Below are 72,089 nucleotides of genomic sequence, written 5' to 3'. Positions count from 1 at the left end.
CATTTGCCTTTAAAAAGGGCACCCTGCAAATACATATCAGTCCAGATAATTGTTTTCCTACTCAGTTTTTAATCCAGAGCAATTCTAACACACTCACTGCAATTTTTGTGAGTTCACATCACAGTAATTGAAATCAGAATCTGGATCGGTTTTTCAAATACAACAGTTGTTTGTTCAGCTGGTCACACATTTGGAAGTAATTTCTAGTGCTTTAAAATCATGTCAAATGGATCCATCTTCCTCTCCTGCCTCTCACAGAATGAAATTAAATTTTCTGTACCTCAGAAAGTGTCCAATCCTGCAACTTCCTGTGCATTTTCAGAGAAGTTTTCCATTCCAATGTTGTCATAGTTGAATAGATTTTTTTACTACAGTCACATTAACTAACTGATATGCTTGTAGCAGATACCCTGCTTTGAAATTAGAACAGGACAAGAGCCATAATCTTATTTAGCTTACTTATTACAAGATTAGTTTCTGACATTACCCCCCAGAGTAAAACATGTCTGCGGAAAGCAGTCAAGGACTTCCCATGCATCTATTTCACATATTTGTAAAAAATTAGATACAGATTTTATAGGTAGCCTGAAAATGTGGTGATGAAACAGCCTGTGTGATTTACGCTGCAGAAAGTGCACAAGGAAGACATCAGTGGAAAGCAAGATTTGAAAAAAACACTTGCTCAAGAGGAAGTTAAACTGGAATGTGTGGCATACACCAGCAGAGGTTCACAGCCACCCCTGACCACCGCCTTCCCTACTCCTTCCATAAGGGATTTTCTCCTATAAGTGGAATTAACAGCTCATTTGCACTATTCTGCTGTTAAATCAGCCCCCAGAGGAGCTCAGCATTAGAGAGGGCATCATGGCTTTTTTCTCTGAAAGATGCTTGTCATTGGTTTCAGAATTACCTAAGATAAATGTCTGTATGCAACTGTGGGGCCAGCATGCTGTTTTTAAGACCTGTTGTGGCTTCACTGGAAGTCTTCTGGAAACAGTAGGAGATTCTACAACTGTCTCAAAGGTTTACATTAAAATGAATTAACTGAACTACCATCCAATAGCCAAAAATCACAATCTATAAAGTATACAAAGGTAAAATGAGGAATTATGAAATTAAAATGTTAAGTTACTCATCGTAACTTACCCAGAGTTCATAGAACTGTATGTATTCAGAACCTTTCACCAGCACACAGAAACTCAGCCCTGCCTCAGGCTCCTCAAGAGCCCCAGTTTAGACAGGAGCCTGCAGCTGCCATCACACCATTGTTGTTGGTATCCATCACCATACAGACTTGCTCCTCAGGGTTGAGTGATGATGGATTTGAAGTCCACTGGAGGCCCGTGAGGGCTGACCTTCCTCCATAAATATAAAGTCAGGTTTGTTTAGCTGGATTTGATGGTCCTTCAGGAATGCTGGAATCACTGCTCATGAGCCAGTCCTCCTTGCAAGGCCCTCAACCAGCAGATCACATGGCTGGTTACATCTGTTCATCCCAGCATCTTGAACCCAAGGGCAATATCCAGTGCCTGACATTCCAGTAGGATACAGCAAGGTGTAGCAGATGTTTTACATTGATTCGTGCAGATAAAGCATAACAGGTTCAGTATTATTTGTTCAACACTCCCATGCTGCTCACGTGATATTTAGAGACTCTTGTGTCCTCTCATAGCTGAATAATTCTTAAATATTTCTTTTCTTACCAATTTCACCCATTTGTACAGAATAACCAAAAATTACACATGAGGAAACAATGTAACATCACATTTTTTTAATTTCAGGCTGCTTTCAACCATCCCTTTCACTGTTTTCATCGGATGACTGCAATGCTGCAATAGCACAAAATGTCTAAGTTTGTAGAAAGTTCTGTTGCACCTCTTGTAAGAGCCAGAAAAGTCCGTATTTCCCACTCTGTGCATTTGGTGTAACACACATAAATTAAAGACATAAAATGATAATGAAGTAACATTACAGACAATAACTCACACATAAGAGAAATCAAAACCCAAAAGCCTACTGTTATTCACAATTGGTGGTCAGGTAAAAAAGAGTATTTGACAGCTCTAGCTGAAAACAGTACAAAAACTGAAAAAACTCAGTAATTCAAAAGAAAGTCTTTGAAGTCAATGAACTGCAGAGTCAGGATCTTATTCAACAAGATGCAGGAATACATGCCCAACTTCAAACACCTAAGTAGGCCAGCTCAATTTATTTACATTATGACACTTTTATATGAAAATGCAAATGAGAATCAGATACATCTACTTCAGAGGGCACCTCCTGAAAGTGTAGTCTGAAACTAGCTGAATTCAGAACTGAATTACACACACTTTATGGCCATGTGGAATCCCAGGACGGTACTGCCTTATACTTCAGTTCCAGGCAAGGTTATTTAGTGTTACTTCTTATAAGCAATACATTTGCACATTTCTGGACCTCTCAGAAGATCATAGGCTTCCACCTGAGTAATGAGTCAGCCTGAGTTAGAGGTGGTACAATGTGACATTACATTTCCACAAAGCTCTTGGATAGGGAAATAAACTCCCAAACTAGTTAAATGCAAAAATAATATATGAATGTGAATTATCAGATGCTTCCGGTCTGGAAGGATGCTTATTTTAACAAAGCAGAATCTTTGCATTGTTAAAAAATTTAGAAAACAATAGCAACACATAAAATATTATGAAGCAGAGCTCCAACTGGCAAAAACTTAATTTGTGGATCTGTGCAAATGCTGTCAGCTATGAACATGTGTCTGTGTCAAACTGCAGTGAATAGGAAGATAGGATTTCAGTTTACTACAGGTTATGAATATTTGATAGACACTGCTCTACCTTAATGAAATTCTTCAGGGACATAAAAATACAAAGTTAGCTCAGGGTGGAATCTCAGCAACACGATTAACTTAAACCTAAGGTGGTATTTGTTCCTCACTGCAGAACATAAAATAAATTTCTCAGTTCAAATAGTTTTATAAGTCAATGAAATTAGCTTGTAGACTGTTTTAAGAGGTTTTGGCAGTAAGATGAGTTTACTAATACCAGTAACTTTGGGAGAGTGCAGACTCTAAGGGCGCTGATGGCATTATATTTACCTTCTTTGCCAATGGTAAGGTTCTAATAGGATTGTTTAATAAAGACATAAAATAACCTGGTCTAGAAGTCTAGTCTGTGTTTCACAGGGTTTAGTAATTTCTCAAAAGTTTGCAAGGACAGGCTGGATAATGGGAAAGTTAGAATAAATTAAGAGACAAAAATAAATTTGTGCAGCATGTAGACTGTGCATAAAAGGCACACAAGTTTGAAGGGAAGTCTGTTAACTGGAAAACTGCAACTGCCTGCATGAACTCTCTTACTCTATATCCTGTTCTGCTATTTTTATAATGTTTTTTTACAACTTTAATCGTTAAAAAAAATGTTCAGATTATAGAGTTTTATACTTCAATTTGAAACAAATAATTTAAAACTACAACTGCCTTTTTCTACCTTTCTATGCATTTTCAGTGTATAAATGAACAGATGTCTTAATTTCTTTGCTGTATCCCTGTTTCCTATATGTATTTGTAAAAGACACATTGAACAGTACAGATTTTTTAAACCATCTTTTTCAACTGGCCATTTCTCATACTGTGCATCAGGTTTTCCTCTTAATCCTCTACTCATCTGTTTTCTTATTCAGTGACAGTTTTCACTTATGTACCTCACTGGCACAATGTAAGGATGAGCCTCAGTTCAACAGACACTGAAATTATACATTTCAGAAGACAAGTGCTATTATTTATATTACTTTTGGGGGGGTTTGAAACATAAATCAAGCTAACATGTATTTTCACTGAATGCATATATTAAGAAGGTAAAAAGAGAATCATGTATTCATTACCCTCTCCACTCAGAGTGGAGAACAAAAAATATATGCAAACCCAAATAAATATTCCCAGAAGGTTTTGGGGAGGTTGGCATTTCAAATAAATTTACTGTGCCTTCCAAAGATATAATTCTGTATTTAGCACACTACTGGCTGTAAAAGTATTTCAACACATTTTACTTTCACCAAGTGTTCACAACTTCAGTGGTTACATCACCTTAGAAGCCCTCGCAAAAATGGTATTGCCTCCCAGCCTTCTGATTTTTTGAATTGTATTCTGGAAGAGACAAGAACTTGAGTTTTTAAGGAAAATGGGCAAATAACTGTTTTGCTAATTAAGATTCTGGATTTCTATTGTGCATTTATGAAATATTATTAAATCTTTATGTATTTGTTTTGATGCTTAACATGAAAGTTAAAATCATTGTAAATGCCACTACTTGTCTGTATACTGAGAAATTACAAGCACCCGGCTTCGCAGTGTCTGCATGTAATGATTTACCAACTCCTCTTTCTCTAATTTGAACTATTTTCTTCATTCAGCTAGTGCACCTTTTTTGCCCCCCAATCTCAATCTTTTTCATGCCTGTACTGTTCTCCAGTATTCATATTTTCTTTTCTTGCAATGATATTTATACATCTGTCAAATTCTGGATTTTTTTTGAACTTTGCTTTGTATAGCTACAAAACTTGTGCAGCCTACCTTGCATTCACAGAACTAAAAATACCATGTAAGGTATTCTTGATCCCACTTTATTGCATTACCCAATCTGCACATTAGGACTTCTTCTTCTTCTCATTCTACAGCTGTAGATGGCATTATATTTCCCTGTATGTGCTTTCAATGACAGTGACTTCAGAGGCTGAATGGACTCAGGGAAGCTCAGATGCAGACATTATATTTGGCTCTGTTGTCACACAAATAGCCCTAAGGAAGCAGGAGACAAGAACTCTGAATTATTCCATTTTTAATGTTCACTGCAACCTAGGGTCTTGAAAGGAATGACAGGTTTGTCTTTACAAACAAGCTGTGGATCTGCTGATAAGATGCAGATATCCGTGAGAGACAACAGAAACAATGGGATGGATTCCACTAAAAGATCAAAGAGGCACTGAAAGAGTACCATGAATTCCACAAAAGTTAAGAATTAAGAAGGGATTATGTGTGTGGGGGGGGAAATGTATCCCAGGTATCAGGCGTTCCGGGAAGCCTGTACCTCTCAAGTACCTCAGCCTATGGGGAAAGAGAGAAGGGACAAGCGGCTGGGAATTAGGATAAAAAGGAGGCTGCGCCCTCCAAAAATTTGAGAGACCCCAGGGGAATGCCCCATGGCCTCTCCCTTTATTCGAATAAAGAAGAAGGACTCCTCTGTCTCCTTTTTGGACATAAACCTCTGGTGTTTGTGGATTAATTTTCCTGACAGTCTCTATCTTAACACCATATTCTCCAGTTCCAAGCAGACAATCAGCAATATAGCTATTCTAAGATATAGACTTGTTATTTTATGTCACCTGATTAAAGGTTATTTTTAAATTCCCCATGGACTGTACAAAACATCCACAGAGTGACTGAAAGAAGGCCCTACTGCACTGCAGTCCCCCAGCAACAAAAGGATTGACAATGGACTGAAGCAAAATTTTCCTCTTTAACAATCTGTACTGCCTAAATACTGTAAATGCAGTCTTGGCACTTCAGTGCTGCTGCTGTGAACACGTCTAAAGTTCATTAAGGCTTGCAAAAAGCTGCTGCAGTGCTGTATTGTTAATTCAGGGCTGGCAATGGTACTTCTGTCACATACTTAATGGAAAGCTGCAGAGAAAAGGGAATATTCAGACTTATGATGAAACAAAATGGCCCCATTCAGTGATTTCACTTGCCATTAGCTGAGGAGATGCTTCTCTCAGATTAGAGATTAGTTAACAGAATGCTTGCTCTGCAGGCATTTATGACCTCAGCTATCCCTACACACATACATTTTTGACCAAAACTTTAAGCACTACTAAAATACCGATCCAAAGACTGTAACAATCAAAATGAACAAGAACTAGAGACAAGAGAACTCAGAATAATGCTAAAGGTGGCTCTGGAAGGATTGTATTGCAGCAGCATAAAATCAATTCAAGTCATTCAAGTCTAAAGGTTATTCTCAGGATCATTTAGTGAGTGTTTGCCAAAACAATCATTCGTTGACACATCAGAATGGAACTGTTTATCAAATATTGATAACCTGTATCATCATCACTCACTTATATTCAAAACAGAACTGTATTAGGGGACAATGGATCTCACTCATATCAGATTTGTATTTCAAAAATCTGAACTGTAACAAAGAAGCAGAAGCTAAGGAATACACTGGCACAGAGAGCAGAAGAATGTGGAAGGTCTTTGAAAAACAGAACTGACCCACAGATGTCACAGGCCTTAACTAAAATGTTCGTTTTGGCACAAAATAAACAGAAATTAGTAGCTCTAATGTAAAATGTAAGTGTTGACTGTGCAACTGACCGCTTTTTCTCTGCACATTTGATTTCAACAGGTAACCTAAAGGTAAATCTAGCAGAGTTAACTGAGGCAATTGACACATCCTAAACTTTTTCTCCAAGGCATAAACCAACACTTTAGCTACCTGCATTGTAAAGAAATAGTAGTGCTATTACATATGTTTTATTACTGATTCTATTTACAAGTATATTTTGAAGCAAAAAAGTTCAGCAGTGTCATGAGGACTGTTTACAAAAGACGCTTGAAAGTTCTAGTGCTGCTCTGAACAGTCTATGTCCACCCAAATAATTTAAAAAAAATCACTGAAATAACACCAAACACAACATTGCCAAGAGCTGATTGAGACCCTCTTTGATCCTTTTGGGAATTATTGCCACAAAAAACAGCACTTGGATTCCACCCCCCACCTTCATTCTCATTCTCCCTGGAAGGCACTGTCACACTCTGGCTCAGTGATAAGCTTACCTGGGTTAGTCTGTTGTGATCAGAAGAGAGATTCTTTCAATACTTGGTAAGACTAGTCAAGGTACAAAAGCAAAGTACATTACTGTAACTCATAGTAGTTTATTTAATATGCAACTCTCCTACACAAACTGCATCACACTTGTGCTAAATGACTCTTTCAAGAGTTGCAATTGCTAAAAGATCAAGTGATTAAACATATCAGTCCTTCATAAACAAAAAAAATAGAATCCCAGCAAAGCTCTGACTGAGCTCAGAATCCTAAATTTACCTCCTAAACTGGATTTAGTAAACAGTGTTGGAATATGATCAGTCACATTCTTTGTCTCAGTCAGTGATACTTTGTCCTGCAAACAAGAAATTTACTGAGCTGGTTGGTAAATGGTAAATAGATTTGCTCTGTTTAAAGACACCTGGCCTGAATATGCTATAAATACATACACATCAACTTTCAAATCTTATGGCATTTCCCTTGGTTTCATTTCAAACTATTATTGTTTCAGAAAAAAGTTCAATAAAAAAAAAAAAAATCTGAGCCTGATCTGTTGTTTCTGGAATTCTAATCTGAGATGCAGATAGGAATGGGCAGGATCTTTAAAACCAAATTCTCTTATATGATGACCTTTGCTTATCGCTTGTTAAAATATTTCAGAGCAATTTATTCTATACAATAACACCACACACCAAGAAATAAAACATTCTTTTTTTCTCTCCCTTCTGTCAGAGTGCAAGGCAAGCACCCACAAATGCAGATCATCTATTTTCATCTGATGTTTTCCTCCTTTTAAACATTCATAAGTAAAGCTTGGTAATAGAACCATTTTTGCCCAAGCAACGGGACAAAGGACAACAAAAATATGTAAATCATAATATCACTTGATCTATTGCTGGATTTTTGCAGCCCTGACTCAGGAAAGCAAGGCAAAACCACTGACAAGAGTCCAGAAGATTTCAGTGAACCTTTAACAATAATGGCAGTGACTGACATCAGCTAAGCATTTATTCCACTCTTCAAGAAGAGCTTAGCCAGGGCAAGAGCAAACAAATCTGCCCATTTTTTATTGATTCAGCCTTAATTAAGAAGAATGAGATAAAGACAAGTGCATCTGAGAGCACCCTGTATTATCCCCTCATATTAATTTTGGTCTTAATTCAGTTTTGAATGCTGGCATAACCTATCTGATCCCTGTGAGGACTCCTCTTGTCATTTGTCAAGTTCAGTGCTTGTCTGAAAAAACCCTGCAAAAGATATTGAATAAACAATCATGAAAATGAGCAAACAGATAGAGATTTATGAACATAATCTGCAGAAAAGGGGATCTTCCAGATATGCCATGTCGTAGTAGACAGATGCTCCAGTGTAGGTCATTAGAGAATAAGAATCATCCCAATTCTGTATTCTTTGGTGCCTTAAGCCCAGTTGCTCAGCTCAATTTCAAGAAAGATGATACACCCACAGAGTTATCTAACCTCCAGAGTTTGATATAAAATAGTAACTTTTTTTTTTCTAGCACATCAGTGATATTCATGAATTTAAACAAGGATTAGAACTTGAGCTAGGATCCAGATTTGCAACTGTATACAGACTTAATTCTTACTTGTTTTCCATACTACAGGCATTTGTGTAACAGCAGGCAAGAGCCATGCCAGCTGCACTGTTTAGTCAGAATGCACAGAAGAAGCTTCCTCCACCACTTTGTCTCTCAGCCCTTGCCTACTTGCCTTCATTTCTCTACCCAGAAATAGCGTCATGTCTTTCAAAATCGGGGGCCAGTGGTGTGGTGGGGAAGTAGGGGTTGAGGTGCTGCATTCCTCAGCTGCAGGATCAAGTCCATGGAGGTTAGGGATTCTGGTGACCGACATGGGACTAAATGAGACAGGTTTCTGCTTGGTTAAGCTCAGGAAACCATTTATTCAACACAGGAACAGACTCAGCTTAAATCCAGCAACAGAGACTACAGAACAGAGGCAAGGTGAGGGTTTTAAAGAGCAGAGCTGAGGTGGAGTTTTTTTGGTTTGGGTCTAACAGGGACACAGCAAGTGTGAAACCCCAGGGCACAGAACCAATCAGAACACCCTGAGCTACCACACCACAAGGGGTCCAGGGGTGGGGCAACTCTTCCTGGGTTCACAGGGCCCATCCCCCGAGGCAGAGGGATGGAATTTACACTTCCCAGGCTTTAAAGCCATGCCTCTCACTTTAACAATGCTTATCTGAAACTGAATCTTTGCCTCCCTGGGTGGGGGCATCCCACATTGAGGAACAAAGAGGTTCTTAAAATTTACTGTACATTATCAATAAACAGTGCCATATTTTCAATTCACTGTAATGTTTGTTATATTTCATAACAGCCCTCGGATTTATAGGACTGCACATACATCTGTATTTTACTGAGCAAATCATTCCAGGACAGACACAAGAGACAGTTCCTTGCATAAAGCTCCTGAGAGTCAAACATTTAACATTAACAAAGGGACAGCTTAGATAAAGCCTCATTGGAATATCCTTCATCCCATACAGAAGAACTTCCAGATTATGAAACATTCTTTAATGATCTTCAGGAGGAAATTAAGTAATATTGTTCTCTGCTACTATCACACTGCATGGATGTGTAGCACCTATAAAATGGGGTTGTACCTAAATGAAAATCGTTTATCATCTAGCAAGTAGGTAGTCAACAAATTTCAGCATCTGGTAGCATGACAGAACTTGGATACAGTGTAATTTGAGCAAGAATATAGTAGAGTTTTTCTTCATTTTGGCTACTGGGGTTTCTGTCTGTGTGTTTTAGACAGATACAACTTCCTCATAATATTTTTCCTCCTCTGCCGAGGAGGTGAATTTTATCTCCCTCTATACAGCACAAAGACATTTATTCTTAAGATAATGCTTGTGGATTTGTTTCAAAAAACTTGGACACTTAGGTGTGGAGGAAGGCCAGTCCTCCAAAAGGCTTCCATCTCTTAAGAGATCTGTCCCCTAAGATAAAACAAAACTACTTAGTCATGGTGACTAAGCTGTGGGCCCCTTCCTGATTCCGTGTGGACATGATTTTCTGAACCTGAGAGAATTTCAAGCTCTCAGGGGCTGATTGTTCCCAAGGGAAAGTCTTTTGGGAACTGTTCTCTCTCAAGGACAGTTGTGTAAAAACAAGGTTTGGTTTCCCAAAACAAGACACAGATGTTCTGAGAGTGTTGTCTCTCTTGTCCCACCAATGGGATGAGGGAAGTGTTGTTCCTTCTACCAACCAGGATAACCTGTATCAGAACACCTTATAAAAAAGGTTGAAAACCCCAAAATACAGGCTTTTTGCCTCATGTAAAAACCTCTGGTTGCTGTGATATTCAGAACCCTCACTCTATATTTCATGTCCTCTAGTGACCCTTCTGGACCCCATGTTATCTCCTTGTAAACTATTGGTCATTTTACCCCAGTCTTAGACCATTGGTCTTTTTCTCAATTCTCCCCTTCCCTATAAAAACCCCAGCTTTTGCCCAGTTCAGGGGTAGACCGTTACTGGCCCCCTTCGATGAAGCCTCCCAATAAAGGACTCTGCGGAATGCTACACGGTCTCCCGTCTCTCGCCTACACGTCAGCTGGAGTAATCCATGAGCTGAGCTGAGCTGAGCTGAGCTGAGCTGAGCTGAGCTGAGCTGAGCTGAGCTGAGCTGATCAGCAGACCAAGCTCATAGGGGTTACCCCTGGCTGGAAACTGCCTGAGATCCCTGGACAGCCGTTCCTCGCAGGACCCCTATGTGGGAAGTCTGTGGTGGCAGCCAGGGGTTGGACAGACCCCTGGAACCAGCAGCAACACTTAGGGACTAGGCATTTGTAAGTAGAGTAGTTATATTTAGGAAAGGGGCCTCAGTTCAGAAAGAAAAACATGTAACATGCATAAATACAGCACTGTTAGGGTCAGGGCTAAGATTATTTCACAGCTGTAATTCAGCAGCTCATCCCTCAGCAAGCATCTGGAGCAAGCAGCCTCAATCTTCCAGCCAAACACTAAATTGTCACTGATTTGACCATTGATGTATACATTGTGTGTGTAAACCTATGTCCAGCTTTTGCAATCTGTTTGCAGCTTCACAGGGCAGAAAAAGTCTGTAAACTTGCTCTGATCTTTTTTCCTACCTATTTTTTTTCCTCCTATCTTTTTTCCTACTTTCAATCCAGGTTAAATTGCAGCTTGTAGGTGATGCTTTTCCAGCACTTCCTCCCCTAAGCTGTATCTACCAAGGAGAGATTGCTTTGACTGCTTTATTGCCACTCCAGTGGAAAACCTTGCCATGCCAACAAAATGGTACAAACTGAATGGATATTGTTTTCAGGTATAGAAGTCAATATTCTAAGGGAAAAAAAATGCCTATCACAGGGGGAAAAAAAACCCCACAGAAACCTAAGTGTCAAAACCAAAGATAGGCTGAAGTATTTTATCTCAGTCAGTGCCTGTTTCTCTACAGCAAGACATGGCACAAAAAAAAAGTTCAAGAAAAAGTCTTGTTGGCAATAGAAACTGCTCAAAATGGAAACTGAAGAATAGCTGCAAGATGAAAAGCCAGCACCTCAGAACAGCTACATCAATTTATGTAAAGGAAGAAATTAATTAAAAGCAACTTTTCAGCTTTTCCATGGTTTTTCAAAGTTGTAAGAAATAATGCCCTGCACAGCCACTAGGAAGCCTTAGTATAATATTAATTCCATTAAGATTTTTCTAACAAACTGCATTTATCTAAACTTGTAGGACAAATCATAGGGAAAAGCAGCAGAAGTTCTACAGATTTAAAAAGAGACAGGACTGCCTTTTTTCTTCATAATAAAGCTGACCCTTGAAATTTTATTTCATTTTTTAATTTATTTGCCTCAAAACTGTTAATTTAGTGTTTTGTTTAAAACAGAACAGATTTGCTGCTCAGAGAGGTGAACTGGTTTGGACAAGACTAACTACCAACCTAGCAGTAGATGAGAAATACAATGTAGACCACAAACAGCAGTTTCCAGAACTCTAGCCCTGTTTCCATAGTTCAAAATTTCTCAATATCTTCCTTGCAAAGGCATGTAATATCTGCCACTAAAGCCACAATGAAGGTCTATTGACACTACCATAATGTGTACTCTGGCCAAAGCTTGATTTTAGCCCTCTATATACTGCCTAAATCTTTGGTCTACAGAACAAGCAAGGAAAATTCAATGCCTGGGCTGAATGCCAAAACATTCATGAAGCTTTAGTTCACTCTTCCACACTCCTTACATCCACACAACCTAGACAGGTCATTTGAATTACTCCATAGACTCCATATGAGACACGTCACCTTTACATCAGTCTCAGCCATGTCTGAAATCAGGGTGATCTTTCCCACAGTGATAATTGGGACTCTACAGGACTTTGCCTGAAATTCCCATATTTTTTCCTTCTCAATATGCAGGAAATGGCACAGGCCTACCAAGCGCATTTAATATGGTCATCTCCATATTGGAATAAACCCATAAAAGACCCTCAAGCATGCAATGCCATGATGGTTTGCATTACCACATAACAACAGATTGGTTTTATGCACTACTTTCATCTGAGTAAAATGGGTATATTGAGATTTTTTCTATAATACGCCTTTAAAGAACAATAAGTATAACTAGAAATGAGTTTAAAACTGTGCATGGCTATATGTTAAGGCCATATTAAATCCCATTCCTGAGAGAGAGCTAAAAGTCCTCTTTCTGCCAGCTTCTTGTCGTCTGTCAGTTCTAATTACTGATGCAATATGTGTCAATATTCAGTAATGACTGTTGAAGTCTTCATGCTTGATGGCTTAGGATGTCATAATGAAAGTACAAGCTTTATTAATCTTCTCATCAATAGAAGCCACAGGGTGTCTGTCACATTTCATTTGTATGTGCCAAGAGTAAATAAACTGCAGCAAATAAAAAGTGTGTTTATAAACATGGACAGATGTCAAGTGGTTTACAAAGTTATCCATGCTGGTATTTCCTATTATAACTTTCGAGGCTTTATAAAAAGCTGATAGAGCCATACTTGAAGATATCTCTGTTTACATGGATATTTTGCACCAATTCTGTATAAAACAAAAAGGAAGACTATTAAATTAACGACCAAGTGGGAAGAATTTCATATCTCTGTCTGTCTCACAGCTTTTTTTTGGGTAGTAGTAAGTGATTGGATAGAGAATGCCGCAGTGCAGCACACAGGGTCATTGGGTCACTAAGAAAAATAATTTACTTGGCATTTGTTAATTGAGTAAATGAACATATAAAAAACCTTGAAGAATATCATTGTTAGCCATTTTGCACCTTTCTATCTTAGCGCATGTAGCTGCTTGTACCTTGTAGGTATGTAATGCAGATAAAAGAAGAATAAACAACCAAGTCCAAACAAGAGAAAACTACCTTTCTGTCATCAATCTCAGTCCAAGGAGGAAAAGAACCCAACCACAAATGTCCTATCAAGACAAATTAGTACATCTGGGGACAACCTACTTACATAAATCTTATTTTCCTTCTGCCTTCTGTAACAAGTGGAGGAGAGTCAGAATATAATGTTCCAATCACACAAATGCAAATACTGAGTCAATTTTTTTTTTTTTTTGGTGGGGGGTAATTAAATAATTGTTTAGTAATGATAATTGTTCTACTAAATGTTTACATTTTTCTTTCCCTCTGTTTTTTCTAGTCTGGTGATTAATGTGCGACATACTCAGGTCGATGACCAAATTTCTTCCTGTATTAAGGTACCTTTTTTTCACAGCATCAAATCAAAATACACAGACTGAAGGAACAAAATTTCCAGTCCAGTTTCAGTCCAACTCTGTCAATGTCCCTCATAAAAATTACTTTTATATTCATGTATGTTCTATACTTGATATAATAGACACCTAAAAATAATGCACTTATATCCTGTGAGAATCTTTTTATTGAAAAAGCTTTCTTCCGACACTGCATCAGGACTGATAAACTTGATTTTCATTAAGAAGCATGAGGGAGTGTAATAATCAAACTAAAACTAAAGCTGGTGAAAAGAAGAAAGTGAAATGAATGCAGCTTTGGTACAGTCTCTTAATTCCTCTTATTATTGTTGATAAAAAGCATTTTTGGTTTATTTACAAAGTGCATTTATTGTTATGTTCTTATAATATGAAACCCAGGATTAAATTATAAATAATTTATATTTGTTTTATTTTATTCCAAGAATAAATGAAATTAATTCTATGGATTTTAGGACTGAATGTTTGAATGCAGGTGAAGTTTATGTTCACATCTGCTTTTGTCAGTTTGATCTACATCCTTGACTTTATTTCCCAAAGTTTTTCCTCATACTGTGGTTCCAACTTTGAGCTAAACACTGAGATGTCCTTTTGGGAGCAGGAGAGAAGGGCTGATCTGGAGAACAAGAACTGCCAAGAAATGATGTGAGAGCAACTCTGTGACTGGAAAAAGCAAAACTGAGAGCATCTGCAGAAACTGCAGTGCTGCAGGAGATGATGATGATGTCCATCATCAAGACTGAAGAGCAGACAGTCCAAAAAGACTTTTGAAACAATGTAGAAGTACTTTGAAAAGAAATACCAAAGGTACTGTGGGGTACCTACCTTGTGGGAGAAAGAAAAAGAAGTAATCCTAAAGAAATTCTTTCCCCTCAAACATCACTTATTTGACTCGCTTTCCCTGAAAAGTCGTAGTTTTCATCCTTGTAACTTTTACATTGCAGGTCTTCAGGTGACATGGAAAGAAAGAGATGGGGTCCTTGTGTGGAGTTCCACAGAGAGCCTTTATTCAGCTCCTTCCTCGGAGGGCTCCAGGGATGAAGAACTGGGGAGTTAGCATGAGCAGGAGTTTATATAGGAAAGACGGGGTGGGGTAGGGCATCAGGGCAAATAATTTGAGGGCTCAAAGGCAGAGTAAGGGGGAAGGGCCAATGGGGTACAAACAATGTACACAAAGAGTAAAGGCATGTTGGGGGTAACCTTTTTGGCTCACCACAAGTGCAAGGCTATTAGCTAGGGTTTCTCCCTCAGGGGGGCTGTGTCAAGCTGAAGCCTAAGGGCTTTCTCTCCAGGGGAGAGTGGGGATATTGTTGTCTGGCTCACCGGCCTCCATAATTGTGACTTTTTCATGTCCTTCAGTTATCAGCATGTTCCAATAGCATGGATAATTTTTTCAGGCATTTTAAAAACAAGTCTGCAGAAACTGAGATTGTATTGAAATTGTACTCTAAGCCTCTCTACTATCAACACTCGTGTTTTTTTCAGTCATGCAATTTTATTTGGTTGTTTGTTTTTTTGTTGGGTTTTTCTGTGTGTTATGCTGTCCTGTGAATTAAGGGTCAGTGACCTTAGACTGTCCCATGTTTGGATGTTCTTGGTGGACACTAATAGAGAGATACAACTGCAGGCACTGGACACTAAAATTTTCATTGGGAATTCTAATGGAGCTGTCAGGATGCTGTGAATTTGTCCTTTTAGAACAACAAAAGTGAAACTCTATACACAGGCAATTTCTGTCTCTCTAGGTGTGGCATTGTCAATAGAAGCAGTAATCCCCCAGATTTGTGCTGGACCAGAACACCTCAGCATAAAATGAGGGGCTTCTGTAAACTTGGGGTCTTCAGAAGTGTGAGATGCAATGTTTACTGGCACAGAGTACTTTTGGTACCAGAGTATACTGGTACCAAACCCTGGAGTATTCTACCTTGGTGTAACCAAAGTACTCCACTGCCAGTGAGTACTTTTACAAGTTCCTCTCTGGTCAAAAAGCCAGTGAGTCTAACTCAAATGTCATCACCTGAGCTCCCCACCAGCTGCAGGGGTACCTTTTACCTTGATTTGGTTTTAGGCATGAGCATTAAAGATTGTCACCAAAAGAATAAAGGGTAACTCAAGTGGTTCTCAGAATCCTTAGGAAGACTAGGCATCCACTAAGTAGGAAAAAAGATAAGGAAATATATTGAAATTGTGCCTTAAGATTATCAAATCAGTTTAACAGGTTCACGAAAAAGGCACCAAGAGTTTTCTTCTTCCTCAGTGAATTTCATATTGGGAGTGTAAGGAACTGACATCAGTTATTTAACTTCAGCATATCCTACAGACAGTGACTGTCAGGATACTATTGTAGTGTTACTCCATGATAGCAGGTTATTGTATCGGGCTGGAGCTTATCTGGCTCTATCACTTCGGCCCCTGCCAGGAGTGGGTCACACCCCAGGAGCAGGATGACCCAAGGTACAACTAGAACACTTGCTCTACGGCTTTTTGGCTGTCAATCTGCACTCTGAGGAGGCAAGGATGAGAGGGAGGTCTTAGAGGATTTATTGCTCTGGGGAATCTTGGGGGCAAGAGACAGAAAATGTGAGAGGGCAGCAGCTGAAGTATGGAGGCTGTTCAAAGGGAGGGTACAAAGCATCAGCTAATTGGAGATATCCTGTGTAAGGGTGAAAGGCAGGGTTCACAAAATCATCATCCAAAGGGGGGGGAGGGGGGAATGGGGGTCACATGGACTAATCAAGCGTCAAAGTCTAGGGGATTTCCGAAGAGGAATTCCAAGCATGTGGTGGGCCTAGGGTAGGACTGACAGGACACTAAGGGTTAGATTGACAATGTGGGGTGGGAGGGACTAATTTGGATCAACCATCAATTTGGGCAATAACAAAACATACCATTAACAAGAAATACATTGCAACAGAGAAGTACGCCAACAAATAAAAGAAAGAAAATGCTTCATAATTAGTTTTAACAGGAATTTGTAAGAATATATAAGAAAGAAGCATCATAAAACTAGCATCACTGTAACTTACCTGAGAACTATGTATTACAGCACTTGCTTCTGCCAAACTGGGTCTACTTGGCCAGACTGCCTTATTAAAAAGTGTCAGAGCTGGTGGGAAGAAGTTTCAATACAGCACGATTTCAAAATAATTGCTTAATACTCAGGTAATGATTATTAAATGTGTTTAACTATCCTGAAAACAAGAAGCAATCAAAAACAAGGAAGAAAACATATTGAACCAATATTTTACCTCCAGTTAATTGAAATCTTTTTCTCTACACTGACTAACAGTTCTACAGATAAGTGCTGATATTTTTAGATGCTTTTCTGAAATTAATACAACCCAAACCTCTGCCTACTTTCAGTTCTCAGCCTGAGGATGCAGGTACTAGCAAATGTCTCTGAGCACTGAGAAACCTGTTATTATTGATGGTTGTACAATTTTTTAACCATGATAGCACCTTGACTCTTTTCCCTTTTTGTTGTGACAGATAAGCCTAAAATATTTCAGTTTGAAAGGGAAGATAAGCAGTAAGCAGAAAAATGTTTGATGATTATTCAAAGCTTATCTGAATTGCCAATACTTCCTGAGACCAGTATGTACCATAAGATCCACTTCCTTCCAAATTCCAGACAGTTCAGAAGTACCTGGAAAATTGTTTTTAATCTCTGTATGTTGGCACTTTTATCTTTGCAGACTTCAGGTATGACCTGCAAATGCAAAGCTGTGCACAAGTTTTTAAAAAAAAATTAAAATACTTAATATAACTCTGTACCTTAAACAGTTTGATTTTTGAGGACTATTATAATTTTTATTTGGGACCCCTCAACTGCCATGCTATCCTATCATCAATCACTGGTCTGTCATATGACTGTCCAGATGACAGGTGCTATTGGTCATATCACATGCTTTTGCATTTCTTAGCTTATTTTTCTGTATTTTAAATGATTTTTTTACTGTAGCAGCAAATTATATATTCTAAAAAAAATCAAGTTCTGTCATGGGAAGAAAGGCACACACAAAAAAAAAGTTTGTCTCAATACTCAGAAAGTAAAAAATTCCCAAACCACTATAGGTTTCCTCAGAAAAATTAATTCTAGTTTCACCTTCTACACTACAGAAAGACTGAAAAGCATTTTCAAGGTAGGAAAGTTAAACACTCCAAGCTACTCTGCATTTTCAGCTGTGCTCCTGACTAAAAGCAGAACGAAATTCTTACTTCATAGTTTCAACCGCTGCAGGCACCCACCCTCAACCCATCCTCACATCTCATGGAGAAAATGACTGTTGTATAACAAAACCAGAAGAATCCATGTTTGCCAACCTGCACAAGACATCTTGAAATCTGAATTGAGAAAGAAAAGAAATGGTTTTACCCATGGCATTTGTGTTGCACGTGCAACACTTGTCAGCATTTAGTGCACAAGCTGAATGTCCAGGAGTCATGTGTAGAGGTTTTTCAAGGTACATGATTGTTGTTAGTGGACATGAAATAGAAGAGTGGATTCAATCACAGCTGCAGAGGTTTTTCATCCGAAGAAGGCAGAAGCCTTTATTTCAGGGTTTTTAAGCCCCTTTTATAAGGTGTTCCGATACAGGTTTAACATGATTGGTAAAGGGAACACCACCTCTCTCATCCCATTGGTGGGACAAGAGAAAACACTGATGAGGACATCTGTATAATATTGTTTTGGGAACCAAAAACCTATTTACAAAGAACAGTCCTTGGGAGAAAAACTGTTCTCAAGAAACTTTGCCCTGGGAACAGATTAGCCACTGACAGGCTGAAAACTCTCTCAGGCTCAGAAAATCATGTCCACACAATTATCTCTTTTTCTTCACTTTTCTCTCTTACTTGCACACTGTCCAGCACACCTTGTTAATGTACATTTCTCAAGGATTTAAAGGTATTCCAAGGTAGAGTCTGTATTGCCTCATTTGAAAAGTCAAGCACTTTATCTTCTAGTCACAGAGTAAAATCCTTTGAATTTGGGAAAATGTTCAAGGCACAGTCCTCAACTGTAAAAATACCATTTTGATTTTAATCACTGCCATAGAATCTAGGAATGTCCTGGAATTCAGAAGAACAGAAGCCAGCACATTGAATTTTCTCACAATGGTCTGTTCTCAAAGAACATATTTTTCCTTCATTTTTCTACCCTTGATTTTCCCAAGATCAAAAAATGACACCTAAAATTTTTGTGTTGTATACTTCCATTATTTATTTACCAACATGGTTAGCAGAAATCAACTGTCCTTCTACTTGCACGTTTATTTTAACATTTGAAGTACTTTGCAATTACTCAGGACTGGATTATCCAAAGAATTAAAACAAAATATATCCAGGTTCTTTGAAGACTTCAGCATTTTTTTCCTTCTAGACCAATGAACTCACAATTCTGAAGCTTCAAGCTGCCCCCGTGTCTGAGTATTCCAGTTCCTGTCAAACCATATAGCACCTCTTTGAGTGTTAATGATTTCATGTTCAGTGTGAACTCTTTGAAGTAATGCTGCATTTGTCTTTGATATAAAGTAGCCTGATATAAAATAGCTTAAGTAAGATAATTTGATATGAAATAGCTTAATTAGAAGTGAATTCAGTACATTTTCAGTGTGCTGTAACTGTAGCTCCTCAGCCCCAAACTTTTCAATCAAGACAAATTTTTAATTGATAGAAATGTTACAGTGGTTTTAGGAAATCTTTTTCAATTAATTTGGAAGTGTTGTTCCAGTTAATAGAATCAATGCCAATAATGCTATTTATCTTAAGGGGAACGTTTTGTTTCTGAGAGGAATGATGAGCTTGTCTTTACAAACAAGCTGTGGGTCAGTTGATAAGATGCAGCTATCAGTGAGAGACGACAGAAACAATGGGATGGATTCCAGTAGAAGATCAAAGGGGCACTGAAAGAACACTATGAATTCCATAAAAGTTAAGAAGGAATTATGCATTGGGGGTGGGGAAGGTATCACAGGTATCAGGCGTTCTGGGAAGTCTGTACCTCTCAAGTACCTCAGCCTATGGGGAAAGAGAGAAGGGACAAGTGGCCGGGAATTAGGATAAAAGGAGGCTGCGCCCTCCAAAAATTTGAGAGACCCCAGGGGAATGCCCCATGGCCTCTCCCTTTATTCGAATAAAGTAAAAGGACTCCTCTGTCTCCTTTTTGGACATAAACCTCTGGTGTTTGCGGATTAATTTTCCTGACAGTTTCTAAGCAAATAAAATCCCAAAGGACAGAAAGTTTTGTTTTAGCAGGCTCTCAATATGTTTTCTGTTTGAAATAATTCCAAATGTGCTGGTTGCTTTTAAAGCATATAATATGACTTCAACTTCTGTGCAAGTCTGTGGAAGACATTCTGGATATACTGTTTCCCAGGGGGAGAAAATCCACTGGAATAGAAATCACATCAAGATTTCCATGCAAAAGCTAATATACACTGCAGTCCTAATGTTAGTCTGACAGTGCCTCCCTACTCCTGTCATGTATTTTGTTTATCCTCATCGAAACTGGACCTGTCTGAGTAGGTGGCTGTTCTAACCAGGCTGCTAGCACATGGGCAGGCTGGGAAGAGTTTAAACAAACCTCCTTAGGCACAAGGAACAGCAGTTAGCACTGCATCCCAGGAAGGATCACATACTTGGACTGAATCGGCACTTCTGGCAGTACAGCATAAGGGTTAGTGTTTCTGGCAGCAGCGTTCTCCATAGAATATGCAACTGTCTTGGGAACTGAGCCTAGAGCACCCCCTTAACAAGCGACTTGAAGGCAGGACTGTTCCAAGTGACTGCTTGATTTTGGTCAAGATGTGCACTTGTCCTGCAAACCAACAAACAAAACTGCAGTCCAATCCCACTGGATCCAAATATCATTTGGGTTCTTGACCTACAAGAAAATGCTGTGCATCTTTTTGGTGTTCTGCAAGATGTTTATGAATTGCCTTTCCACTGTAGAGTATTTACTCTGTCCAGCCAGAGCAATGTGTATTTTGTTCAGTGTTATTCAACAGCTGGTCAAAAAATATTTTATTAATAACAAAAGAACCCATGCCCAGATCTCCCCACATACTCTGAAGCCATTTCTTCTCTATAGCACAGTTCCTTTTTGTTTTGGTAGTCAAACCATTCCTTCATCTGCCCCAAACTATGTTTCATTCCTGTTGGTGTAAGGAAGTTAGCTATGCCTTTTTAACTCCCAAACCAGAAAAATCAAGATAAAAGCAGGTTCACGTAGAAAAAGGGCACAGCTTTACAAGTTTATGTTCAGTGACACCCAACAACAGAAATTCACCACTCATCTGACAGTTTCTCAAATGTTGCCTATCCGATTTTCCTTCCCCAGCCTTTTCCTAATGTCACAAGTTTCCTTATATTCTTCTAGGCCTTCACTAATCTAACAGATCCAGAGTGCACTGATCAACCACAGAGCACTCCCTAAGTTTTTCCTCCCTGCAGTCTGAACTGTTAGTTCCTGAATGAAGTATGTGTGACATTGTGATGGATTCACTACAGATCTTTATATTTAAGCAAATTTTAACCTTACAGATGTGAAGATTGCATTAAAACTAGAGAACTTTCATGCTTCACTTTCCTTAATTAAATTTAAAGTGATAGCACAAGTTAACAGAACTAATAGTAGAAACACAAGAAGATCTATCACTTAAAGAATGTTTATTAAGAAAATTATCTCAAATGTCATGGTGAGATGGCACAGATCTTGTAAGGTGCTTAAGCTAATGCTGTCAAGTGTAAAGGATTTACTGTGCAATGATAATTTACAATGATATGTCAGCATCTCCTTCAAGTAAAGGTGAAATGAGATAGAATACAAAACACTATACAATGATTAATGAAGAAAAGTTAAAAGATTGGTCACTTATCAGATAATATAAATTTCTTAGAGCCAAAGGAAGGATTACCATAATAATTAATGAATAATTTATCTAAAGAGAAACTATATGCAACAATAATCAACCAGAAATGAGCAGCTATTCTGAGCTAATTAATGTCCTCATTTAAACATGATTGACAGCCTTGCACTACTGGGCATTGTGTGAGAGGTAATCCACAGAGGGTAGTTAAGCAGAGTTACTGTTGCATCCCATTTGAAAGTTGTGTGGCTTTTTCCATTCAGAGGTTTTGGTATTCCTGTAGCAGATGGATTATCTGAGAACACCTTATGGTAGTGTTTCTACTCCACAGCACAACCAAAACCATACATAAAGTTACTGTAAAAGCCTTTTCAGGAGAAGTTTGCTACAGGGTCAAGGTTTGTAATGCAATGCACAGTTATTATCATATTTGTCTTTCAAGGAAGAAGCAACACTTTTCCCCTCTTGTTGCGTTCTGCAGCTGCAGGATCACCTCCAAAGAAGCTACAGTTACCAGTGAGTGGCATGGGACACCAACCAGATGGGTTTCTGCTCAGGAAACCATTTATTCAGCACAGAAACAAACTCAGATCCAGAGACAGAGAGCCCTGAACAGAGGCAGGGTGGTGGGTTTTGAGGGACAGAACCAGGGTGGAGTTCAGGGTCAGGGACCACTAGGAAAACAGCAGAAACTCCAGGGGCTCAAACCCAATCAGAACCTCTGGGCTGCCATGCCACGAGGGTTTGGGATGGGGCAACTCTTTCAGGGCACATAAGCTGAGGCACAGGTTTTAGAATTCACACTAGGCTGGCTTTACAGCCACGCCTCTCACTTTAACAATGCTTATCTGAAACTAAATCTTTGCCTCCCCGGGGGCACCTCACAACCCTCTAGCTTTTCAGGCTTGATATATTTTAGTAAAGTCTACATCCTCTTAATGTTTCTTCCCCATAACAATTAAGCTACTTGGAAAAAATATTATCTCTATTTAAATAATTACATACCAAAGCAGAAGACAACACCCTGAATTCAAATATACCTAAGGTGCAATCTATGTCAGTTACTCTTGTGGTGAATTTCATTATTCAGAACATACTGGATTAGAATATAATGAGCTATAAAACAAAATTTAAGAATTGTTTTTTGTTACTAGCATGCTAGCAATAATTACTAAGTGTCATTACTACTTTTGTTATTTTACTGGGAAATCATTGCATTATTCATGTTTATCACTCAGTTATCTGCCTTTCCCTACTCAGTTTTTCTTCCTCTCTTCTCATCAGAGAAGATTCAGTGCAGCAGCATAGAGGCACAGCAATTTGCTAATGTGCTACTCATCGAAAATTACGACTCACATTTCACTGCTTTGCTAAATGCAAATAGCAAGGACTTCAGGAAATCATTAACAAGATCTTCTGAATTTTGGGTGGTAATTGAGCATATAGAGACAGCTAAGTCATTACTCATTTTTCTAGGAATTAAATAATTCACCATTTGAATTAAGCCATTTGAAATCACTTCAGTAGTTAGTTCATGGAATGCCGTGTTTAATCACTATCCATTCAGATAGGACAGCCAACTTTCATTAAAAAAGAAGGGAACTCATCTTACTTCAGATCATACAACAAGACTAAGTTCCTACATCAGGCTTTAGGATTGCAGCTAAGTTTGGGGCTGCTGTGTGTCAGCTGTGTCAGGGCAGGTAACAAATCCCTGCCTTCCATACAAGGTTGAGAACAAGTCTGGGCTGCAACATGAGAAATTAACCAAAGAGTTCTTCTAATTGTCTGTATGAGAAGTACAGAGACACCAGAAATACTGTGAAGTGCTAAAGCTCACAAGTGTTTACAGAAGACAATTTTTTTTTTATCTACCAGGAGAGCAATATGTGCACTGTTAATGTTGCATATTACACACATAAAACTTTGGATTTTGGCCCCAATATGACCAGTATGGAGGGTCCCAACTCTGACTGGATGGAAAATCATGGCCCCAGAGTGCACTGCAGCAGTTGGTTTTGTTATGAATGCACTCAAGAGAGTGATATGGTTCAATCAAAGAAAAGTTTTATTAATTACAGCAAGCAAGCAATAAGCAAAATATCAGCGCTGGGCGACAGGAAGAAGGGGGGGTCCCTTCCCCACGAAACTGCCGCACTTCTAGCTTTCATGTTTCTCGTTTCAAGTGATTCCGTTTCCGGGTTACGTGTCCTTTCTCCGGTGTCTCTGCGCATGCGTCTCTTGTTACTAGGGGGTCGTATTCTGCTCTTTGGTGGTTATGAGATGAAGATTCAGAGTCTTCCTCACTTTGCTGACCTTTTCTCACTGTTTTCCCTTTAAGGCTTATCTTGTTCTGGAATTCCAGAAATCTCGCCAGGCCGTTAATTATTATGCGAGCCTCAGCAGTTCAACAACCTTCAACCTCCTCCCGATTTTACAAAGCATAGTTTTGCAAAGCATCATATCTATATGTTTAGGTGAACAAAAGAGTTTCTGTCTATCACAGGTTTTGCTGTGTATACTCACTGAATAGGGAAGGATTGTGCGGTGTGAGAGGCCACAGTATTTCTCAGAATATGATCACTGAAGTTTTGTCTTCAATAATGTCTGTGTAGTTAGAACCCTGAGGTTTTTCCCATGAATAAAGGTTTTAGAACCATGAGCTAATAGCAGTTAAAGATGGAAAAGGCTTGGATAATCATGTTTATACAGAGATAACGAAATAAAATCTTACGAAGTTCACACTCTGAATTATATGTTGAATTCAGCTTTTCCTAGGAAGATGGCAGTTTTGACAAACATCATGCAAGATAAAATTGTATTTGCTTCATGGTAAGAATGCCAAAAATGGAGTTTCAGTATGCAAAAACAGCTTCCTGGGTGGTAGTGTGGTGCATAGTTAGTTGTAGTAAAACACTTTAACAGAGTAAAAGCATGATATTTTAGTAAAAGCCTGTCTGCACAAGCCAGCCTTTGGTATAAGCAACAATATTAAAGGTGTCCTTGAAACTCTCTTGGAGCAGCAAGATTGAAAGCAAAACAATAGCTTTGTGTTCTGGGAAAAGAATGTAAAACAACATGTATTAACCAATAGTCGCTTGCTAAGCCCACAGACCCTGTCAGACCCTATAAAAGTGTGCTAAAGATAGAAATAAACGATGTTCACCATACTTCTGTGAAGACTCAGCTGAATAGTCTGAGTGGTTTTTCAATAGTTGTTCAAACAATTTCCTGTTTGCAATCTGTACTTACTATAAATGTGAAGAGATGGAAAGTCAATGTATCTTAATGGATGTGTTGACTCATTTATGGAGGGGTTAGGTTTACAAACTGTCTGTGGTTTTTATTTTCTTCTGTTTATGTTTGGAAGGCTGACTCAATCAACAAAGTGAGCAATGTACTGATCACTTCAGGAGATTACTTTCCAGGGGGCTGAATAACTTCAGAAGAAAAATACCCTAACACCAAGTCCGAATGGTTTCTTTAGAGTTTCTCAAACCTGATAATTCTGCAAATGCAGGGAAGCTTCTATCTACACTGCAGTGCTAGGTGCTATTTAATGATCGATATTAAATTCCAGTATACTGATTTGAGTGGATTACTGTTTATTTTGTGTGCTTGTTTGTTTTTAAATTTACCAAGTGTCTTCCTATACTGAAGATATTTGTCAGACATTAAAAGAAAGGTGAGTTGGGGAATACCAGATACTGTTTGTAACTGTCTATTTTGTAATTTTTATTCTGAGACCTAGAGAAATGTGAAAACAGTTGATCATTAAAGATTAATACTGTGGGAGATTACACTATCAGTTAGAACTGCATTATTTATAGAAAAATACATTAATTTTCAAACTTTTTTTTTCTGACAACTACTCTATCTATGGATTTGAAAATTAAATTGCACTTGAATTAAGGAGTTGGCTCCTACCCTGTTATTCACAGTCAAAGCTACAATCCAGAAGATTTATAGCAACATAGAGAATTAGATGAGCACAAAATTGAAACATTCAGCAGTGAAAGATATCAATTTAAAAAGGATAAAAAACCCCTCACCTGTGATATTTTTTTTCAGTTGCACAGTGGCTCTGGCTGTGGCAAATGCTGCTTAATAGAGATTGTAGCAATAAGAAAGCAAAGCAACTGTATTTCACGTGAGTAATTTTTTTTTTCCCAGAAAGGCCCATTTTGCACAAATCTCAGAATTTTTTATCATGCAGCTATGTCACAGATACCATTTAAAAAAAAAAAAAAAAAGATACTAGAAATGTATGTGATCATTTCTGGCAGTAGACACGGAATCTTAACTTTTCAAAGACAAAGCATTATAGGTTTCTGGCATCCCATTACTCAGAAACTTAGATATCGGGCTGATGTCAACATGGCCTTTTAGAAATTAAGATTCTTCCTTATATTCTTATAATTTAATGGTAAAAAACACATTCTGGCAAACTACAGGGTGGCAGCCAACATTTGTCTTTTCTCTGACTCTAAGGAGTCATTGAGCTTAACAGAAAAACCCCTCAACTCCACATTAGGATTAGAGATTTTGGTAATAGGCTGTCAACATTTTCAGTTTCAGGAATTACCCAAGAGATGAATTCTTAATGAATTAAGCAGGCTGCTAATTTACTGGAATTGTCTCATTGTCCATATGTTTAGTACTTTCTGTAAATGCAGAAATCATTCTTATTCTTTTTTCCCTTTCCCTGACAACTGTTAATCAAATTGCATTCGGATCTAATTTTACTTACATCTATTTGTGCTTGAGGAGATTTATTTTACTGAAATAATTTTCAATATGAAATTAATTAATTTTTATATTAATAATCAATTAATTTCTGGAATGTCTTTTGTTGGGGTTTTTTTTGTGAAAATTCTAAGACATATTCCACAAAAACAAACAAACAAACAAAACACAAAAAAACAATGCAACCCCCTTGTTTCCATTTATAATAGAGCAAAATTAAGTCTTCACTCAGCTCAGTTATGTTTTCATAAATATGTAATCACAGCTTAATCATGCTGCTTATAAGGCAGCATCTTTTTACAGCAGCTCTAACTGATCTTTAAGCAGACTCTGTTGGCTCCAACCTCTTGTCTCCAGAGCAGCAGGTTCCTGCAAGAAGAGATCAGTTTAGACCCTTCGAGACTGCTCCCTTTTAGGAGAGCAAAGCTACTCCTCTGCCACCACCTGAAATCATAGGTTGGTATCAACTGAGTGACCAAAGCATTAGATCACAATGGAAAGGATAGCTCATTCTGAGAATTTTTTTTGGAAGCACTCTCCCTGTACACTTAAAAGCACTTAGCAGATTTCTAAAACTTACTAAATAAGTAATGAAAAAGGTGTGCATGTATCACCATGAAAACATGCTCATGAATTTCATGTTATATGAAATTCAGTGTTTTTCTGGATCTTAAAACTAAGTATCAGAAACAAGGGCACACACTCTGTATCTCAGACTCCAACACTTGTGGCCATATTTTGGAGCTACAAAAACCAAGTCAGAGAGTAAACTCTCATTTTTAATTGAAGCAACAGAACTGTTCTGTTTCATTTTTCCCGAGAACTTGATCATTATCTTGTCATGGTCATACAAATGCCTTTTCCTTCATCCCTTGTCTTCTGTCAGTTTACTTTTATTTAACAAGTTTTCTACCAGCTACTACTTGCAATGTAAACCCTGGTAATCACAAGAACAGGGAATATATTCTGAAAAATAAACAAATGAACCTCAGCACTCTTCCCACAAAAAACCCCAAACAAACAAAAATCCAAAACACCAAAATACCACATACCCAAAAACCACCCAGGTAGTAAATATATTGGTATTTTACCATAAGTTATCCCTTGCCACATTGTATAACTTAAAGCTGAGGCCATTCTTTCCTAGGACCCCACAGTGTTTATCTCTGCTTACCCTATATAAGGTTATTATCCCCAGCATACAGCCTGTTAGCTGCAAGTTACAGACCTCAGTAATACCCACCTTGATTCTGTGGTAGACAACATTAATTGTTATTTCTTACAAAAATACTCCTTTCTTGATCTTTAATTGTGATTTTGCTATTGAAAGTTTAAAACCACATGTGGAAATCAGAAGCTGGAAGAAATGGAGCTGTTTTAGACTTCGTTTCCCGAAGATGGGCTTGCTTTGTCATTTATGAGTTCTAATAGTGTCAGTTCCTTCAATTAAAAGGCTGCTGAATTTTCCCAAGCACCTCCAGTTCCTATGCATGATTTTATAAATGTCTTTTATTAGTTCCTAAATTCCCTTTCCACTGTGGGTCTGCTTTAGGGACTGTTAATTATCTAATTTACCTGAAATTCTGACCCCTGAGTTACTGGCAGGAAACTGATTGCCCTTTACCTCTTTTTCTATTAACTGCATACTTAGAACTGAAAGAATAAAAAGTCATCGTGAAATGGAATTACATGAAGGTCAGCTGTGGGGATGGCTTTTTTCTTCCCATGGTGTTTGTTCCATGTTTGATTAAGTTTGATTAAACCAGAAGGTAGATCAGAAGGCGCTGGTGGACTTTGCTAGTGTTTACAGACACAGAGGATTCTGTATCATCCATATTCTTGATACTGTGGTCTTCAAAAACATTGAAAGCAACAATAGCTATCCAAAACACTGTATTTTTGGTGTTGTTTTCAATTATTCATTTAAGAAAATAATTTTATGATAATTTATCAGAGATTAACCATTTTTCTAGTATTAGAAAGAAACCTGAACAAACCACTCCTAAATCAAAATCAATATCCCATGATCCCAGCAATGAATATTTTGCTTTGTTAAAGCAAACAGTTTACAAATAAAGAAAATATATTTGTAAAAATTAATCTTCAGAGAGAGGTGAGTACTTCTGAGCAAACTGAGGAGGCTCACATACAAGACTTGCAAATAGAAAATGCTATAAAGCATCTGAGAAGTTCTAAATTAATAGCATTTGAAGTCTCAGTGAATGCACATGATTCAAAGTTAGTGTTAATCTATTAAAAAAATAGAAAAAAAGGGAAGATTCTGATGTTTGCTTGTTTTTCACATGGAAGGCAGCTTTTGAAAGCTCACTGAAAGCCTTTACAGTACACTGAAATAATTCCCTCTGAGTTCAGTGGACCTCAGATGAGCCCTCTGGGCAAGAAATGGAGGGTAGATAAGATTTACAAAGGATAGCTTTGATTAAAAATGAATCTTCAAGAGGAAATTAAAACAAAAATAATTGAGTGCATTTACATCTATTTTGGCACAGGTTCCTATGAAATGCTGTAAACTGCACCGCCAGAAATTAAATGAATAATGGTAAGAGATTTCAAAATAGAATAGTTTAAAGAACCTGGTTAAGAGATATCATTGAGGCACCTCCTGTGATGAACACCTGCCAGAGACTGAGAGGGCACTTCTGAACACTTGAGGATGGAAACACTGATTCCATCAGTGTTGATGATTTGTGCTGATTGACAAACTTTGGTCTGGGGGAGCAGGTGGGAAATTGTTACCATTTGAGATTTCCAGATGGGTTTTGTTGAACAAATAACAAAAACTTTCAGATAATTTGAGTGAATTAGTTTACAAAGCTCCAATCTTACCAGTGATGCTGTAAGAAGGGCCACGTAAACATGGAGGAGAGTTTTATTTTGCCATTTTCTTTTTGTTTCATACCAAAAGGTGAGGCTCACAGGACATATGTAGCTGTGCCAAAACTTGGCTGTGATAATTGCCCTTTGATTCCCCTCTTGAGCACACAGATCTTTTTATGTCTGAGCAAAACCTGCACATTTACATTTCAAGGCTTCTAATGTCTTGAGGGTATAATTAATGGACAGGCACAAAATACACCGAGTTTGAAGGAACCATGTTGTAAGAAGGCAGGATTGCAGGGGAAAGAGGAGACAGAGTACAAATGTACACCAGCACAAGCCTGTGCCCTTTTGCAGCCAGAAGACAAATACAAGCTGATCTCAATGGCAGGTACTTAAGACAGTTTTCTTCTAACAATGGCTTTTCTCTTTTTAGAATTCCTCCAAGAGCTTGAGAAGAAAAGACTGAGTGCATTTATTTTATAGGAAAGGCGCTAAAACACGACTCAGTAGGATATAAATGCATTTCCTTCCTACATTACAATGCCTGTTTTCTGAGTAGATGTGAATACAGAAAACTTGAATTAGACAGATACTGCTTGAGTTCTCAGTACCACCTATAAAATCAACACTAACAGTTTTTAATTAATTGCCTCTTTTCTCATATGAAGCCACTTCACAAATTGAGAAGATTTGGAACAAGGGGATTAAGGTTTGAATTTCTGCCCTGAGCCACATGGCTCTTTTATGACCCTGAGTTGGTCACTTAAACTTATGTATTCAAAATTACCTATGGGATCGCAAAGGAAATAAACTTCTGCAGTTATCTAGCTGTAGAAAGTTTCTTCCACTTCTCTGGATCAAATTGGTGACTGTGCAAGTTCTCTAGCATTTCTGAGCTTTCTGTAAAGAACAGCAACATGGATTCCTTGTAACACCACCTCTCAAGGAGCATCAGAAGCAGCTCCATGGAGGATGAGCAGGAGCCAAAGGTGAGGACCGCACAGGCTATGCCCTCGCCAGCTGGCACCACCTCACAGTCTGAGCAGGGAGAACAGGCCATGTGATAGATACAAGAGAGCCTGGAACACCTATGGCACATACCAGGGAGGCAGGTAAGCTCAAATGGAAAAGAAGCAGGGAAAAGGGAGGCAGAGCAGGCTGCTCAGGGCATTTAAAGCCTACAGCTCCCCTTGGGGCCATGACAGTACCCACGTGCACGAGTTTCAGAAATGAGATTAATTAAATAGTTGCCACCTAGTCCAATTTGCTCTTTATCAACACAAAAGAAAGCTGGCCCAATTGCCAGGCTGTCCAGGAGACAGCCAGTAATGAAATGACAGGAACTTGGCTGGAGTGGAGAGAGCTCTGCCAGAAGAGTTGTGGGGAAAAGCTTGTGGAACACCTGCTCCCAGCATGGCTGGCTCCAGCTGCCACATCCAGATTTAAAACATTTTTATATGCAGCACTTTTTCTCCTGAAAGGAAAGAAACAGTCACATACAGTATTTCCAAGATTTCTTTTAAATATTTAAAAGCATCAGAAAGAATCCATCAGAAAATCAAGAAAATGAAACATAGCTAGCAAGATACAACTATGACTTTATACACTGAAGATGCAAATTTGCTGTGTGCATATGATCAAAGTTTGCTGGGCTTTAAGAAATAATTTCCTTCTGACTACATACAAGAGCATTTTGATAAGACTGCGTTGTAAGGGAATTTATTACTTCAAAAATATGCAGGTATGGTAGGTTTGGTGCATGTAAATAAGGATAAAGACACGTCAATGCATACATGTAACCTTTATTGCTACATGCTAATCCAACAAGATGTTGGGTAAATCATGCTTTTACCTGCATCACCAATTACGTTCTGTGAATACACCACAGAGAAAAAAACAAATGGAAAACACCTCATGTCTCTCTAATTCTATCTCTTTCTAGCAGTATCTACAACAGATCTTGTGGAGTCACATTATTATGCTTTATGGAAAAATTAAATTACTTTTCAGTGTGAGAGGCAGAAGCAAATTAAATTTTAAAGCCCTTCTTGCTGCAATAATAGCTCTAATTATTTGTCTCCATTAAAATTTATAATTGACAAACTTAAGACCAGTTTTTGTAAGCTATTCATATTACATTATCTGTCCTTTCCAATACTCACAAAGAATTGTCACAAGCTCAAATTTTGGGTACACAACAGAGGCAGATTAATATTACCATTAATTACTGCAATTAATGTAAATTATGCAGAACCAGTAAAACTCAATTACCAAAGAAATAATAGCCTTTAAACTGAAAATACAACAGCAAAAGCAGAAATTCAGCTCATAATTGCTTAATTGTGACGGAAAAATGCTGAGTAGTGTTTAGATTTTGGTTGTAATATGCTAAAGCAGCGAATAATAAGTGGCATAGATTTATAGACTGCTAATATATGAACATAATATAGGAGGTGGTATTCTATGAAGCTGCTCATAGACCACTTGTTTTATAGGATTTGATATTATTATTTAAACCAGCTATTTTAAAAATCAGTGCACAGTGTATTTCTCAGAGGAAAACAGACTGGCTTAATCCTTGTTTGAATGGAAAAACTCCATTCTCCCATTTTAAATCAATAGAGTAGGCTGTTCTTACAAAATTATTAGACTTTCATAAAGCTGTAACTTCACACACAATGTGCCCAACGTAAGTAGTGTTGAGGGGGTTTGGAATTAGGACTTGCTTACAGTTCTAATCTAGATTCATTACAACCTCTAATCTCAGTTAAAGGGTCAGAAGTTTGGGGTTTTTAGGAGTTGTATTATTTGTTATACAAACACTATGATAAAGATATAAGAATTGAAATGGCCTATAAAATTATGAACCAAATCACAGAGTTCCTGAAAATCACCTGCTCTTACTGAAGGCAAAAGAATTCAGGACTTTGTGTCAAAGAATCAGAATTTCACCAGCTGTTGTATTCAGATCCAATATGAGGATTTTTATCTTTACAGCTTTTGGTTTCAAGACCACCCCTCCATCTTAGTCCATATGCTTCTGAACTTATGATTTGGGTGAATAATAGAGAGTATTGTAATAGGTTATATCATTTAACAAATTACTTTGGGACATTTGAAAAGTCAGCTCTTGAAGACAAACCATATCTTACTTCTGAACTATCAACTGTGTAATACCAGTTAGCAGAAAGATATTCTAAATTTCAAGCAGTTCACGGTCTTGAGTGTACAGGTTTATGCAAATGTTATATATCTAATGGAATTGTGAAAGTTCTCATGCATTTCTTTTATAAAGCCTCCAGAGCTCTTCAATTAAATTCTTGTTCAGCAATCGGTCTCAAATATGAATTATGTGTGGTATTAAAAAAGGAAGAAATTCATATGTTTTGCTTTACTTTGCCCTGCTAAGACAGCTTTCTTTGGAATAAATAGCAGGAATGCTTCACACTGAACTTTATAGATTTACATTTTGAAATTAAGACTTACCCTGGTGTCAGAAATCTTAAATTATTATATTCTGCCAAATGTGCGAAATAAAAGGCATTTCTTTGGAGAGGGCACCCTTTAAATTCCCTTTGCAATCCGTTTTCCCATGTAATGTGCCATGAGCAACCTGGTTCAGTGGAAGGTGTCCCAGTCCATGGCAGAGGGGTTGGTATCAGATGGTCTTTGAGATTCCTTCCAAACCAAACCATTCTATAATCCTTTAACAAACAGGTGCTTTCCCCTGCAATTCAAGAGATAATGGTTTAGATCAGTTGAAAATACAATTTTCTGTTTAACAGAGCAAACACTGTTGTCATCAAGGATGCGTTAAATGGTGATCACATACTGTAAAATACCAGATAGCCTGAAAAATCTGACAGCTGTGAATATTACAAAATTCTGTGAAGAATCAGCAGAGGCCAGGTAGGAGAATGCTGCTGGTAAAATGCAGCTACTCTCCAGTGAGTATAAATATTTAGGTAATGTATATTTTAAAATGAAATATGGTACATGGAGGTATATGCATAAATAGGAATTACAAGTGAAAAAAATATTCCCTATTAGATATGTGCCTATTGAGGATTGAGTTCCTACCAGATCAAGTACTATAGGGATGATATTGACTGTATACCTAACTTGGAGGTATGGTTTGTCAGTTGCTGCCTCGAAGAAAAATCCATCAACTTTACAATTTATTTTTATATCTTAACAAAAAACATAGGAAAAATGAATGGCTTGATTCTGTACTTTCTCTGAAGGTTGGATTGCTCCTTCTTGGCCATTTTTCTCTTTAATTGAGTTCAAAACACTTTATATCAAACCCTGTAGGTACAGTTTCATGACACTTGGAAATCAGTTGGATCATTCATTTTCCTAAATCCAAGAATGTCTATAAAGTGTTCACAAGATCACTGCCCAAGCCTTCTATTAAATATTTTGTGTCATTTTATTCTAGCTGACTCTAAGTGTGATCACAATGCTTGATTTCTTTTGTTGGACAGGAGCTTAAGAATGTTCACTTTATAATATGAACTTTATAATTTTTTGTAAATAGCCTGTTCAAAAGATTTTTTTAAGATTACTTCTCGGTCATTTTATTTGGTTGGTTGATATTTTTTTTCCCTTGATAAGAGAGGTATAAAGGTATAAGAAGAAAACTTACAATTGGCTCATTTGAGGAAATGAAGCAAAAGGGCAGCCTTGGCACACTGGGCACAGACATTACCAGTGTAGTAAGCAAAAGTGTAACCAGAGTAAATGCCAAATGAACAGGTGAAAGAAAGCTAAAATAAAATGTTTGTTGGTCTGTAATGACAGGTATTACTCCTTGCACTTAACCTGCAAAATTGCTTCTATTTATCCTTACTCTTTGAAGGATTTAATTTCCTTCTTCTATATTACTGCATGTTTGAGTTTTACCTTTCTAGAAATGTAAACAATCACAGAAGAAAAATGGGGTGAGCACAGTCATGCCAGCATTCCTTTAGCCAGCAGGAAAGGCAACTTCATACACTGTCACTGTTGGACACAAAATGATTTACACAGACACAGCTCAAAGTGTGATGAAAGAAGAAGGAAGTTTATTTTGTTCTTTCAGTATTTATAGGTTTTCGATAATGACCAGGGATTGGATAGTCAGGTTATGACCTTCCCAACCACACTGGCTGTGAGACATCCATCAAAAGGCGTATCTTTAATGGAATGTATAAACACTTATGTTTCTAGTTACTTTCCTGGCAAAGTGGTTAGAAATTATGAAAACAATATTGAAAAGCATGATTTTCAGGGTGACAATACACCATGTACAACCTATAAGCAAAATCCAGCACCCCAAGTCACCAACCTGAAGCTGGACTGGTAACACCTTTTCTGCTGCTTTTCACCAAGCTGCCTACCTGCAGTTTAATATACTCATGCCAATGACACTGAACTCCCACTCCTTAACTGAGCTTCCTGGCCAGTGGAAACACCCATAATTCAGATCACCCATCCTTGTATGCTCCCATGTGACAGTAGTAATGACTGAAACTCCCAAAATCATGAGGTTGTCTTAGAAATCACTAATGCATGCATAATTTCTGAAATTATGTGAAACGAAGAATATAGAATGTTATAGGATAGCTTTAAAAATGCATTCCTAAGAGTATTTGTATACTAATATTACTCCTTTTATTCACTTTATACCAACACACAGTGTTAGCAGTTCTTGGACACTGTGTGATTGTTATGGCAGGAACATCCTTTTGGAACAGAAAAGTCAGGCAGGAGAACTCCCTCAATAAAGAGAGCTCTGACCCTGTGAGACTGTGATTATATCCCCTTGGAGGGGCAGTGTCCACCTGCAGCTGGTCTGCTTTGCACAGCCTCAACACACAGCTGGCTGTGGAGTCGCCACCCAGGGTATGAGGAGTGATGACAGCCAATGCAGCACTTACAACTCTTACAGTATAACCCTCTTGTAATATCTGTTGGTGTAATTCTTATTACAGCTTTTCTTACCCTGCTGAGAGCTCTCAGACTCCACTTGATAATATTTTTAAGGCCCTATTACAAATTCAGACCAAGTAAACAAATAAATAACTGAAAGTAAAGGCCACCCAACAACAGTTTCCTCCTAATGCAGAGCTCCATTCCTGAGATAATGTTCATATCCCACAAAAACACTGCTTTCCTTGAAATGGAAAATGGGAATTTTAGCAGCAGTAATATGACTACATAAGCTCAAAGATGGCACTGCTTCCCACTCAGAGATGGTACTTCCATACTCAGAACCCCCATCCAGCAAAACAACATTCAGATGGTTTAGATTAACATGTGTTTCAGTGTTTTCAAAATGACTGAGATATTCTGTAATAAAGATTGATCATAAAACAAGTGGTTCATATCTGGAGGAAAATACGTATTTTATTTTCAGTTTCAGCAATCCCTGAAATTATGAAATTTCATAATTTCAGACAATTAAATACAGTTATTTTCATCATGACCATAGAATTTCAGCCTCATCTGTTCTATGTTTTAAATTACAATATAAAACTCAAATTTTTGAACACCTGTTTTTTGTCTGTTAATAAAGTTCTATCATGGTTTTTTTTCCTGTTTCTGATGAAAACATGATCTTAACAAAAATCCAAATTTAAGAGAAAACAAAAACAACACCCACAAAAACCACACACAATACCCTCCCCCAACACTCAAATCCACAAACAAAATAAAAATTTCCCCCAATTTTATTCAGCATTTTGAGGTTTGATAATCCATTACTCCTCACTGCTTTTGGAAAATTATTTATCCCTTCTTTCTCCTTTCCTGGGAAAAAAAAATGCTTTTTGAGTATAACAATTTCCCATTCTGCCTCTTGAGAAAACACAGGAAGGAAACTAATATTTCTGTTGGCTCTTTTAGGAGAGAGAAAAGTTATAATGGACTTTTTTTTTTTTTTAAGACTGCAGAAAAGTCAAAGGTGAAATTGTACTTTAGCTGAAAGCACTGGAAACTCTTCTATTCACTTCAGAAACCAAGATTCACCTAAAATGTTTCCAAAACACACTTTTCCTACTATGATGGATAGTTTACAAATTGCTTTCCCCGTGCACTCTCCATGAAATTTAAACATCTGGCATTATCTTTGATGTCAGGAGAGCCAGACAAGAAAGTCCTCAGAGATCTTATTGCAGAGTGACCTGGTTATTAAGTCACACAAAAATGTTACTCTCCAGAAGACTTACAATCTCCAAAAGATGTATTCCCAGTTCTGCAAATCCAAGTTGATCCCTGAACAGTTTTATGCAAACCCATTTTCATTACTAGTTCTTACACTATTTATTGTATTTCTTCTTTCCTTATGTACTCTTTTCCCCAGTTTTATCATCATTGCCTTAGGCTGTGGTAAACTTTATTGTACTAGTTCCTTACAATATTAGAAGTCACAGGAAAATTTATTTTTTTGTATGTCTAAGTTCGCTTAGAAGATTCAGTTTGGCAAAAGTTGTTTGCCTTTTTCGTAATAAAGAGTACTTGAATTGATTTGAACTCTTTGGAACATTGAGAAAAATCAGAGGAATGGTATTGTTTGGGATTTTTTCCCCCCTTCCAACTTTGACTTTATCCAACTGTGTATGAAAATACAGCAACATGCTGGTTATATTTTGAAAGTTCTATAGAAAATATTGTATCAATATTATTTTTGCCAACCACCAAAGTAATAATAACTAATAAATAATAAATAAGGAATAATGTAGTTACACAAGTAATTAATAATAACTAATAAAATATTTTTTTTCACTGAAGCTGCTCTGAGTTATCAACAATCACAAGAATTTATTTTGCTGTGGTATGTTTCCAAGGACAGCACTATTTAATGCAAATCAAGTTATTTTCCTTAACATCTAAGTTTCTGTTTCTAGAAGAGATCACTGCCAACATTTCTTTAATAAAAGATCAACAATTTGGGAAGCAAGAAATTTTCCTACTTAAGCAATATTAGTGCATTCCAAACTCTCCCCTTGAAAACAGGGAATTTTGTACTGGCCTGTACATTGCTCTGAGACCTTTGTTTTACTGACAATAAGTGAAGCTAATACATAAATATGCTGAGGCTGTAACCCAAAGGAAGCAAGCTGCTCTAGTCCTCTTTGAGAAGAGCATCTTCCCAGGCCTGGGCATGGCTCCCAGCCAGCAATGAACACTCTGGAGCAGTGTAACTGCTCTGGTTTCCTTCAGCCCTTGAGAGCTTCTTGAGGTATCTGTGAAACTAGAGAAGGTAAGACTGGGCTAGAGAGTGAAAATAAAAGCTTTGTGTAGAAACTTGGGCCTCTGATTCTGTAAATTCCTGATTAATCTGAAGCATTGTTAGACTGAATGATTTAAATCCAGTTTCTTGACATTACACAGATTTTATGTGGATTCTTGGTTAGATACATTTATTCATATTTCCAGAAGAAAAACATACCTATTTGGCCATTCTTTTCCAAGTCATCTTTACTTAAGAGGATAAGCTTGCTTCTATTTTTATTTTCTCTTCAGTTGTCATTCTTTGGCAGTGCAGACAGAGCCCAGAATGAGCTAGCCATTAAAAACATGGAGATGCTGTTTGGGACTAGGCCAGTGTCCTGGGGTGACTTTATGACGTTTGCATCCCAAATCACCTGGTTTATGTTACATATTAAGTTCTGCACCTTTAATACTGGCTCTGAGAGCAAAGTGGGGGGAAGAAGAAGCGCACAGTTTGTGTTGAAGGAAAATATCACTCTACTGCATCCTGCTCCTGGACTGTTGTGTCTGCAGCACGGACAGACAGTGGGACAAAGCTTCTCTTTTACTGTTAGTTAGTTTTAGCTAGCTGAGGCAGAGGAGTTCCCTGGACTTTTTTTCCCCTTTTTTTCCCTTGGATCTGTTCAAACCTGCTCTGGACTGAAAAAACACCCAGCCAAACCCCGGGAGCTCACGCCTGTGGCCCACTGGGGCCTGGGCCTCGGCACTTTCCAGCGCCGGAGGGACTGATAAAAAACTGAGCGGGCTGAGCTACACCACATGAAAAGGACTTTTCTTGCTTGATTTGCCATCTTATCAAACAGCAAGAGGTTTTATTGTTTAATATTATTCAATTTCTGTTAAATAAACAGGTTTTTTCCACTTCTCTCCAAAGAAATTTTTTTTTCCCAAACCAGTTGCGGGGAGGAGCCGTTTGAATTTTTCTTTTCTGGGGGAACCCCATTTGGAGGTTCTCTCCCAAATTTGCCCTAAACTAGGACAATCAGAGATTTAATATTTAATTTCTGCCACTATCCATATTTATTGTCTTAACAAAATCTTATTTCCTTGTCTCTGATTCTATAAATCAGAGTTAATTATAGACTGAATTTGGTGCACTCCAAATTTGCTGTTGTTAAAACTAGCTTTTCTCAGTGGACTGAGAGACTCAAAATGGAGACCCACATCCTTACTAATATAAACATTTATTTGCATGCTTCACTAATTTAACTGCAGGCGTAATTTGGTCAATGCAGGACAACAAAAACATTGTTGTGTGGCTCCATTCAAAGAAATGAACATACACAATAACACCAATGCAACCTTTGATGATTGGAGCAGCATCCATATCAGATCACAGCCCTGCAGCCTTCTTGGGATATTCCTAACAGCAAACTTTGGTACATTCTAATTACCCAGGATAGATACAAGTGTCGTGATTACCTGTTTAGAGCTAGGCCTTTAACCTACCTCGTAAAGTAAAATGTTCTTAATCAGAACCAAATCTGCTGAAATGGTAGCAGAAATTGCCAGAGAAAAAATGTGAAGTCTAAACTACTTTTTCAAGTTTCCAGTTAAAGGAGTCAATGCCAGAACCTCATGCAGCTCTTGCTCCTTTGTCTCTGAGAGCACATTGATAACCAAAGGACGAGCAGGATCATTAGCACAGGATGCTGCTCTTGACTCTGGTTTAAATTCACCTGTACAATATACATAACAAAATAAAAAGAATGCCTGGTTATATACAAAATTGATTAAAGGTTTTCTCTTGATCTGCAATAACATTCAGCGTGAAGAGACATGAAAAAAACAAAAATGCTGGTAGAGGGCACATAAAACATTTTTAGGTGTAAGAATAAAATGCTGATCAGACATTTTTGTGTGAGAGATTTATACATTACCTTGATTTTAATGGTAAACTGTAAAAATATGTATCTATTAAATTATTCTATAAGTAGATGGCATTGTTAAATTGGAAGAATGCATGCAAAGTATTTAATTAATTCAGAAAAAATAATAAATGAAAATGAAAAAATATTCAAGTGTATTCAAGTATCTACTGTTAAAAATAGAACAATTGTTGATGTAATAATATAAAATTAATTGATTTAACATGGAGTAGTAGACTACTATTTCTTGGATGATTCCAAATCACAAGTACAACTTCAAAACAACAATATTTTATCTAATTCTTTGAAAGAAAATAAGAGGTTCACACAACATTCAGGTGACTGTGTGGTGAAGGACAGAAACAAAATGAAATAAATGTTGACATCACCTTGTATTTCTAAGTGCACCTCAGCAAAGTATTAAAAAAGACACTTTATTGTAAAGGAGCCTATGCCTATGCATGTAAGGGTCTGCAGAAATATGAGACACAAAAGGGAGAAGGAACCACTCCCTGAGCACTTCATTCTTAGTAGGGAAGCAATATTTATATTTATATAAATATTTATAAATTGACACTGCAATAACACTGAATTTTTATGGCACAAATAAATAGAAAAATGATTCATGAAGATAAAAACACTAATACAGATTTCTAACTTCAGAGAGTGGTTGAGTGCTACAGATATTTTAAACCTGATCTTTGAACAAAAAAGTTTAGTTGTATTAAAGAGAATCTTTCTCATCTTGTTGTGAATAAAATTACCTACATTATAAAAAGTCTTAATACTGTAACAAGGCACTTTTCAAAGTCCATCTGAATGGATGCTCATGAGAGCAGAAGAAATTAAATACCACAGAAAAAGGCAATCTCAGACCCAAATGAAGGATTTTATTTTTCCTAGTAAGAAGAAAAGCTCTTTCCTATTACTGCATAAGTAGCTGCAGCATCAGTGACAACCTAAAATAATAGTAAATAAATAGCACAAGTGTAAATCTGGAAAAAAACCAAGAGATATTCAAGCTAGAAAGCTGATTAAAGAATGAAAAAATGGCTTTATGTTGCTTTAAATATTTAAAATTTCAAAAGCAGGCAGATTAATAGTGTTTAAAAAGATATTCTTTCCTGCTGCTTTTCATAGCATCTACACAATCATATTGAATCAGAATAATGCCATGCAATATTTACAGCAGTACTTTACGATATACTTTTTCTTAAATGGCACACTATCTACCCTGTTTTTTACAAAATGAAAAATGCCTCCATTATATTCTGCCAACTATTCTTTGTGTGTGCAGTATAAAGGACAGAAATTGTCCCCAGAGCAGTTTTAGATTCTCAGCAAATCATTTAAACTCTTTATATTGTATTAAGGGCTATACCTGCAACATTATCTCTTACTAATTTTAAAATTACTTGTTTAGTAAATTCACATTTACTGCAAGAAAATCACGTCATCTATGTGGAAGAATGAGCATATTCTCAAAGTCTCTAACAGTTGCTATCTCTGCTGGAATTTGAAAAAGCAAGATAATTTCAGGACTGCGACTAGAATTTATCAATTTTTCTACTGTTTTGTCCTTTGATAGCTCTCTCTTAGCTGCTGTAAATACAGTTACATCCTAGTAATTTTCAAGGTAGAATTGCACCATGACATTTATTTTATTGAATAAACCAAATCTCTGAAAGCCCAGGGATACACAGGAGCTCAAACAGGAGCTACATTGGTGGAGGAATTCAACTGATAAACTCTGTCAGCTCTGCATATTAAGGTATCCAAACCAGCTTTTCTGTCGATCTTTTCTGAAATTTTTCATATATCTGACAACAATTCCCTCAAGTTTTCTCCTTATCTTTTTACATTCATATTTGTCAGATGTAAACCTTTACCAGAGCTTTCTAATCACTTCTAATTACGCTAGTACTACTTGGACTGTTCTACTCTGGAGGATGGAATCTGCATGGGATGTCTCTTTGTGTCTTTAATGTGATCTCATTCACTAAGGTATTGCAGTGTAATTATAACTCCAGGCTGCAGATGCAAAATTAAATCAGATGAAATTGAAAGGTTTGATTCCTCTGTCTCACATTTTTTTAGAAGGTTTCTTTTCTCCTGTAAAATTTGCTTCAATATTCGAAGAACTCACTAGTGTGCTCTGAATTCTCTGCATTTGTTCTTGACATCAAAACCAGAAGGAATCTTTAAGATTTATGGAATGAGTTTACTGTACAGGTTGAAAATAATAACATTGGATCTTCCCTGTAACTGTGCTCCGAGAGCTTTGTTGAGCCGAGGTGGAAGCTGTGGAGTTTGGTTGTTGAGGGCTGTGCTATCAAATGTCTCCAGGTCAATGCTACTTGGCAATCGCAGGTAAGACATTTCATGAGGTTTTTTCTCAGTTGACTTTTTTTTCTTTTGTCACACTTGTCTTCCTGTGGCACTGTCTCTTGCAACTGTGTGCACTGAGGAGCTTTTTCGAAGCAAACTGGCTGCCATAAGCAAGACTTGTGTGATCAAGTAGGCATTTTTTTTATACAAACAATAAGAGTCTACCCCAAAGATTATACTTGGGAGCAAAATTTGTGATTTTGTTCCAATCTCCTTTCCTAAACTTTAATTTACTTCAAAGGTCAACTCCAAATAACCTCTTTGTAATGATTTCTTTGTTTTATATTTTTCCATTAGACTGGTTTTACTTCTTACAGATATACAAGGATATGGAATTGTTTCACTGTTCTAAGTTCACATGTTAAATGACATCCTTATCACGTTCAGAGAGAAAACGTAGATGCACCCAAGAGCCATTTCTGTTGATACTAATTTGATCACAAATTAAAGGTCTTGAAGAGTATCATACAGCTGATATGATATAGTTGATATGATATAGACCAATATAGTTGAACAAGTCTTTTCTATTAGTTTTTATTTCTTGGTTTTGACCGACATGCCTGCAGCTACAGCTTGCCAGGTAGTTTGTGGAGATATTTATTTCTCAAGTATGAATGATAATAAATGCTGATATGGGAGTGGGAAACCCCTGCTTTGGCCTTTAGTATTCAGAATATCGGAAGCATTTCCACATCTAAGAGAACTTCAAAAGCTACACAAACCTCTGTAGATAACAATCTAAGCAAAGGACAGCATATTATATTACATAATATTCAATTTAAGAAAGGGAGGATAATTTTCAGTCTTTCAAGTGCCTGGTAGGAAAGCTATAGGAAGATAATACAAGGTGTGGGGGAAGAAACAAAAGAAACAGGAATAAAAGAATAGAGCAGAAAGACAGATTCTTCATAAACTTCAGACTTTGCATAACACACAGGCCTAAACCTCTGAAATTCCAGCTGTCCAATAGGGTAAGTTGATAAAATAGCAGCAGTTGTTTTCATTTTCACTGTTCCTTGTTGTGGTGGGCTTTTAAGTTTGCCAGCTAGGTTGGAGGCTTTTACTCCCTTCGGCCGTGTCTGGGGTGTACGCCCATGCCCCTCGCTGCCGCGATTAAAGCTTCTGCCGGGCTCTCCCCAGCGCTCCCCCCTTTTCCTGCCGCCCGCGGGGGGCCGTGCCTGCCGCCGTGCCCCCCTCCGTGCCCGCCGCCCGCGGGGGGCCGTGCCTGCCGCCGTGCCCGCCGCCCGCGGGGGTCCGTGCCCGCCGCCCGCGGGGGTCCGTGCCCCCTCCGTGCCTGCCGCCGTGCCCGCCGCCCGCGGGGGGCCGTGCCTGCCGGCACCGCAGGCCCCTGTCCCGCGCCGGGTGCACCGAGGGGCCCCCACCGCCGCCTTACCCCGCAGCGGGCTCGCTCACGCAGGCCCCAGCCCGCGTGAGCCCGGGCTCCGGCGTCAGCTCGTGTTTCTCCCCGTGCTGGGTCCACCTTTGTTTTCCCTCCGGGCGGCCTGGACAGCTGAGGAACACCTGCTCCTTTGTTGTCGGGGCCCCGGAGCCGGCGTTACCTTCCGGCTTGCTCGTTTTCCCCTGCGGCGCTCCAACCCTGCGCCAGTCCCGGTGCGGGCGGTCGCCGCCTCCGCGGGGGATTCACTTTTTGTTACTCCGGCCCCGGTGCGCTGTCTCTGCCGCTTTTACCCGTGCTTCCTGTGTCCCAGTGGCAGAGGCTCAGGTGGCCCGATCTCTCCCCCTTTCTCCTGCGGCTCCACCCCGCCTGTGAAAAAAACCCGAATCCTCAGAAATTAATTAGAGAATTCCCATGTCCGTTACCGCTTATCTTTACGTGTTGGTATTTTATTCGTAGAAAGTTTGTGTGCCCACCAGCTGTAACTTCTAACTGGTTCTTAAAATTCCCAGCCCCCCAGGGCATGAACCCTTTAAAAGGTGACGATCAGACCCCCGTTCTTTGTCTTTTCTCCTGGATTTCCCCCTACAGAATAAATCTGTGACTTGCAAACCAGAAAGAAGTCCCCCCTTCATTCCTTCACCTGACCTAACAGACGTATGTTCAAAGAAAGGCTGAAAGCTCAAAACCCGAACCGGGGCTCAAACAGCAACCCTGGCCCAGGCCCCTCTTGGCCCGTGCCAGAGAGAGGAAAAGAAGATATATCAGAGCTAGCCCGGGAAATCTCTGGCCCTTGTCAGTACCTCATTATATCTCACCAAAGAATTATAGCTGGGAACAAGCATCAAAAAAATTCTTTGTATTCCCTATTACCATATTGCTTGCAAGCTCTTTAAAGCACCTGAGGAAATCAGGAGTTCCATTTTTACCCTAGTGAATATGTTCACCTTCCTCTTGTTTCAAGGTACTCATTGAAATGTATCATGCACCTGAGAGAATACTTTTTCTTTCAAAAACAGTAAAGGATCCCAAGATGTTTTTCTCCCTAAATTACCCTTGTGATATTATTAAAAAAACTTTTATATCTCAGTGTGCTCAAATATAAACAAAGCTTTTTTTTTCCCTTTTTTTTTTGTGTTTGTCCTTACACATCAATAAAATTTTATTATACCTCTTTTATGTTTGAAGATCTTTTGTTATAAATGGTGTGCAATGAAAATGGGGGGGTGGTATATGAGAGGAACATCTTAGGAGGGCATGGGAGAGTGGAACAGAAGTCTTTAGGGTGTCATTCTGATTTCAGCCTTTTACAGATAGCCGCACTTGGTAACTGAGAATAGACTCAGCAAAGAACAGAGTGCTGGTTGGTGCTTTTGTCATTGTTGTCACAATGACACCACTTATGCAGTTATGAGTGTAACTGTCTGTTGGGGGGTTAGGTGTCCTTCCTTTTGTTCATTCTCACCTATGGAATTTTTTGCCCATTAGTTGCAGGGAAACCTGATTGCTGGTACTTGTTGGGTGCTTGTGAAACACAGGGAGTTTGGCTGGGCTAAGGGGGACAAGGGATCTCCTTCTCCTTCTCCTTCTCCTTCTCCTTCTCCTTCTCCTTCTCCTTCTCCTTCTCCTTCTCCTTCTCCTTCTCCTTCTCCTTCTCCTTCTCCTTCTCCTTCTCCTTCTCCTTCTCCTTCTCCTTCTCCTTCTCCTTCTCCTTCTCCTCCTTCTCCTTCTCCTTCTCCTTCTCCTTCTCCTTCCTTCTGCTGCTTCTCCTTCTCCTTCCTTCTGCTGCTTCTGCATCTTCTGCTTCTTCTTGTGCTTCTTCTTCTTGGTTTGGCCTTGTGATAAATGTATCTTTGGATAAAAATTCGTAAAAGCATAAATAAATATAACTGTATCTATAACGATGTAAGAAAATATAAAATATAGTATGGCCTAAAGATTCCTCCCCAGACCCAGCAGTGACTACCCACTCAGGCGGTAATGATTCTAAATGACGCTCATCAGCCTGAGGCTCCTGCCCTCCCTAGCAGACACCGGTCTTCCAAACCAAGACACTGTGTAAGGTTTCAGAAAAGCCAGTAAAATGCCATTATACTGTCCATATTATGGATCAGTATTTCATATGGTGTGCATTAAGTAAAAACAGAAGAACTCAGAAAGAAATGCTTCTAGATCTGGCCAGAAACTAATTTAGAATCACATCACTCTCAAAGATGCGACACAGGCAAAACAAAACAAGAATGTGACATCCTGGAAAAAATTAAGCAAATCACGAAGCTCTATGAATACTCAAATTAATTCACCCAGGAATAAATTGGAGTACAAGATCAGTATATGCAGAAACACTTGGTCAAATGTACTAAAGATCTGTCCTGGAAAGACGAAGAAATTCCTGCCAACATCAGAAAAATAAAAAAAATAAAAATCTGCATACTGCTCTTGGGTCGGATTGTATACATGGCAGTCATACCTTTCAAAGTGGCTGTTACTTCATAGACCAGCATCCAACAACCAAACACTGAAAATTTAGTATATATTTAACTCAAGGAGGAGTAGAGTGATCCAGAAAAATTCTACAAGATATTGACAATAAAACATGCTAGAATGGAAAGATACTTTTAAAACCATTAAAAACACCAAAAAGTTTAAAAACTTTCTGTAAATGGTTTTCCTTCTCTAAAGAATTCTTCACTCCTGCTTACTAGATCTGATTACCTTTGGAATGACCCCATGGCCTGCTCTATGTCACACGTGCAAAGGATAATTTCTTAGCTCACATTTTGCAATCAGGAGCCATGATCATCCTGAAAATTTGTTGGTTTCTGTTCTCTATAGTAGGGCCTCAATCTACTTACACCACTGACTGCTTTTCTCAACCTTCTTTCCTTTCTTCCAGTCTCTGGGTTCTTCTGAAGAGTCTGTGAAGTGATGGAAGTCCTGCAACATCTAAACTGCCCTAGTCTTTCTTGTGAACTCCCTCACAGAATTTCTGCCTCCAGAGGAGCTCACAAAGTCTCAGTCATTGGTTTTCAAATAAAGGTATTTTTCCTGTGACAGATTTCTCAGACTACCTGCTTGCCAAGTGAACAGGACCTGATCTGGATCTCGGCCCTTAAATGGTTTGATTTTATGCAAATATATGATGCAAAGCCATTCAGAGTGGAACAGAGAAGGATAGTATTACATCTGAGAGTCTGGGAAGGAGAGGTGGTTATTTAAATGCACATACTGAGACATAAGTGCAGAACTGGTACTGTAACATCCAGAAACCCTCAAAACTCAGAACTGGACCTGCTAATTTTCCTTTCAGCCTGGCTGAAGTATTGCTTTCAGATGCTTTTCCACCTTTACAGTCAGAACTGGAATGGATCTTTGCTGCTCTGCTGAGAGTGACATTTGCTATTAGCTACATGAAGCAGTTTGTAGGAACAAACAGCCACTGAAGAGTTGTCTCTGCACCTACTGCAGATTGAGATGATAAAGCGGTTCTTTGGCTGCAGAAATTTCTAATATGTATGCCAATGCCTTAATCCTAATTATCTATAATCTTCCATGAGGGAACTGAGACTCTATCTTCCATCAATATGTCTAGACATGAAGATATTTGAGTGTCTAACTCTAATTGTGATGGATAAGAGGGCTTAGTGAATTTGAAATCTCAGTCTAGGAATATCCCAAATCAGTCTGCAGTCAGCTTCAACTGAGGTTTTGCAACACCTTTTGGAAAAGGAAAAACTATGCTTGAAATAAGGTTTGATTTCTTAGAGTTCTGAATGCTTTCATTTTCATGAGGTGTAAGAGGAAAATAGCACAGGATGCAGTGAAGAATGCTATATGCAACATTGGAATACAGAGGAATTTGGCTTGACTGACTGTTATTAGAACCAGTGTCTGGGCAGCATATTGGGGTTAGTGATCCTATTTACAAAAGGTACCATGGGATCACAGCTGATGCAGACCTCTGGAATTGATATAGACTAGCTGATCCAAAAGGCAGCATAAACAGAGACTCAGAGCTCCCTGAAGTCATGCTGATACAGTAGATTAATACCTCAGGGGAAATCATTTGCAATTCCTACAACGTTTATCATCCAAATATTGATGCATCCTAAACATGGTTAGTCTGGGTGCATTTCCTCTCCCAATGGAATGATGGAGCATGTTCAGGACGCTGTGAGTAGCTCAGCACTATCAAAGCTGCACAAGTGCAGATAGATGGATACAGATATACATGTCAGAGATGGCAGCTGCAGTAGTCAAAGGTGTTCTGTTGTGCTATGGAGCCCTCCCAAGAAGTTAAATATATTTTATTAGCTATGACTTGCTGCTCCATAAGGATAAAACAATAGAAATGCAGTGCCTTGATTCATCTTAATCTATTTTATGCCTGTAACTTCCAACGATAACATCCTCCTTGCACACACATACAGTGATCAGAATATCATTATTTATTTCGCAATGCTGTTCATCATGTCATGAAAAAATCATTATTGGGACAGTAGGCCAACTTTTAAATCAGACAGTGTCTGTAGATAATAATGCTTACCATTGTGCTCTTAATTCTCCTGCCTGGATAATCAGGTGCCAACTGTGTTGTCCAGGCTTAACACACAACTAACACATCCTGTTAAAGTGCCAAACCTAGAACCTGAAGTTCTAGGAGAAAGAGTTTGACTGAGCAGCTGAAGAGAATGGTATTTTCTATTGAAAAGTATTGAAAATACTTCATATTGCCTAATTTGTCTTACATGTGCAAAATCAAAACTTAGGCATGTAAATGCCAATCCCATGGCCCACACTGAATAACTATATACAAGACATATAAATAAAAGTTGTGTCTCCATATCAATCATGAATGAGGTTTTCTAACATAAAATAGGCAACTTTTAAATTTTGAGAGTAGTACTCTGTGTTGGATTCCTACAAAATGATTCATTCCCAAGTAACAATTTACTGATCCATAAGGACAAGAGAGATGAAGTTATCTTCTTCTCATTTATTTCTTAATTTTAGAACAAATGACAAATTCTGTAAGGAATAATGAGTCAATACCAATTAGTGTAGGGTTAGGTTTAATTTTAAAAGTCCACAACCTAATTGGACTTCTTAAGAAGTAGTTTTCAGTTAATTCAATCTTCCACAAAATTCTAAGGCTGTTGTATAAGAATAACAAACCTGAGTATTTGTTCCCCAGCTTGTTGCCAGTATCAATTAACTTTCACTTCATAACATAACTTGCTATTCTTTCACTGGTTTTGAGAACTGTACATGTTTTCTGATATCAGTTATAAATTGAAGAAACAATAAATTCCATGCCCCACAATGTATATGAAATTCATATGGGTATAGATAAGAAAAAAACCTGAATTATAAAAAGTAAAACACACATTGAAAAACAAATGTATTGGAAGGAAAAGGGGAAAAAAAGGAAAAAAGAAGGAAATTTTTCATGTCTAGTAACAGAGAAAGAAAAGTTCAAAGTGATCTTAAAATGACACGGTTAGTACTTTCTGTTCTGCTAAATTCCCCCAGATTTTAGCATGCTCCACTGAGTCAAAAATTACTGTATGATCCTTTTAGGAGAAACTTTTACCTCTGCATTCAATGATGGAAATATTTATCAGATTTCCCTTTCAGTGTGCCCTTTACTTTTTTTTTTTTTTGTATAAAGTCCATGACAGTTTTGATTTAAAATTTGATTTAAAATTTAAATTAAGCCTGGTGGAGGGATTTTTTTTGTTTTAAAAAGTGTTTATTTCCCATTATAATAGAAGCAATAATGAATAATTTTTCATGTCATGTAATTGATTTCTCCAGAATTCAGTCAGAATGCTGCCATATGAATTTCCATACCAACAGCTGTATTGATTTCCTACTTGGCCAGCACTTGCTGATTAACACATCTTTATGTTGCCACACCTCCAGCTGTACTTTTGACTCTGCCACAAACTCCTCAAATTAAATGGAAACTACTAAAAATTTCAATCTTCTGCCTTTTCATTATGATTCTCTGTTTTAAATAGATGAACCATTCTTCTTTAATAGAGGAAATAATGGGTTTTTTCTCCAAAAGATGTGGAGTGTACTCCCTCTTATTCTTAGGGAAAGGAAAAAAAAGGGAATGTTTTCCACAAATTTATATTTAAACAATAAGGAAACTTTCTCCATTCATTTAATTATTAATTTTAATTTGCTTTTTTTCTCATATATTTTACCTTTATAAATTATGCAAGGGGGGTTTCCCCTTTTTACAGCTGTTGAAGAGCCTTTCCAATAAATGATGACTAGTTTATTTATTCTTTTATCATCTTTTCATTAAAAAGAAGCCTGTCTGCTGAACTCTAAGTGATGAGAAAAATCTTTCCAGCTATGCATCTTTTGTGGTTTGCAGAAAAATAGGCAAACTCCTGTTTTCCCAGACAGCTTAGATGGCCTTTTGAAATATTGATCCTGTATATAATAATAGATGACTACATTTCACATTTTATGCCATTCTTAGCCCCAGGTATTTGATAGCTGGTTTAAGGAGAGTAAAAGCTGTTTCAAATTCCCAAGCCATGGAGCAGCTGTTAGAAAAATATTTTTTCCCAGTTAAACCTACACTGAAGTAAAAATAATTCTATCAAAATTCTGTGGAGTATGCAATGCATTTGCACATTTAATTTATAAGAAAGGTTAATTGCATTGCTCTGCTGGCACCACCCGCTTCCATGCTGCAGCCAGAAAGCATTAATGATTTTAAAGAATTCATCAAGGCAGTAGATTTTTTCCTATAGGGTTGCTTCTGAGTCTTCTGTGCTCAGCCAAGCAATAGGAGATGCACATGTATCTGCTGTGATTATATTCAGAATCCCAAGAAGTTTGACCCTCAAGAAATGTCAAACAAAGCTCAATAATAAATGAATTTTTGACTCCAGAATCAAAACAACACAGGCAAAATCATTTCTCTATAAACCTTAAGTTATACATATTTCAGGAGAATGTAACTATGAATGTTGTATGTTTGACCATTTACAGATAATACGTTCATGCATTATCCAGGTAAATTATTTCCTAATGATTACAGTTTCAAAGAGTAGGATAGATTACTTTTAACACAATGTTGATAGAGAAAAAGTGATACAAGAAGATTCACTGTTTGTAAAATACAGCACATTCATAAAGCATATCTGTCTTAACTGGATTGTTACTGCTTGCACATTATGATCATTGCTGTCTTCTGTAATCATGATATTTATGAGACACAGAATAATAATTCCAGCTGGCATTAGTGGTGCTGCTGAGTCATCTGGCAATTATTGGTTCAGACCTCTTGAACAGAGGGCAGGAGGCAACCAATACATTTTGTCCTTCCTTTAATACAAAGACAGTATTGTCCACAGCATTCATATCAGCTCCCTGCACAGATTCCAGAAATGACATGGACCTGACACACACAGCAAGATGGTGCATCTCAGCACAGCTACATCACATCTCTGAGAGAGCCTCATGGTCAAAAGACTTCTCCTGAATTAGATGATTGACTGCAAAAGAGTAATTTTAATACAAAGACCTTCAACAGTGATTTTCTACTAAATTACTGTGAGAAGGAAAAGATTCATTCTGTTTGAAAGCATTTTACTTTACCTGCAGTTACATAGAAAGTGGATCCAAACCCTCATGCCCTGTGCATTAGAGCAGTGAGCATAAGGAGTTCAGACAGATTCAATGAAGGTCTCAAATCTGCCAAATAACCCACATTTCATGTGAGAACCTGTTAAATATCTTACTCAGATTTGAGAGACACAACTAGCCTGTCTGACTAGGTTCTTTTGAAGACCCAGACTTTAATGAGATTCCAGAATTATGAGGACTAACTCCAAATAATTTGGATAATACACCTGGCATTTACAGTGCTTTTGATACAGCCACTAAACATCGACCTACTGTAATTAAGCAAGTTTGCTCAAGAAAGTTTCCATTTATGAAACACTCAATAAGCTGGGTTTTTAAAAGAAGTGCATCACTCAGCTCTTTCCAGTTGAAGCCATTATTTACTGAGATGGAGCTATTTATTAATGAATAATCAACTGTATGGCTGATTAATGCCAATAACACACTGTGCTTTAGATATGGGTCAGCAGAGGAGAGAACTCCAGTGCCTGATCAAATTGGATGAGCTTTACACTGAATTCTGTCACACAATTATTTATTTGAAATTGAAAAATGGTTTCTGATATAGAAAAAACAAACAGTTAAAGTAAATGTTTTAAATAGCCTCCAGGAAGTGTAAGTCCACATAAACCAAACCAGAAATGTTCTGTTCTTATCATGCTTTTCATCTATGCATATGAATAAATTTATTCAAAGTAATGGTAAATGAACCCATAGGTATATACGAGTTGATCTTTTAAAATGTACAGGCCAAAAAATAATTATTTTTTTTTTATATACAATGTGTTGATTGGTTGACTATGATATTGCTTTTAATGCTGTTTCTTTCCACTAGGAGGCACAAACTACTCACTAAAGAAAAATAAATTTAAAAATTTTGCATATGTTCAAAATCACTTTCATTAAGGAAAAATGACTAGTGACTCAAGACAGAAGAATATAACCCTTTAAAGAGAATTGTCATTATGTGATACATCCTCATCATCACTTAAGCCCCTCTCTTAAATCCAGTCCCCTCAAAGCCCAGCAAAATGTCCTACAGGTATTAGAAACAGGTTTTAAATACTCTTTAAGAAAATATTCCTAGCACACTTTGCTAACTTCCTTCTGAAACATATATGAACAAACATAAGCAAAAGAAAAGCAGAGGCAAACATTTAACACACTTCTCATCATGATAGAAAAAAAGTATTTTTCTCAAAGATTTTCCTGGCACTGATACCTTACCAGTTATTGAAAGGTTATTTCTAATGCACAAGACACCAAATCACCAAAATGCTGATATTACTTTTTGTTCCACAGGGTTTCCTTGCACTGTCACCAGGGCTATAATGAAGGCTAACAAAAATAGTAATTATTTTAACTACAGGCTACTATATAAATTTAAATGCTCCATTATTTGGATTTTAAGATTCAAGTCAAAACAGCAAAGAAACATAATGCCAATGCTAGGCCCTAGTTTACTGCAGATTTATTTGAAAAGAACCCTCAAATCTAATAAAAATCCATTAATTAGTATTTTCTTATACCTTATTCTCCTTCAATGTAAGTCTACTATGGGCATAATTATAATTAAAAAAAAAAAAAAGACCAATTATATAGAGGAGGATTTTCAAGTATGTGAACAAGAAAATTTATCTAGGTCAGTATTGGGGAGTGTGAGTAGATGATGCATATTTCTAATCCTAAAATCTATTAACCAGAACTACTCCTGTGTCACTGTTGGACACAAAATGATTCACACAGACACAGCTTGAAGTGTGATGAAAGAAGAAGAGAAGTTTATTTTGTTCTTTCAGTATTTATAGGTTTTCAACAATGACCAGGGATTGGATAGTCAGGTTACCACCTTCCCAACCACACTGGCTGTGAGAGACATCCATCAAAAGGCAAATCTTTAATGGAATGTATAAACACCTATGTTTATAGTTACTTTCCTGGAAAAGTGGCTAGAAATCATGAAAACAATATTGAAAGGCCTGATTTTCAGGGCAACACTCCCGTAAGGTAGACTTGTACCTTTTTTAAAAAGCCAATTTCACTCTTGTGGCCCTGTGTTGACACATTTATCATAAGTTATTTGCACTGCAAGATTTATTCATTTTATATTTATATGGCCTATCTTCATTACATCTAAAGCACAGCATTTTTTAGAAACATAAAGAATTCTTCAGGGTGCTTGTAAATTAAAATTTTAATCAAAACAATATTGGTTTGAATGCAAGTAGCATTCTAAGGTAATCCTCAAAATTGATTTTTACTATAGCGTCTAAATGATTTTAAATCCTGATGTCTGAGGAAATTAAGATTACATTGACACCAATTTCTGTGCCACCAGAAGTTTGAATATTTATACTGCTATTAGTTTGGAAATACACTGGGTCCCCTTCCTACTTAAATGGACATTCTGACCATTTCACAGTTATTCAGAGAGGGTTCATAGCACCTTTAGACAGCTTTGCCAGCAGAAGCAGCCTATTACACCATTAGAGTGCAATAGATTAGAGGTTTGATTCTAAAAGTAGATTTGAATAGCATAAATTAATAATATCTGACATCTCAAGCTGCAGAAACTTTTGATATAAATATAAGTAGATCCCTTTTGGAATGAAATGAATTGTGTGAAAAGACTATCTGAAAATGACACTGGCAATGAGCTCTTACTAAAATACACGGAGTCACCTAACGAATAGAATTTTCCCTGCCACTATATTCTTGCACACTTTTAACACCTAAAATATAACAATATGCTTTATAGCAAAAACTTACGTCCTGTTCTCTAGACAGACATTAAATAGTCAAATGAAAAAGATGTGAAAGATTCTAGAAGTTCTATTGTAATTATTATTTTCTTAGGAGGAGTTCAGAATTTCTTAATTTGGAATCTGTGTTTAACTAGTTTCTTTAACATCACGTTGGTGTTAAACAAAGGTAAAGTACTACTTACAAGAAGTTGCTCCACAGCTTTTGATTTAAGATGCAGGACAAAGGTGAATCAAGCCCACTGGATACAGTGAGGGGGTATAATGCTTTGAAATCAACACCCCATACATGTTTTTTCCAGCTAAAAGAAACCCCACACTGAAGTGTGTGCTGCTTTCTCAGCTCTTTCCCTACATGTGTATGGGTTTTGAAGAGATTTTGCTATTGAAGGCATGCAAAATTTTAAAATGCTCTTTGAGCAGACAGTTTTACCATTTCTATTCACAGAAACCAGATAACATCCAGAGAATTCAACTAATGCTATCCTTTTCCCCGTAATTAAATTTTTCTAATTGCATTGCAAAGTTTGAACTACACTTTACTGGAGATACGAGTACCAGTAAATGTTGGACTTCTCATTAATCTAAACATACATGAGTGATTGTGAATCAGAATTCCCTCATTAATTTCAGCAGAAACTCATATTTACTCTCTGGCAAATACCTTACATGCTAAAACATATAAATAACTTCCCTTATCTTGGTAAGTAACAGCATAAGTGGAGCTGCAGATAAGTGCATTTGCAGCACTCTGAGTCATTTTTGGAGTGCCATGCACGGTTTGTTTGCTTAATTGATTTTATGCATTCTTATGATTTATGTTTATTTATCAAATTCACAGAATGCAAATGCTGACCCAGGACTTACACACACAGTGTTTGGACTTTACACAGTTTTTCTGATTTGAAGACAAAAATGAGGATCATTGGTTACACTTCAGAGAAAGAAAATTTATTTCCAGTCACACATGTTAATCCTTGACCATGCAATGTTCAAAAAGCAAACTTAAACCACCTGTCAGTGACCTAGAAATTAATGATTTGCTTGCTTAAAATGGTCAAGCATCCAAAACCTCTGAAATGTTACCACATAAAACTAGGTATAAAAAGTTACAAAACAAGCTCTTAAAACAGAACACCTGCTTTTATTTTAGTCATCTTTTGTTCTCCTGTTAGAAGAGCAAGAAGTGACACTTCCTATCACCATACTAATTCCTTTACACAGAGATGAAAAACCTTAAATTATGTTTTTTGGTGGATTAGGCTGTCCTCTATTCATTGGGGTAGTTGGAGAGTTCTCATATAAATTTTTTCTGCTGGAAAAATTCAGATGCTGGATCAGCAATTTTGAACAGAGAAACAATATCAGGGAGCTGGAGGACATCAGGATCTTGATCTTGTACATGAATTTGTAGAAGTATTTTTCCTTTTCCTAACCCATTGTGAGCCCACGCTTCTGACACTCCATTCTAAGCAAACACATTTGCAAAGGCAGTGGTTTATGTGCTAGAGACATTCTAGATCCAGCAGGAGAAAAAATTAATTCCACCCTACACAACCATACACCTCGTGATAAGGATGTAGAATGAATCAAAATCTAATTTACTACTGAAGGAACAGGAAAAACAAGTACACAGTGACAGACACCCTGCAAGTAGAAAACACACCAGTAGCTCTCTGCCACAGAATACACACAGATTCCACTAGGAATACTTCTGCAAATATTTTATTTTAAAAAATCCTCTTTCATTATTAAACAGGAAGGGTTTTTTTTTCTAGCTTTCTATTATGCTAAATCTTGTTTTTATTAAGAAATATTTTATTTCTCCTGTGGGACTAAACAAAAGTGTCTCATTCTAGGAAAAACACATTCACCATCTGTTCAGTGGAAAATCCATGACACTGACTGCATATCAGGCATCTGATTTTAATTACATTTCTAGATGAGAGGTGCTCTTCTCAGACCATTTTTTTTTCTATTTTACTTTCTGTGTAATTTCCAAAAGGCTCCTAGCAAAAGTTGCTTTGCTTGAGCTTCAGATCTCTGAAGCACAAGATAGCAGTTAAGGTTTGCCAAGAGGGATTTCTGCACACCCCGTGCAGAAAGTGCAAGAAAGGTGGGACAATAAAAGAAGGGTTATCTTTTATTAATTGTAAGAACAATCTGCAAAAACTTTTCTAGTCTTAAACAGAATTTCTGTTCCCATTTCCCAGTTTCTAAGTCCTCAGGTTGGAGCTGTAAAAAAGCAATCATCATTACTGCCCAAGTAAAAAATATTTCAGCACAGGTTATTTTTTTTTTTTTTTCACCTGCAACTGTTTGTGATCTATAAGCCAACCTCAGGAGGAAGTTTGGCAAGATACCCTTATATCCATGAAGGCTGCTGTTCTAATATGAATGGCCCATTCATAAATTTTCAGGTGAATGCCTCATGGCCACTTTAAATACATCAGCGATTAAGTAAAATAGATCTATTTTCCTTTTGTTCTGGAAGCAAGAAAAAAAAGGCTTTTGGGATTTGAGAGGAAGGGAGATGAGGATACCAAGAATCATATGCATTTGTCCTCTTTGTAATTTCACTTTTTGAAGTGGATGACTGAAAAATAAAAGGATATTACTCTATCTATGTCTAAACTCACAAAAGCCAAATTGTATGTGATTTATATAGTGGAAATACATTCAGAATTAGATCTCCCTGCATGTTCCCATGTTGCAAGGATTTTGCCTGGGAACATCGTGGGGGCAGCAGACAGGAGCCTGTGGCTCTTTGGTGCAGCAGAAGCCCTTGTACTGCCCTATCAAAATGCAGCAGAATTATTACACAATCTGAAGTATGTAGTGCAAGGCAACCTGGCATTAAGCATTTACCACAAAATACTATACGCTCCAAATTCCTCAGAATTTTATGTGGGAAATGGGACAGTACAGAGTGACAAAAAAATCTAATCCTGATGGCAGTCTTGCTTCAAATGCTGATGAGAGCAGGGCATATTTCTCTGTCTGATTTTTTATCACTTTGAGCTGGCACTGTCACAGGAGCCAAGCAGGAAAGTTTTTAATTTGTGTATTTTGGTAGCGCTGATGGATGGAATACTACCTTTAGGCTTCTGTTTTGTAGGAATGCAAGAAATCCAAGGTCCTTCTAAGGTCTGTAGGAATAAAATATTTCCATACTAAAAATTTGAAATTGAATATAGACTAATGAATATTTTATTAATTGAAAACATTGGGTAAATATTACTCATCAATATGACAGATTCTTACCTCTCCATTTTATTAGCCTGTTTAATAATGAGAAGTTAGTCTAAAAAAATCAACATAAATAAAACAAGAAAAATGGAAAAAAAATCAAAGAAACAAAAACAAAATACAAAAAAAACCCAAAACACCACCAAAACCACACCAAGACTCACAAACATAATGAAAACAAAAAATCCTTTTTAGCATTTTTTGAGCCTAGGAAAATGACATGCCTTCCTGGGAAATAGTCCTGCTCTAGGCAGAGCTCATTTCTAGAAAGCGGTTTGGTCTGCTTTCCTAGCAGACATGGCAGAGATAATTTCAAATGCTTTTTGGTAGAAATATGAGCTACCTGAGAAGTAAAGGGTACCTAAACCCAGAAGCACACCTCTAAATAAAAGAAGGCCTGTATATATATTATACACATTAAATGTATATGAGGTCTTGAGAGCCTTAATATAACTTATATTAAGGAGAAAAACTGCTTGTTTTGATGGGGAGCTGTCAAAAATTAGCACCTTTTCTTTTGAGCATCAGCACCAAGTGCCATGAAGCCTGCAGAAAAACAGTGCACATGTGCTAAGGGTGCTTCCCAGTGAGACACTGCAACAAAATGGCTTATAATTATATTTATTCTGTAAGTTGCATAATTACCTAGCAGAAAGTAAAGTCTTGAAACCTCTCAGAGTAAAACTGCTGCTCTTATCACGTCTTGACAGATATAAATTGCTCTGCATTTTTACTTTTGGCTTTATCTTGCCGTGTGATTTTGGTGGGGGACCAGGCTCCAGAGATCTCCCCCTGACGTAACTGGGGCTGCCCATAGGAGCTCCCACTGTGTCAGTGCAGAAGGGAAAGCCTCCCACAGCATGAGGGATGTCCTTGTTGGCATTTCTCCTTCCCTCTGCAGCCCTCCCAGGGTTGCTCTAGGCACAGGCTGATCCTACCTAAGCATTTCTATTCTTAGATCCCTCCTTTCCAATGTCATAATCTTTGAGATGTGATTTTTGATGAGCCATCTTCCTGTGCTTGTATCAGCCATATTATTCACTTAGAAAATATTGGTGCCACTATAACAACAAGCATCCTTTATTATGAATTACTTATTTACTGGAACCCGGAAAATTTCAAGAGAGGGCCCAAAGTGACAAACTAATGATAACAGGTTTCTCTAATTAGAAATATTTTTCAAAATGCTGTGTAAGGCAATGACAGCTATAATATTATTCATAATTCATTAAAACCTAAAACATTCAAATGAATACAAAATACTATATGTGCAACTTTGCCTGAAAGGCTGCATGCAAAAAGAGATACTAATGTGTTCTAGTTGTATGATAATTTCCCTTTTATTCAAATGACCTACATTTTTGTCTTTCTTGTGATGTGATTACTTTCATAGCAACTGTTTCAAAGCTGTGATCAATTTGAATGAAAAATGATTATGACTGGATGTTTAAATTCAAAGTTTCTACAAGATAATAGAATGAAGGTAAAAGGGGTTTAACACATTCTATCAGCAGCCAGATTCCGAATAGCTGAAAATACGTGAGTTTTGAGAAAAAAATATATTGCCTCATTTCCATGCCTGCAATGCAGTTAATGAAATAGCTTTATTAATTTAAAATAACTTCATTTCTAAATGCTCCAAGTACACGCTTAAAGACAGCTGATCAAGTGCTATTTTAAATAATATTTCACATCAAAACAGCTTTGTGATTACCTGGTATTCGTAATTTTTCTCATTTGTTTTGCTTAATTTGCCAAGTGTTTAGCGTTCTTTATTCATGTAATTTAAATCATTCATTTTAAAAATGGGTGAAAGGAAGGAATATATGCAATCCAAGAACTAAGCTGTAACTGCTAATGCAACATGAACTGCAATATTGTTTTGATTACCAGTGATTACAGCAGCAAGTAGAAAAAAATATAACCGCACACCTTTGCTATGATCTGTCTTACAAACAAAATGCAATTGGAAATTTCTTTACCTGTGACTGTTTGCACCTAATTCTGTTACTGTTTTGCAGAACTGCAAATGCAGAAATTCTGCAGAAATACAGAAACTGACTCAGTCACAGATTTTCCCTATTAGGCATTCTGAGAACACAATAAAAATTATGCTGGAATGTATCATTAGTATTTTTTTAAATTAACCTTATAATCTCCTTTAAAACAGGCAAAAATTGAGGTCACACTATCATACCAATGTAGTAACTGGATAGTGGGATACTTAATGCTCCCCAGATAAATAGATGGGTATTTTAATTCAGGTTTAATACAATGGCCTGCATGTACTATGCAGTCCTTGTAACAGTTCATTTTGAAAACCATCCCTATTGGTTGATTCAAGCTACAAGCTAGATTTCACCAAATAAAGTTTGGAACCTATTACAAACACAGTTTACAGGAAAACAGTCACAAGTAAAGGACCTCATCAACTTTATATTTAGGATATGTCTAGGATGCTTGGCTATCACCCTGAAACTAGAGCCCTCTGATTGTTTACAATATTGTTTATTTTTCATTTTTCTTTTTTAAAGGAGAAAGGGTGAGATGTTGCCCTGGAAATTGAAGCCTTCTGATAATGTTTCCATAGTTTTAGTTACTTTCCCATGAAAGTTCTATAAACATAAGTTGTTTATCACATTCCTTCTAAGAAATGTCTTTTGATGGACATTTCTCATGACCATGACGTGCTTGGGAAGTTGGTAACTTCATTATCCAATCCCTGGTCATTGTCGAGAATCTAAAAATACTGGAGTCAGAGAATAAAGGCACTGTTTTTTCTATTCTGACACTGAGAGGTGTTTGTGTGAATCATTTCATGTCCTCTAGTGACACTTGGCTGCTTAGTTAACATCTCAATTAGACTTAAGCACAAATGACCAGGTAGCTGGACCCTTTAGTGAAAGGCTTAGTTCCTTGTAAAAACCTCAAATAAATTCCTGTGATATTAATGAGGGTTTTTTTTCTTTTTTATTAGACATGTTGCACTATCTGTAAATAAGTGTTTAGCTGTTATATAAGTGTTATGCTATATATATACATAGATGTTATATGTTAAATTGTGTTTAGCTGTTATCCTGTGCTAAGCATTCACAGCAACCAAGTAAAGTGACACAGTGCACTGTGAAGTTTGTGAGATGGGAGAGTCAAAAGTGACAGTCAGTTTTCCCAAAAGTGCAAAAAATTTATCATGAGAGTTTTTAAAATAACACTGGTAAGATTTCTTGGTAATTTTTCTTCAGGCCTAATATTATATTACCAAGCTTTTCTTTGCAAGCATGAAAAGTTAAATTATACAATTAAGTATTAACATATTTAACTGAAATGATTTTTTGTAACTGAAGATTTTGGAGGCATTAAGGAGATCTGTGGTGATTTCGATAGTGAGCAGAATGGAGAGGAAGGGTTACGTGGAATCATACACCAAAGAAAATCTCTAAACACAATGAAAACAAGCCTGTCCTCCATGCTCTGCATTGTGTCCTGCTGCAAGAGGCTGTCCTTGATGTCCTGGAGTAACTTTATGATACTAGTATCACCAATCACCTCATTTATGTTATATATTAAGTTCTGCACCTTTAAGACTGGCTCTGAGAGCGAAAGGAAAGAAGAAAAAGCGAGCAGTTTGTGCTGAAAATAAAAACCACTCCCCCGAATACTGCTCCTGGACTGTGGTGTCTGCAGCACAGACAGACAGCGAGACAGAGCTTCTCTTTGGCTTTTAGTTAGTTTTAGCTAGCTGAGGCATAAGAGTTCCCTGGACTTTTTAAAAATTTTTTCTTAGAGCTATGCAAACCTGCTCTGGACTGAAAAACACCCAGACAAACCCCGGGAGCTCACGCCTGTGGCCCACCGGGGCCTGGGCCTCAGCACTATCCAGCGCCTGAGCGGGCTGAGCTACACCACATGAAAAGGACTTTTGAGTCAAAACTATTAGGTCCTGGCAACACTTTCTTCTTTCTTGACAGAAATTCCTGGGCACAGAGTCTGAGTAAGGTTAACAGCAAAGTTAAAATGTGGATGGAGAAAACAGAATCACTGAAACACTGTGAACAGCACAAGTCAAGAACATTGTAGCTATTAAGACCCTATATAGGTTAAAAGAAAAGACACCCTAGATAATTAGATAGTTTTCCATTTAATGTATTTATAGTTTCAGCTGGTTGGGGATGAGCATAGCATAAGCTCTTCTGCACTTGGAAGGCAGTAAGCATACTGATGAGCTATTACACATAATATCATGATTCTAGAAACTTGCTGATTCTAATTTTATGGCTGTGAAATACTTGAAATATTCTGTTTCTGCACTGGGATTTTTGTAATTGGGATTCTTTTGGGTTGTGGTTTGCTTGTGGGTTTGTGTGAAAAAGCTCCTCTACATGAAGGTACCATAAATGAGCACTAATAAATACTTAAAATTGCACACACCTTGAATATAAAAGGCAGTCGAGTGCCCTCTTTGTTCTCACAGGCAGTATAAAGCAGTAGAGAGTTGAAATGAGGAACATATATGGTTTTGAAAATTCAGAATTTTAGAAGCCTATAGCATGCTTAAGCAGGTAGAGGAGAAGAAACAGTTTGTAACAGATTACATAGGAATTTAGTTGCCAGGGAAAAATCATTAAGATAAGCTATATTATCTAAATTAAAAGACTCAGCAAAGCGAGACCTAGGTATTGTGAAAATCTGACAAAGCAGAAACCTGTGACTCCAGAAACCAGCCAGGACCAGATGAGTGATTTTGAGCAGAACAAGATGACCTGAGAGAGAGCCAAAGCTCCACTGTGCCTGCCCAGAAGCAGAGGTCAAACAGCAATCACCAAGGAAGACATTCAGCCTTCATCCCAGAGACCGTAGCCCATGACCACCAGGAGGTGTGGCAGCTAATTATAATATGAAGAGAGAGAAGGCAGAGATGGGCAGGCATGAGGTGTGGGCTTGTGGGATCAATGTGTATTGACACCTGGAGCCTGTCTTGACCAGGTATGCATGGTTTGGAATATATATCCCCCCATGCATCCCTGATGCTGTCAGATGATGGAATAAAACATATCTCTCTGTAATTTCAGTTGTCAAGTCCTGATTCCCAAAATCAGAGCAATGACAAGTAAAGCAAAAATAGTTCTCAACATTTGGATGAGCTACCTGGTGCAAAATGTTTTCCTATTTTGTTTTGAGGGCTGGGGGGAGGTGTTTATTAATTTTGGTTTTTGAAGTTTTTTTCATCACCTAAATTATCAGAGAGACTGATGCTGTTTTGGGCAGAATTTGTTTTCCAGAGCTGTACACAAATATGCACTACAATATATGTCTCTTATGACCAGTGGTTTCAGGGACTCCCTCTTGCTTTCATGGCTGTCCATATAGATCACAACCTTCTATTTTAATCTAATATTTCCTTATTAGAAGCTGCTCAGATATTCTGGGGTTTTTTAGGGACAGTAATTGTCATTTATAAAGCCCCTTAATTGGCTTTTGCATGTGTGATTATTTGAAATTGCTGTTTAGAACAATTAGAATATTGCGGAGTAGTGTTGTTGCACAAGTTTTGTACAAAGAGTTTCCATGAGTTACATGAAGTCACCGTAGAGTTGTACTGGCTGTTCTTTGTTTTATTTGAATATTAATTGTTCTTTTAAAAAAGTTAACAATTTTAATAAGCATTATACCTATTTTGTAATCCCTTGCTCATGTATTAGTTGTTATTAATACATTATTTGTAAGTTTAATGATTCCTTTTAAGTGTCTCAGTTTCAAAAGCCCCAGGGCAAATCCCCTCACCAACAGCATGCAGCACTTTGCCAAGGATTTCTAACCTGCTTCAAAGGACATATTACTTCACACCACAGCAACTGTGCAAACCAGTGAGGAAAATTCCAGCCAAAAACCCCAGGAACAGCACACCATTGGAAGAAAGGTCTTACCTCAATGTATGCCAGCAGCAATCTACAGAGACCATGGGGGCGGAGCTGCCAGCAGCAAGCTGGGGGGACCGAGAGCATAGAAGGAGCAACAGGTCCTAAAGAATGATCCCTTGTGACTGTAGGCTAGCTGCATCAGGGACCTGACACTGCAGACTTCAGTCTACCTCTTCTTTGAAGACATTTATATAAATTTGAGTGCAGATTAGCTGCCCTGCCTTCCTGCCTTCCTCCCTCCCCTCCCCTCCCCTCCCCTCCCCTCCCCTCCCCTCCCCTCCCCTCCCCTCCCCTCCCCATTATCCCTTACTCCCCTTTGTTTTTTATCTTTCCTTTCTTCCTTAATAAACACCCTCATTTTATTTGACCCCCTAAGTTGTGTCTTTATCCTCAGAGTAATGCATGCATAATACCTGCAGTCAGGTGCTCTTCAGAAACTTCTCTGCTAATTTATCATCACATGACTTTTTTTAGATCAATGGTAAAATATAAAGAACAAAGAACTATCAAACATAAAATGATTGATGGTACAATTCATGGCAGAAAAGGACCCCAAAGGTTTTCCTGACACCTCTGTGGAGGTCTAAACTTCATTTCAGGCCATGTTCTGCTATTTTTAATTCCTGCTTAGGAGAGGAAGAGTAGCAATACCCACCCTGAAATGAAGGAACAATACAAAGCTGCCTTTCAGCAGAACTGAAAGGTCAGCATTAACTAGGAAAACTGTTGGTTTCAACTGCTGAAAGCACACATATTCTGCCTGTCAAGGGTGCTGATATGGCCTGTTCTGTAGCAAATTAATCTTGCTATGCAGGGAAGGGTAGCAGCCATAGTCAGTGGCCCATGACATTTCTCTACCCTGCATGGGAAATAACTCACTCACTAAAAGACTGTAGAGCACAGTGTGGAACACTCCCAGCCTGCACTGAGCAGAACACCAAGGTTTCCACCTGCCATATATTTAGGACTACATGATTCTGTAATAAATGGAATTGATTTGTGTTAACTAAATTGTAACTATTTGGAAAGTTATTATTAGAAGCAATCAAAAGAATCAGTGTTACAAGGCAGGTGTACCCCTTTACAGATGTTACATGTTTAAATTGAGGTACAGGATGTAGTTTAGAATATAAGTGATCTACCAAGATGAAAATGGCCTTGAGATGGACAAAATTCGAACAACTTTAGGCATAGGGCCTAAAAATCATTAAATGTATGATTAATTTGTAGACTTACATAACATAACACTTAGTACGCACGCACAAACCTGTGAGGCCATCCAGAAGACAGCAAGGAAGAGGAGAAGCCTTCGCCAAAAGACCACCAAAAGAAGACTGGGGTCCCCCTAACAACAAGTGAGGCATGTGCTGTGAAGAATATTGATGTAAAGTCAGAAAAATCTGAACTAGGAGGAAACTTACGGGAAACATTAATGAATATGTATAAGAATACAGTATATAAACTTAGCTTGAAGTGGTTTGTTTTGTAGGTGAGGCAGGGTGGGAAGCCCCCTCCATACCCTGATCAGTTTTGTACATGAGGTGGGGTGGTAAGCCCTCCCCGTATCCTGGTCAGTTTTGCTTATGCTTTAATCATACTTAATTAGTGGAAAATTATATATATAAATTGTATTATTTTACTAAACTGTATTCTTTTATACCAAATTACTATTCAATTTACTAAATTGTATTAATTTTTAATTAAACTGTTATTAACTCAAGGGACCTAGTTGTTAAAATTCTAATTTCATTTATAACAATTCCCTGAAGTAACCTGAGGGAAAGCAACACATGGTCCCAAGATGCTTAATCTTGTGAGAATACAGTCACTATGTGCTGCCTTAGCTGATAACCTCAAGAGAACACTATTTTTTAAAGACAAGACTTGTACTAGGTGTAGTACTAGATAGGTGGTATTAAGGGTCCCAATTCACCCTGAATTTATACATTGAGACCTCCAGCTACACAGTCTTATTAAGCATCAGACCATGAAAGGGCCCAACTATATCTTTAGTTAGGTGAGACTGACCTACAGTTAAGAACTTGATGTTTTTGCACTCATCAGTAGATAACTATTTATTTTTTATTTATTAGTTAAGTGCCACTCTATTGTGAGCAACTTTCAGTTGTATGGCATGGCAGCTACAGAATGTAACTGTATAAGAGTAGTGTATAACAATCTTTTTATTTCCTTAAATGAAACAGGAAAAAAGGAAAAAGTTCATCCACTCAATAGACTCAAAGTGGAGAGGGAGTAATACCAGAGGGTGAAAGAGGTGATCAGGGAAAATTACACAAAATCTTAATTTTAGAATTTTTTAATTATGTTGGCTTCATCTTTAACATAATATTTTATGTGAAGCACTACATAATACACTATTTTAATATTAAAAGTACCATGTAATTCAGAATAATATTAATAAAATAAAATGCACACAATGTGTCTGTGTGTGTGTTCCTGAACCAGTTGTGTCTCACAGCACACGATTGAAATCTTAGCTGTCCATGGAGCATTCTAAGCAGAAAGCATGAAAAATGTAAATGAGATAATTAATCAGGAGATGAAACAATGGTGGTGCAGACGTACAGCTATGCATGAAGATTCTGGGGATAAGGAAAAGGCCAAGTACTTTTCCTTAAGCATCTGAGAGCTGTGCTACTGATTTACTAAGAAGGAAGATTTCAAAATACCTGCTTCATCACAAGTCAATTAAAATTTGAATTATACCGTCTTAAGTTTTGAAAAGCTGTCAAATCTACCAATAATTCCTCAGACCTTAATGCTTTCCCAGTCTATTTTTATGTCTGCATGAAATAACACCCACCACAATGTGCTGTGGGACAAAGACACAGCACACGCATATTGAAATACATTAAAGACAGCCAAATTTTATCTTTAAAATCTAGTTTATTTAATTTTCTTAGATACAGTCTGTTCTTCATGTGTGCTTATATGTGGACTTCTAACTGAATTGATTTGTCCTGTAAAGTAATAAATTGAAAGCACAACAATGAGGTATTAAGAGTTCCTTGTGGTAGAATGGGACTATTACTATAAACATGGGGTCTGGACTTCTCTTAAGTGCTTCAAATTAGCTTAATTATGTTTCCACTGATTTTGGTTAGTGTGCAGTCTGTGGCAGCCACCCTAGGCTTGTGCTACAGATCTTGTAGGGCACAAGATAACAGAGATAACACAAATGATTTGGATTCTAAAAAATTAAAATATAATTTTGATCCACAAACTATTGTTTGCCTCAAACCCACATTTTAGGGCAGTTTGCCATAAAATAAGGAAGCTTTCCTTTTTCCAACTCTTTTACCAGTATTCAGAACACCTGATGAAAGCCTGTGTCCCAGTGTGCCTCAAGATCAGTGAGAGATTAGCACTTTTTGAGTTTAAGGGCTTTTGATTTTCACTGTTGTTGGTCCTCAGCAAGAGAGATTTAAGAGTTTCTTTGAGTGATATTCACTTCAATACATGCACATCTTCAGAGGCCAGCCACAATCTGCTTCCTTATCTTAATACACCTATTTTGTAGATTTTAAATATTAGTCAAAAATTTCAGTTGTCATCAATAAATATAAAATACATAATAATTGACAGAGGGAACCATGTGTTTGTGCAATTAGTACTTTTGTTGGATTATTGTAAATATAGGGATTACAGAGTGATTAGGGTACAGAAGAAAACTATGAGTGAGAAAAGTATGAAGAAAAAAAAAAATATTAAAAGTATGAAGAAGAGTATAAATGGTACCAATGACCTTTCAAATATTAAAAAAGGAAATACAGGAGGTAAGATTGTAAGGCCAAAGCTTGATCACTACAAGTGTTAGAGAGGCCACTATAAACTCACACAGTACTCCACAGCGAATGCTAAGGGAGGGGTGAGAGGGGTAAAAGAGAGGTGCAAGAAACAGGTCAGGAAGCAGCGGATCAGTGTTTTATTGGGACTGCCCCTGTTACCCAGGGCTGCTTCCTTTTCTACAACAGTGTAGTGCAATCTCAGGAATGCATCATTGTCTCCTGGAGGTGCCTCTGGAAAAGCATGGCAGGATTGCTTTGCAAGAAATATAGACAATTAATTTCAATTTTTTTAGACCATATGGTGTCAGACCATGTTTCTCTAGAAAACAATTAAAAACTACTGCACTTGTAGGCTATCATTATAAGTATGCCACCTTTTTTGTCATAATTTGGAAATTTGAAATACAGTCACAAAAGAAGAATAAAGGCTGAGAAAAAAATATAAACAGAAAAATGAGAAATACTGAGTTAGAAACTTCCAGAGGTTTCAGAGCTGCCTGATCACAGCAAGATGAAGATTGTGTAGATTCCGAGTAGTGAAAAATGGCAGGGATTTGAACCGTCAGATCTACTGCAGCAAAGCTCAGCTCAAACTAGGAAATTTCACTGAGGAACTTGCCCCATTTAATTAAACAAAAGGTTGTTTATCATGTTACTGGAAACCATCAATGCCCACTGTTCTTATTCTTGGGAGAAAATATTTAGTCAGCAAATTCAGCAGCACCAGCTATGGCCCCAAATCGTCTGTATCTTAGTTCAGTCTTTCTAATCACAGATGAATTTCTGGAATATCTTTGGTTTAGAAAGCATTACAAAGCCAAGATTTGGGGAATTATTTCTCCTCATTTTCCTCTTATTTTTCCTTACCACTCATCAAGTGCTTCTCCTCATCACTGACAATTTCCATTTGCACACATTTTCCTATTCCATTTATTTGCTTTCTTTCTCAAGGGATACTGAGCCTTCTATTCAACTGGAGAATGCTCACACTGAAAGTGAAGTCTGAGATGGAAGAAGAATATAAACCAGAATGGTTCTTGTGAATTTTGGCTTTCCTCAGACTAAATATGTATGCAGAACTCTGACAGTTGGTAAAGTTGCAGAAATTTAGTATTAGGGTGTTGGAAACCAAAAAAATAGAAACTTCTACAGATGCTGAAGGGTTCTTAGAAAGAGCTTAGATTGATGTAGTGATAAAGGTACACAGACACTGGGTAGAGAAATTATAAACTTAAGTCTCTATAGTTACAAGTGAGAATATGCCTAGAGTAAGTAAGAAATTATATTAAGTAAAATAGTTTAAGGTTTAAGCTGTAATAGTGTTATAGAGTAAGTTAGATATCTAGAAACTATAATAGAGGTGTGTATGAGTATGTGACCTGTCAGCTTAGTGGCTAAGAGAGACATGCTGTGCAGCAAAATTAAGCAAAAGTGATACGTTAATAAGCGAAAACAAGCTTTGTGTCAACTGCCTATTGGAGCAAAAAGTTGTATATTGCTGTGCAAAGAAGAAACTCATGACTTCCTCGAGCTATGACTGACTTGTTGCTCCTCTAAATCTCATGCCTCGAGACATATCTTATCTGGCTACTTAAGCAATAAATCATCTCAAAGCATGGTGGTCCCATCCCTCATTTTTCATCTTGACACTAGGGCTAAAACCTGTTTTCTAACTTTCATAGGTACTACATGCTTGTATTTAAGGCATTGGTAAAATTGCATAGTTACTACCACCTGGCTAGTCCTAACCTCTGTTATGACATATTATGACATTAATTATTTCATAATTAATGGAAATAGATAAGGAATATAAATTTGGTGGACAGCTGCGTGTCTGTGATTTTAAGCTATTTTGACTTGGCACAGAAATCTAAGAGCTGATGAAACAACCTTGCTTCCTCCAGGCCCAGATTTTGTCATGATACATGTATTTTTCCTGTGTGGAAAACAGATTAGTTACAGAATAATTAGTTACACATTCTTTCCGGTGCCCCCTCTGTATGTGGCTCATGTTCCCTTTGTAACCTTTGCACAGAGGTTAACAACTATGCTGAGTAAAATGGGTCACATAATGAAGAATTTCCCAATTTGAATTTATGTTACAGTGCAAGTCTGTTCCAAAGTCTGTCTTCAACTGCAGTTCCTGTGCTCTGCAGGTGTAGTTTTGATCTAGGCTCTTCTCATACAAAAAGGTATTGATAACTTTAACATTCCTACTAGAACAATGCAACAATTACTAACAAATCTTTACCTGATTTTCCAGAAATATATTCTGCACATACAGCAGTGGAGAGTGCTAAGAGATAATCTTGTGCAGTGCTCAAACTTGAAGATGACAAATGTTTTCTTGGCTATTAGCCAGCCATCCTTCCTCAAAATTCATCTCATTCCCACTCCAAACATTCCTCACACTTCCACAGAGCATATTACAGAAGAGATTGTTTGCCTAAGAAATCTAGCGACTTGATTACTTCATTAGCCAAACTTCTCAATAATAAGAACTTTAAGTTTGGAGGCCTAAACCATGTATTTTGTCCCATACATTTAAGAGACAGCCACCTTCAATGGTGTGTAATGTATATATAAGCAAAGGAAAGGCTTAGTTTTAGGACTTGTAAGAGCCACAGTAATATTCCCATTCCAATTGCCAAGTCTGAGTTTCTGAATTCTGCAGGTATGGATCAAACCTCTCCACACTAACCTAAACACTGAGCTGTAACTGTTAAGCTAAGAGCACGTTCCACTTACATTACAAGTACTCTGCAGGCCTTTTTCCACTGCAGATCTACAATTACAATGAGGTCTCATGTCTGATTAAGGAGTGTATTTCACTCAATACTAAGAGCCTGGGGGTGAAGAGCATAGAAAATCTATTGTGAATGCAAAGAAATGACCATATTACTTTTTCATCTAGCCATGGGCATGTGTTCCTTCAATGCTGCTGAAAAGTTTTAATGATACTACAGTATATGTCAGAGAATTTTGAAAAATATAATGATATATATTCTAAGAACCCAGTATTTGCCTGGTAAAATAACAGACAAACGTGTTTAAATAATTTATGAGACTGAATATACAGACTGTCTGAAGGCCCTTTTATCATTCCCTACTGCCAAAAAAGGAACACTACCTTTACACAGTGCAGAGAAAATATTAATGTTGTTAACTCCTTGTGGGAGATAGAGAGGATTCTAGAATTCCTAATGGCAATGAAACCCTACAGAATCATCAGGGATATGAAAATCAACACAGTAAGTTGACCAGCACACACACACCAGAGCAGAAAAGAGCAGTAGCTGTTTGCAAAGAAACAAGAGATGTTTCCAGCTGTAATTTCCATAAGTAGATCAGGCGTAGATCTGAAGCTTCTACTGATAGGAGTCTATCCATGCAGTGTCGCCAGGAAGCATCCAGAGGAAAGGATTGTGGGAAATAAGAAAAGCCTTAAGGGTCATTTTCACCTTTGTAAAATCCTGCTCACTTCTGTTCTCTCCTGTTCACCAGAAAGCACTCTGGGAGGGGTTCAGCTGTGGGTCAGATGGACGGAGAATGGGTTGATGGTCACCTCATGCACGATGCAGTGATCGTCTGGCGAGACGTGGGACTGTGTGATCAAGGAGGTGGCTGCTGAGAAGGAGTGGCTGCTGTGTGAGTGGGAACACCGCTCTGGCAGGCAGCCAATGTGTGCTCGTTTTGGGTTAAGTTTAGAACATAAAAGGGTTCTGTTTGCTGCAATAAACGATCTTCTTGGGACAAGCAAGGAGGTCCATGTGTCTTTGTTCCCCATCTGGTACCATACCCAGCGGAAGCAGGGAATGCAACAGAAACTACCTGGTGCGATGGTCACTGGATGGACTTCACATTCTGTCAAATGTGGTTAAAGCACATTTAAAAAGTTATATTCCAGATAACAGCAATAATGAAATTGCTGAGCAACCACAGTTTGGATCAGACTCTTGTAAACATTTTCAGAAATAAAATAACAAATTAATTAAACTAAAAATATCATTTAGCATTGAAAAACGCAGACTGAACAGACAAGTATAATTCCAATCTTGAGGAGTTTACCAATCCAATAGGCACATGAGTGATGCTGAAACTTATGTTCGCTCCTTTTTAATTCTGCTTAATCATAGCATACACTTTACAATTAGTGAACCGGTTAAAATGCTTTATAATTAATATGTTACTATATGTAATAGAATAACTCAAAACAGGCAATTTTAAGACCAGTTGCTGTACCCTGTGAGATAGTGAACGATACCGATTTTGCAGTAATTTTTTTAAATATAAAAAGATATTTAATAACTTCTACAGTTGGTCTTTGTACTTCAGGTTCTCATCATATAAATACAGTACCTCCTAATTTCTCACTTAAGATTGAACAAGCAAAAATATATGTACCACATAATCCTGGGGGTAGAGGGCTCCCATATACTTAAGAAAATAAAAGCAAAAAGAATTATTTTTTTACGATTTTTAAAATACTTCTGGGAGAAACAGTAACCAAATGAATGGGAACAAAACCCCAGGATTTCTTCGTTATGGATCAAGACCAACATGACCCAAGTTGTGTTGTATAGCATAAATATCTATATAAATATATGTGCATGCTAAGTGCACTCATATCAATTAGAAAAAGAGCAATCAGCAAAGATACTGTTTCTCCTCCTGTGGCTCCACTACCCTGAAGAGTAACAGCTGCATGGCATCCTAGCAGCAGAAAGGAAACTCAGAGCCCATTTCAATGCTGTTTAATTCCTATTTCCTCAGTTTAGATGCGAAAGCTCTCATCCCACTTCATTGTGAAAATGCATTTCTCAAGTGTACCAAGCATTTGTGCTTTGCAGCAACGAAACAGATGAGACAGCACAGGCTGAGAGAGGCAAAGTATGTCAGAGCTTTATAAAGAACATGGAAACTTCCAACTGAACAACATATTAAGTTTAACTTTAAAAATAACTGTGAATTGCTTTCTCACAGGTGTGGAAGATACAAAAAGTCAACACAAAATCTCTGGCATGATCCTCATGTGCAGGACTTACTTTACCTTTTACTTCTCCTCCTATTTAGCAACATTATTTTCATTCATGGAATTCAGCATAGTTTGAATAACACAATCAGACTTTCTGCAGACTAAGTCATACCAGCTATTTTTTTCCTAAAAGGTTTTTTTTCCAGTTTTCTCTTTAATCACAGCAAGCACACTGCATCATTGGGTTGTTTTTTTTTTTTAAATGGCATTAATCTCTGTATTTTTTTTAATAAAAAAACTTTCCCTGTCTTTTGTCCCACTGCCTCTTTCTCTGCCTCCTCTTAAACCTTACAATGGAAGAACTGCTGCCTGTTATAGGAAGTGAATCTCTTTCCATGCCTCTTTGTTCAGTTGCCAACCCCCAGCTTTTCAGCAGGAGAACCTGAACTACCTTTAGGTACTCTGCAGTCAGCGTGAAAGTTTCCATTGATTTCAATGGCATTTGCAGCAGGGTCTTGGCCCTTAGTGTGACCTTATTTTCTGCTTAAAATGTAAATTGTTGACAAAATTGGCAAAGGTAATAAATTTTATTCCAGCCGTAAATTTTATTTTATTGGCTAGTGTAGCCCTGCAGATCTGTATGAAGAATATTCTAAGCCCTACATTATTCTAAACCTGGCCTTACAAACTTAAAACTAACACAGCAAAATCTTCAAAACAACACCAACCCACAATATCCCCATCAATTTTAAGG

The 72,089-nt window shown here is 37.6% G+C and overlaps 1 long non-coding RNA gene across 2 annotated transcripts; it reads right to left on the bottom strand.

The window, feature by feature from the left end:
• Nucleotides 1-16,382: 16,382 nt before the first annotated feature.
• Nucleotides 16,383-44,691, bottom strand: LOC131580746 (uncharacterized). Of its 2 annotated transcripts, XR_009277949.1 has the most exons (4): nt 42,967-44,691; nt 32,548-32,788; nt 17,982-19,045; nt 16,383-16,797 (listed from the first exon to the last, which is right to left on the bottom strand). It is a non-coding gene; the product is annotated as an uncharacterized LOC131580746 (long non-coding RNA). The 2 variants fall into 2 exon arrangements; XR_009277948.1 differs by lacking the exon at nt 16,383-16,797 and having other exon boundaries at nt 16,804-19,045; nt 42,967-44,036.
• Nucleotides 44,692-72,089: the final 27,398 nt, after the last annotated feature.

This window comes from Poecile atricapillus, chromosome 7 (genome assembly GCF_030490865.1).
Source record: "Poecile atricapillus isolate bPoeAtr1 chromosome 7, bPoeAtr1.hap1, whole genome shotgun sequence".
Lineage (NCBI taxonomy): Eukaryota > Metazoa > Chordata > Aves > Passeriformes > Paridae > Poecile > Poecile atricapillus.
This window is presented reverse-complemented; position numbering and strand designations above follow the sequence as displayed.